At 44.5% G+C, this 70,920-nt stretch overlaps 1 protein-coding gene across 4 annotated transcripts; it reads right to left on the reverse strand.

Moving 5' to 3' along the window:
* Nucleotides 1-6,950: 6,950 nt before the first annotated feature.
* MOCOS (molybdenum cofactor sulfurase) lies at nucleotides 6,951-58,870 on the reverse strand. 4 transcript variants are annotated; one of them, XM_014829344.3, is made up of 15 exons: nucleotides 58,587-58,870; nucleotides 52,419-52,508; nucleotides 49,553-49,619; nucleotides 48,032-48,673; nucleotides 44,988-45,064; nucleotides 42,832-43,031; nucleotides 37,528-37,644; nucleotides 35,700-36,161; nucleotides 28,773-28,935; nucleotides 24,877-24,955; nucleotides 22,213-22,337; nucleotides 16,472-16,577; nucleotides 13,839-13,977; nucleotides 8,884-8,988; nucleotides 6,951-7,215 (listed from the first exon to the last, which is right to left on the reverse strand). In XM_014829344.3, the coding sequence occupies exons 1-15, from the start codon at nucleotides 58,726-58,728 to the stop codon at nucleotides 7,063-7,065; spliced, it is 2,667 nt and encodes an 888-aa protein (XP_014684830.2). In that variant the 5' UTR covers nucleotides 58,729-58,870; the 3' UTR covers nucleotides 6,951-7,062. The 4 variants fall into 4 exon arrangements, with proteins under 4 accessions (XP_014684830.2, XP_044630520.1, XP_070369279.1 ...); XM_044774585.2 differs by having other exon boundaries at nucleotides 6,990-7,215; nucleotides 49,564-49,619; nucleotides 57,942-58,760; XM_070513178.1 differs by having other exon boundaries at nucleotides 6,993-7,215; nucleotides 57,942-58,764.
* Nucleotides 58,871-70,920: the final 12,050 nt, after the last annotated feature.

Genomic DNA, 70,920 nt, shown 5'->3' on the forward strand with positions numbered 1-70,920 from the left:
TGGCAACTTCAGCTGGCACAGCTTTCTGTCACTGCTCTGACCATCTTTATAGGGCTTTCCCTGCCTCCGCACTAGGCAGACCTCCTCACTAGATGTGCCCCTCCTCCTGGACCTCATCATCTGGTGATTGTCTGAAACGAACCCAGTTCACTGAATGCAGGAACCGTGGCTTTTCCTTTTTTCATGATCACTATCTGGTGCAAAGGGAGGCACACAGTAGCCACCACAGATCATGAATGATGCTTATTTTTTTTTAAATTTTACTCATATCAAAAGCAAAGCAACTTGTTTAATAAACAATATGATTTTCCTAGCTGTACACCTCAAGGAACTAGAAAAAGAAGAATAAACTAAGCTCAAAGTTAGCAGAAAGGAAGGAAATAACAGATTAGAGCAGAAATAAGTGAAATAGAAAGTAGAAAAACAGAAGAAATCAATGAAACTAAGTGTTGGGTTTCTGTGAAAGGATAAACAAAATTGACAAACCCTTAGCTAGACTAACTAAGACAAAAGAGAGAACTCATAAATAAAATTAGAAATGAAAGAAGAGACATTACAACTGACAGAACAGAGATGAAAAGGATCGTAAGAGACTACTATGAACAACTATACTCCAACACTGGATAACCTAGAAGAAACAGATAAATTCCTACAAACATGCAAACTACCAAGACTAAATCATGAAGAAATAGTCTGAAAAGACCTATAACAAGGATGGAAATTAAATCAGTAATCAAAAAAACCTCCCACCAGAGGAAAGCCCAGGACCAGATGGCTTCACTGGTGAATTTCAAAAAACATTTAAAGAATTAAAGCCAATCCTTCTCAAACTGTTCCCCAAAAATGAAGAACAGGAAACACTTCCAAACTCGTTTTATGATGCCAGCATTACTCTTAGCCAAGCTAGACAAAGACACTGCAAGAAAAGAAAACTACAGGCCAATATCCCTAATGAATATAGATGCAGAACCCTCAACAAAATACTAGCAAAATTGATCCAACAGCACATTAAAAGGATCACACACATGACCAAGTGGGATTTATCCCAAAGATGGTTCAACATACAGAAATCAATTAACATAATACATTAACAGAATAAAGGATAAAAATCACATGATCATTTAAACAGATGCAGAAAAAAGCATTTGACAAAATTCAACACACTTTCATGATAAAAACTCTCCACAGCGGCTGGCCCAGTGGCGCAGCAGTTAAAGAGCACGCTCTGCTTTGGCAGCCTGGAGTTCACTGGTTCGGATCCCAGCATGGGCCTACGCACCACTGCTCAAGCCATGCTGTGGCAGGCAGCCCACATATAAAGTAGAGGAAGATGGGCACAGATGTTAGCTCAGGGCTAATCTTCCTCAAAAAAAAAAAAAACTCTCCACAAACTAGGACTAGAAGTACCTCAACATAATAAAGGCCATATATGAAAAGCCCACAGCTAAAATCATGCTCCATGGTGAAAAACTAAAGCTTTTCCTCTAAGTTCAGGAGCAAGGCTAGGATGCCCACTCTTGCCACTTCTATTCAGCATAGTACTGGGAGTCTTAGCTAGAACAATTAGGCAAGAAAAAAATATAGAAGGCATCCAAATCAAAAAGGATGGTGTAAAATCACCCGTTTGCAGATGAAATGATCTTATATATAGAAAACCTTAAAAATTCCATTAAAAGTCTGTTAGAACTAATAGACAAATTTAGTAAAGTTGCATGATACAAAGTCAACAAACAAAAATTAGTTGTGTTTCTATACACAAAAAATGAACTATCTGAAAAGGAAATTAGGAAAACAATTCCATTCACAATAGCCGCAAAAAAGAATAAAATACTTAGGAATAATCTTAACTAATGAGGTGAAAGACTTGTAAACTGAAAACTACAAAACAGTGATGAAAGAAATTAAAGAAAACACAAACAAATGGAAAGACATCCCATGTTCATGGATTGAAATTAATATTGTTAAGATATCCAACTACTCAAAGAGATCTACAGATTCAAAGCAATCCCTATCACATCCCAATGGCATTTTTTACAGAAATAGAAAAAACAGTTCTACAATTCACATGGAACCATAGAAGACCACAAATAGACTTATCAATTCTGAGAAAGAAGAACAAATCTGGAGGCATCACATTTTCTGATTTCAAAATATATTCCAAAGCTACAGTAATCAAAACAGTATGGTACTGGCATAAAGACAGACATATGGGCCAATGCAACAGAATAGAGAGCACAGAATGTACAGTTAACTGATCTTCAGTAAGGGTGCCAAGAATACACAATAGGGAAAGGATAGTCTCTTCAACAAGTGATGCTGGGAAAATTGGATACCCAAATGTGAAAGAATAATATTGGACCCTGATCTTGCACCATACAAAAAATCAACTCAAAATTTATTAAAGATTTAAACATAAGACCTGAAACTGCAAGACTTCTAGCATGAACCATAAGGGGAAAGATTCATGAATTGCTCTTAGCAACGATTTCATGGATATGACATCAAAAGCACAGGCAACAGAAACAAAAATAAACTTGTGAGACAACATCAAAATACAAAGCTTCTGCACAGCAAAGGGAACAATCAAAAGAGTGAAAAAACAATCTACAGAATGGGGGAAAATATGTGCAAACCGTATATTTGATAATGGGTTAATCTCCAAAATATATAAGGAACTCATAGGACCCAATAGCAAAGGAAAATAAATTAATAAAGCAATTAAAAAAGGAGATAAGTACTTGAATAGGCATTTCTCCAAATAAGACATACAAATGGCCAACAAGTATATGAAAAAATGCTCATTGTCACTAATCATCAGGGAAATGCAAATCAAAACCACAATGAGACATCATCTCAAACTGCTATCATAAAAAAAAACAATAGACAAGTGCACATTCCTGGTAGGAATGTAAAATGATGGAGCAGCTATGGAAAACAGGATGGAGGCTCCTTTAAAAATTAAAAATAGAACCACCATATGATCCAGCAATCCCACTTCTGGGTACTTATCCAAAAGAATTGAAATCAGGATCTCAAAGAGATATTAGCACTCTCATGTTCATTGCAGCATTATGCAAAATAGACAAAATGTGGAAACAACCTAAATGTTCATTGACAGATGAATGGATAAAGAAAATGTGGTATATACATACAATAGAATACTATTCAACCTTAAAAAAAGAAGGAAATTCTGCAACCTGTGACAGCATGGAGGAACCTTGAGGTCATTTATGTTAAGTGAAATAAGCCAATCACAGAAAGGCAAACACTATATGATTCCACTTATATGAGGTTTCTAAAATAGTCAAATCCATAGACTCAAAGAGTAGAATGGTGGTTGCCAGGAGCTGGGGGAAGGGGGAAATGAGAAGTTACTAATCAAAGGGCATAAAGTTTCAATGGAGCAAGATGAATAAGCTCTAGAGATCTGCTGTACAACATTGCACCTGCAGGCAACAATAATGTTCACTTACTTTGTTAAGAGGGTAGATATCATGTTAACTGTTCTTACTACAATAAAATAAAATCTTTTTTAAAAATTCTATTCGTAAGTTCCAGACAACTGCTACCAACATAGCAGATCTATTAGCCTAAGTGCAGGTTCCTGCTCTCATCAGCCTGCCTTTGGCTTTGTTGCAGGGGCAGGGGTGGCACCTCAGGCCATCTGGGGCTGGGCACTTTCTCTTGTTCAACGTCATGCTCCTTGAGCAAGGAAAAGTTATCAAGAGGAATTTTCCCAGAAACTTTAAAAAAAAACTATCATTAAGTATTTATTTGAAAAGATATAAATAATAATACAACGAACACGGCGTACCTACTATCCTATAGTTTAAGGCATAAAACATTCCCAATAGAGCCAAATCCCCTGTCTACCCATTATTTCTAGTTCCTCACCCCTAAAATGTGTAATTTATCATTCCACCCATTTCTTTATACTTTTACTACATTTGTATGCATCCCTAAAGCAATGTATAGTAGTGTTTAGCTTGATTTTTTTCATCTTTTAGTCTGCAATCTTACAGCCCATATTCTGAAAGTTGCTTCATTCTCTCAACACTGTGTTCTAATCCCTTCATTTTCACCACCACCTTTTATCCATTCACCTGTTAATGGACATTAAGGTCCTTTCCAACTTTGGCTATTAAAAATATTGTTATAAACACTCTATTCTATTTTTGCATAGGTAAGACCAAATATGGAATGTGTATGGAGGACCAGGTTCTAAATGAGTTTGAGCTGGCGTGACCTGGAATGCAGGTCATCTATCTCGGCCTAGAATTCTAACTATCATATCAGGGACTAATATCCAGGAATATCTGAGTGTACTTTTGACTGCTCTAGAATCTTCTCACCAAAGGACATCTCCTGGACACTTTAAGTAAACCCCAAACAAGAAATGCATGCCTCAGAGTGTAGCATATTTTTGAAACATTCCATATCACATCTGACTATTTACTGGTCTGTCTTTCCCCTCTTGGTGTTGTCTCTACGGTGAGATTCTTGAATGTGCTGTTTGTTTCTTTCATTTCTGTAGCCCTGGAACCTGTTGGGGACAAATTAAATGAAAAGCAAATTAATGGACCCCTTTCAATAGGAGGAAAGAATCACTGCCTGACCTTCCCCACCCCACAAGGCTGACAGGGGGGATGAGGTTGAGGCTCGATGGGAAGATGTCAGCACCACCACGTTCCTCAAAGGAGTCACTCCAAAGCACATGGAAGAGAACGTCTCCCCCAGCTACAAGGACCATGAAGGGAACACCCAGAAAGACATGTTGATGTTGCCTATACTCAGGACAAGTAAAAAAACCCACAATTTGACTTTCTGAGATTTGGTGTTAGAATTAAATTGAAGGGACATGACATTGCCCTTGATTGTCATATTCTGTTAAAAGCACAGAAGGATGAACTTGAGGAGGTGGGAACCAAGGAAGGGACACAGGATCATAAGTGCCCAAGAAGTCCGAGTATGAAACTCCACAGAATATACAAAATAACATTTTCGGGTAAAACCTCATATAGGAAATATTGAAATTAGACCCTACAGACATTTACACTTAAAATCAATCAATTAATTGATTATAGAAACAGGGCCAGATTAAATAAAGTCAGTCAATGAACCTCTTATCCGCCAACCCCAGTGATACACAGGTGTGCCAAACAGGCACAGCCCCTATTCTCGTGGAGCTTATAGTCTGGTGGAGACAAATAGATGTTAAATCAATAATGATAATTAATTAATTAATTGTGCCATAAGGGAGAGGATTTGCATTAAAATGTCTGAAATCAGTCCCAAAATTATCAACTCCAAAAAGTGACATGGCTGTGGACAAGAACAAAATGAGTTGTCCTTTGTACTGGAAAATATGTTGATGACAGAGGTGATCAAATGTTTGTAGAACATGTTTTCTTACTTGGCTCCCATCATATTTGATGGGATGCAAGTTCTTGGAAAATGCTGCAGCGTGCCCTCTGGGAACGGTTTCCTCCTGTATGAAACTGGCCTGAACAAGGGCCATATACACGATATGGCAGTGCTGGGTCCTGGAAGAGGCTGAATTTTTACTAAACAGTTGGAAATAATAAACTGCCCCACCTAAACTTGTTTGCCCCCTCTTTCACTGACCTCAGGAACCACTGAGTCAGGGGCCACTTCTTATGCTTAATTCTGCATACCAAATGAGAGTGCAAGCACAAGGTTCCATCTCAACAACCCTTGAGAACGGAGGCAGCCCTCAGCTTTCAGATCCCACATAGTGCTGGGACCAACACAAAGTCCCACAAATAAGATACTGAAACAAATCAGCTCCTAATCCCAAAGGCTCTGAATAGATCAGGCAGAGAAGCCCGAACCTGATGCGCTAAACAACTGAGCAGCGGAGAGAAGCGGTGACACTGGCTTCAGGAAGATGCTGTGGGCAGTGGTGGGCAGGGGTTTGGGGAAGAGAAGTGATTGGATAAATGAACAACGCAGGTGGAAGGTGCGGAAGGCCTGGCCAAGGACCTGGGTTTCACACGTGGACTCCATGCTTCAGAAGGACTCAGGCAGAATAGATGCGGGAGGGTAGGTGCCCGCTCTGCATCACTCCAGATAACAAGGCAAGACCCATGGCTGGAAGTCATGGGGGTGGACACAAGCTCAGTAGAGAGAGGAACTTTTAAGTAACTCAATGGGACGGGTAACTTCATTAGAGAGTGAGCTTTCCATCACTGGACATTTTCAGCTGGAGGCTGTAGGAGCACTGGTCAGGGGTAGTACAGATGGGATCTCTACACCTCCCTAGTTCCTCATTTGACTGGGATTTGGAGGCTCTTGGGTGGATGAGCCAACATTGTCCAATGGGCTTGTGGAGGGGAGCACAACTGCTCACATAACACCACCATCCCTGAGTGTAACTTCAGGCTCACAAGCAATCCTCAGTGGTCAACTCAAAGGGGGAGAGGAATGGTGGGCAGGGATAGGAAGTAAGAGGAAGGGGGTTGCTGGCCCATGCCTTAGCTCAACATGTAAATATCCTGCTTGAACCTCTGCCAAGGAACATGGCCAAAAGTCACACTATGGGTCCCTGAGCATAAACCCACCTCCTCCATGTACATGAGGGGTAAGGGGCACATTCTCATTCCCTCATGATCACTGGGCACAGGTGACCTTCCTTGGTACAAAGGGGTTGAAGAAAGCCTAAAGATTCTTTCTAAAATAACATCGTGGGAAAATGGAAAAATAGAGAAGATTCAATATTCTCAGTGAGCTCCATTAAAAATCTCCTCTAATTAAAACTATCCTACTTCAAACATATGGGAGCCTTGCTAGGCATGGGGAGAGACTCGTGCTGAATTTGCCTCCTGGAAAGAACAGAGGCCGTGGAACTGCTCTCCTGAGCGGGGCTAGTGCAAATGTGGACAGTGAGGAGGTGACAGCAGAAGGAAGTGGACAAAAGCACCCTCTACCTCCAAGAGGAAAAAAAACTCTTCTTGTTCAAAAGACCGAGTTCTACTGAACCACACACATGCCAACCTTAATAAGTAGTTTAAAAGAGAAATTTTAATTATGCTTAAAAAAAATTTAGGAGATAACATCCTGATGTTCCTCGGAAGAAGGTAAATGGTGGCATTCTGCATTTTCTTTCAACACAGGGAGCACCTGAGATCCTACAGACAGGAAATGTGGAGAAGATAAATCCAAAGATGTGTGCATCAGGTACACCCCAAAGTTCACCTGTGAACAAACAGCAACAACAACAAGCTAGATTACTTTAGCAGTTAAAATAGTTCTGTAAATAATAAAGTTCAACTAAAATAAGTCATATCTTTAAAGACATGTACTGGGACTTGATAAGTCCCATGTATCACTTAGTAGAATGTAGTGGGAAACAAGGAGAATCCCAACTTCAGACACCAAAGATTCTCATTCTAAGCTGTCCTTTCCCAACAGTCAACCCACCCTCTTTATCGCTGGACCCATCCTTTTTTCTCCTTCCTGTATACCCTGAGCTTCCCGCAGGAGGGCTTTCTTCCTGCTCTCGGCCTCCACCCACTGCCAGGCTGATTTCTGCTCTGTTCCCTGACGTAAAAGCCATTTTGTGAAAATAACAGCAAAATCCTGCATTTTCTTGAGAAGGTGTGAGACAGGTTAAGTGCTCCAAATTCTCCAGAATAAAGATGGAAGGTCCAAAATGAAGAGTTGCATAAGTCTACCAAGTTTGCCATCAATGCAAGTGAGCCATTAAGAACCCTTTGGAGTATGTGACGTGCTTCCAGATCTGTTCATTCCCGTGATAACATCAGTTGGACACCCCCTATGTTCCAGGCCCCAGGCTAGGGGCTGAAGCCAAATTTATTCCTTAAGATTTGTAGACAGGTGAGTGAAGAGTAGAAAAGAACTCCTTGTACTATCTTTGCAATTTATTTGTAAATCTAAAATTATTCCAAAATTTTAAAAAGGATTTGTACACTCGAGATTTATAGTGATGCTGAGAAATACTACTTCCGCACACCATACTATTTGTGCCCACCCATCCCCTCTCCTGGCAACCTGCATGGGGCTGCTTCAAGGTCCCCACACCCCAGTTGGCACGCCTGCCTCAGCTGAGCAGACAGACACTTTGGTGAAACACTTAAGTGTAACACCTCTGGAGACCCTGTCTATCCCGGATCTGTAGGAAGACTGTGTCAACCAAATACTGTGAAACAAAACACTGATTTTGGAGAAACGCAGGAAATAGTGAAGACCATTTTACCATAAGTTAACCTGCCAGTTTATTATTGGGATGAGATTACTTATTTGCATTATTTCGTTATTATTTTGTTAATTTTCAAGAATCGCTCCATGCATCCTGACTGCTTACTTGGCTTCCGAGAATTCTCTGCAAACAAAAAGCCCTAACAGAAAATGTGAGACCGGAAATAAATCTTCCTGAAGAATCAATCTGTTAGAAGTTTAGCTTTTATAATCTGGAATCCACAACAACAACATTTAGTCATTTTACCCCTCCAGATGATCAATAGGCTCAGTATAGTGAAATTTACAGACTCTTTCTATGCAGCTACTCTGTTCACCATGAGGCGTTTTACAATTCATGAGATCTCTGTGCCAAAGAAAATAACGAGTGAGACAGAATTACTTTACTTATTTCTTAATTACACTTCATATCTCTTTATCAAGACTTGAGAGCAAAAAGACATGTTAAAAAAAAGAATGAGGAAATGGATGGAAAGGAAAAGTAAGATGGTGCTCAAGACAAGGTAGGAACCTTAATGGTAGCCCATCAGCCTTAGAATATCCCCCACTTCTAAAAATTACGCAGCACTATTAGGGATATAGTTCTGGGGTAGATAATGCACCAGGATCTTAAAACTGTGTGTTGTATTTTGCAATCATGCTTACCTTTCTCTCTCGAGTCTCAGAAAGCTTTTGGAAAACATCTTGGTTTCGTTGCCCAGTGTGCTGGTCAATGCAGATCATCTGGCATCTGTGACAAGGCCCCGAAACCTTGGAAGAGAGAAGAGAAAAGATAGCACTGCCATGAAAGTGACTAGACTCTCCCACTCTGCAGGGGAGAATCTGGATCCAGGAGGATTGGCTGTAAACGGCTGTCCCCCAGCCAGTTTCAGACTTACACAGACATGCTCCATGTTCTAATGACCACAAGGAGCCAGAAAGTGGCACTTCATGATGCTGGGGAATCATCCATATTTGTTTATCAGCTGAAAGGCTACTGCTTGCGGGCTTTGTAGAGAAAGAAAAGAGTAGTTGTGAACCTCAGATGGTTAGCAGGGAATGCTGGGGATCCTTCCAGGAAAAAAAGGACTCTTTGGAGGACAGAGTGGGAGAAGGTAAAAAGCCACTGACCCAGTGCTGAGCCACTGTTAGAAAGTCATCAGAAAGAACTTTAGTGTGAGCATGTCCTTTGACCCAAGAATTTCACTGCTAGGAACTTAACGCAAGAAAAGAATCAGAAGTACAAACACAGATTTATGTACAAGGATACTGCTCACATTCTTTACAATGGGGAAAATCTGGTAGCATCTTAAACATCAAATAGTAGAGAAGAATGGTTAAGCAAACTATGCTACAGCTATGTGGTATATAATGTACGGATATTAAAATTAATCTATTAGGGGCTTTAAATAAAATGGGAAATATTTATTTTTATAATTTAAATAAGGAGGAAAAGGAAAAAAGTTATATATGTATTCTTATATATGCGTATGTGTGCAGGTGTATACACACACACACACTACATAAAAACGCAGTTGACACCTTCTCAAAAGGGGTCATAATGTACGGCAGAACTTCTATTCTGGATGGTCTGCCATGAGCATGAATTGCTTTTATAATGATAAAATCCCCCATAAATGTTACCATAGAAAATGCAAGTGTGTAGCTCAGCAGGGACGAGATGCTTTTATTGCACACATAAAAGGCGCAAAGGTACTTGATTTTCTCATAACCATTGTCTCCTCTGCTCATTCATGGGCAAATACAAGGTATGCACTGAAATTAGGAACACTCAGCAAAATCTAGGTATGTCTCGGCCTGTTCCTATCTCTCACATTCTGGCTGGTGGGCATTGAACCAGTGGAAATATCACCTCACTGTGGTACCAAAGTCAGCTCCTAGGCCTCATAAGCAGCTGGAGTCCAGTACTCGCCTGGTGATGCTCGGCAGACCAGTGACCTCTCCAGGCCTCATCTCCTCATCCAGCTCCTTAGCTGGATTTGATGAGGATTCCAGATACTATTTCTGGGATGCCAAACCCAGACCTGGCACTCCATCAGACCCCAAAGTGGAAACTATCATTATTATATACAAGGATCCCTAAGATGGAACCAGGCTTCCTCAAGACCAGAATGCTGTGCCCTCAAGGAGCCAGTGTGGCTCTCAGTGTATGGCACCCTCTACCTTCTCTGCCTAGAACATTGTGATTCCTGGGCTGGGCTCCCTCAGATGCCACAGAGCTAGGTCCTGCAGAAGGGATGCACCAAGCACAGCAGCACCCACCAGCCCCAGACCCAGGCCCTAGCTGCCACCTGACAGACAACCCCTTAAGTAAAAATCCTGTCACTTTGGTGAAAAGCCTCTCTCAAAACAGTTTCCCAAGCTGGTAGAAGGGAGGACAGTTTTCAGACACTCTTCAAAGACCAATACAAAGAAAACAATTTTCTTCAAACATTGTGATTTCTAAGCTTTTTTTATGGTTCTCTTTTCAACTGTTATTTTAAAAACTTGTTTACTAGATACTTGTTCATTGAAAAATAACTCAAACGATACAGGAGCTTTAAGAATTAAGAGAAACCACTCGGTAATAGTTGCCCTCTCCATCCTCGGAGGCAAGTGCTGCTAATGTGGCTACAGACCATTCTAGACTCTGGCACGTAGCTGCACACACCTGCATGTGCACCTGTGAAACACACTCGCTGAGATCAGAGAGGCTACTGGGTTTCTGTCTTGATTTAATTACTCCACAATACATGTTGGACATCTCCCCAGTCTGTACACAGAGACTACCTCATCCTCAGGTTCTGCAACTTCCACGATGGCCTTGCATCCCTGTGGGTTGTTGCATTTAGTTGTTCTCCTTGAAAGCTATATAAGTACTTACTAATTCTTTAGAAACTATTATATCGATAATTTATATCATTTATAATTTATTTTACTTTATATCAGCAATTTTGCAATAAAGGTCTTAATTCACATAACCCTCTTTCCTGTTTGAAATTTTTTTTTATTTTAGGATCAACCTTCCAAATTGAGATTATAAAGCCAAGAGGAATTAAAGTTTTTATGACTTGATGATACACAATGAAAAATTCCTTTCCAAAACAGATGTGCTAAATCTTTTTTCTTTTTCTTCTTCTTCTTCTTCTCCCCAAAGCCCCCCAGTACATAGTTGGATATTCTAGTTGTGGGTCCTTCTAGTTGAGCTATGTGGGACGCCACCTCAGCATGTCTTGATGACGGGTGCTAGGTCCGCACCCAGCATCTGAACTGGCGAAACTCTGGGCCGCCAAAGCAAAATGTGCGAACTGAACCACTCAGCCACGGGGCCAGCCCCAAATCTTTTTTTCATTGCAACAGCTTCAGCACTGAGTATTATCATCAACAAACATCTTTTAAGCATTTACTTTTTGAAAGGCACAGAATCAACTAATTAACTATAGCTTATACTTTTTATATGCCTGCACAGGACTACATTGTATGGATATAGCATAATTTATTTAACCAACCTCCCTTTTATGGATATTTAGGATGTTTTCCAATTTTTTCATATTTATAAAAGTATTGCAATAAGCAATTTATCCTTGCATATTTGTATGACTTTTTTTTTTTTTTTTGAGGAAGATCAGCCCTGAGCTAACATCTGTACCCATCTTCCTCTACTTTATATGTGGGATGCCTGCTACAGCATGGCTTGATGAGCAGTGCCATGTCCGCACCTGGGATCCGAACTGGCGAACCCCGGGCCGCTGAAGGGGAAGGTGCGAACTTAACCGCTGCGCCACCAGGCCAGCCCCCTGTACAACTATTTTTTATGGGACAGATTTCTATATGTGAAATTATTGGTTCAAAGGGTATATATATTTTAACTTTTATCAATTGCTATTTATTAAGAACCATGACCTAACAGAAGCAAACCATCTCAGAAAGGTTCCTTAAAGAGTCTTCCTCATATTTGCATGCTCAGGTTCCTGGAGAGGGACAGTGCTACTGTCGCCAGGTAAGTTTCTGGCAGTGACGCTAGTCTTGTACTAGTTCTATTTTCTCTTCCTTCTTTTCATCCTTTATTTCTCCCTCACTCTCTCCATCTATCAAAAAACATATATTTAGTGCCTATTCCATATCAGGCAGGATGCGTAAGAGCAGGTGTTTGTAAGACTCAGCAGAGACACGCTGATAGAAAATGGGGAAGAGTAAATCTGGATGGAGGGATGAGGGGCAACACCAGCAAGGCTGGTGCCAGAAAGAGGCCTGTGGGAGAGAATGTCAGAGAGAGAAGAGAGTGTTTTTTCAAGAGGGAGTAGCTGCCAGGATAAGAGGAAGTTTGGGAGTTAAATGGATAAAAAGATCTTTGGGACATTTTTTGTGCCACGCAATTTATCTCCCCTCCCAACCCCAGACCTCTGAAATTCCTCAGTAAAGATTTAAATTATTGTTGACTGCTTTTCTGGATGTTAGAGAGGTATTGCTTTTGAGTGCATGGACATGAGGTAGCCCTACTACAGTCCATTTATACACCTAGCTGATGAAACTACTATTATTAAAGTAGTTTCATTCACCCCTGAAGAATTGCGCCCCTTCTGTGCAGATGACCAATCCTTCTGTCTCTAGCTATTCCTTATCTTTCCTGTCCACTTATTCCATCAACAAATATTGAGCACTGACTCTGGGCCGGGACTGTGCTAGGCCCCAGAGGTACAGCAGGGAACAAAACAGACTTGGTCCCCCCCCCTTTATATGTACTGAAGGAATAAGTCATGCTGTGCGGAGCATGACTGTATGGTGGGTCAGGACATCCTTCCCAAGGATGTGACATCTGAGCTGAGACCCTAGAGTAGCTGCAGGGAGAACGAGCCAGGCAGAAGTGACAGCAAGAGCAAAGGCGCTGAGGAAGGAAGCTTGGCTTGTTTAGGGAATGGACAGAAGGTCTGTATGACAGGCAGAGGGGGAGGAGTGATGAGCTCGGAGAGATTGGAGAGGTTGGAGAAGCCAGCAGAGTCAGGTCTCAGGGGGCCTTATCTGCCCTAATGATTTTAACTTAAAACTTTCTAACATGTTTGAAGTCCACAGCACAAGTTTAGAGACCCAAAGCTTGGTGAGAGAGGGCATCCCCATGGCTTTGCCCCTGACTGCAAGCTCCTCCCCAACTGCTAGTGAGGCCAGAAGCCAGAGCATGGGAGGAAGTGGAGCAGCCAGGGACACTGAGGGACCGGTGGGCATCTGGGTCCTCCTCCATGAGCTCCAGACAGCAGAAAAGTCCAACAAGTTTCAGGAGGATGAAGTTCTCATAGACACAAGCATTCCAAGAAAACAGAGTTTAAACTTAGACAAGTTTAACTAGTGACAAGGTGGAGGCAGCGCTGAACCCTCGATCACTTGTACAGGGTACATTCTTCCTTCCTCACATGAAAATGACTGCTGCCACCCTCGTGGGGAATAAGGGATGGATCATTCCAAGGGGCATCCCAGAATGCAGATGTCACACACCCTCCTGCTGAGGTTTTGTGGGTAAGAGTCAAAGACAGGGAGGGATTCCCACCTGCCACCATCCTGGCCTAGGATGGAGGTCAGTCGCCATTGGCAACCGTTGAGGAAGGATAACAGAACTTCCCAGAACTCACCTGGAAATGCAAGGCACCAATTGAAATCTCATCCCATTTCTCTTCTTCAAAAGCCCTTGTTCCATTGGTAATAATATTGGCACGGAAACGTGAGATGAGGTCTTTCATTGGGAATAATTCCACCTTTCTGTTCTCATCACTGTTTAAGACATACCAAAAAAGGGGAAAGTGGGGGAGGGGTGGATACTTGCATTATTATAATAATTCAACATCTCTATCACTCTTGCCTGACTTCATCAACTGTACTCTGGCCTTGGACCTGGATGATCAGAATAATCTTTTCCTATGAGTGAAAGGCCAAGAGACACCCATCTGTTAGATAGACCTCAATGGTCTCTCCTGGGATACAGGCCCATGTCCACAGAGAGTCCACAAGAGGGAATGCAAAGGGTGAGCAGATCTTCGCTGAAGAGATGAAGGACTTCAGAAACCAAGTGAACGGGGTCAGGTGCATGAATTTCTGAGAAAATACCAATTCTACAAGGTGAGTCAGGACAAGGCATTTAAAGAGTGTCAACAAGCTTAATTACCAAGGACCTAAAAAGCACCAAGAGCTCACACTCATTTTGGATTTTAGAATATGATAAAGCAACACAGAGTATATATGGGAGGTTTTCATATTTATTTCCTAACTTCCATCCTGTTTGCAGTTTTAACCAGCATATGCTATTTTTGTAATTCTTGTTTAGAATTTTTGTTTATACCATGAAGTCCTGTAAAATGGTTCTCTGCACCTCCATGCACCCCCAGAGGAAGTGCACTGAAAAAGCATCTGAAAACTTCTCCAAGGAAAGAGCACACCATATGGTCCCATTAGATTGAATTCAAGAACAGGTGAGAGTGTCTATAGTGAAAGAAGTCAGAACAGTGGTGACCTTCAGTGGGGCTGATGAAGAGGGAATACAAGGAAGGTTTCTGGGGTCCTGGAGATGCTTTCTACTTGATCTGGATGGTGGTTAGATGGGTATATTTATCTGTAAAACCTCATTGAGCTATGTACTTCCAATTTTTGTACTTTGTTGTATTTCAAAAAAAATTTTTTTAAGTTTGGATGGAAATCCTTGAGCATGACTGGAATTTGCCCTGCAGACAGAACTGAAGGCTCTCGGGGAGGATGAGGGGTCCCACAGCTGTGTCCCAATCCCCTTCCAAACAGTGAATGGTATGTGAAAAGCCAGGACCAGGACAACTAAGTCTAGCTTTGCCACTATGAGCAACTCCCATGACCTCTGAGGACGCAGTTTCTCATCTGCAATGACAGGGTTAGCATTTTCCAGCCCTAAAATCCTTCAATTCTGGATTTACCCTCCAGGTTAGAAACCCTCCCTTTGTGCTTTGTAAAAGAGAACATTTCACGTCCAGAAGCTATTGTGGTCAGCATGTGCATGATAGCATCCATCAAATTAGCATCCATCGAAAATAGAACACAGAGAGGCACCAACCAGGGCCCCCAGGGACCCTTGCCCTGTACTAGCCACAAGCTTTTCCTCTTACCTTTGACCACCTGCGCCACCTACCCGCTGCTTGTCAGCCCTGCCCTAAACCAGCTGGTGGGAAATGTGCTCCCCTCCTGGTAGGAAGCAGGGTTGCAGCAAGCCTGTTTCTACCTCCTATCCTTTCACACCAAGAATCCCAGAAACCCACAGACTTGCTCTCTCCAGGGCTCTGGATACCTGAGGGGGAGGGCCACTCAGTGCAGGGAAAACTCAGTGAACACTCAAGGACCATGCAGCTGTGTCACATTTCTGTTCCCAAGGAGGGCAGGCTGGGTCATGGCCAGAGAACGCCATTGTGTTTTTGCCAATGACTATAAACAGGAATTACTACCAATGGTCTGTCTTTGTCGTTTTTATTAAGCTCTATTTGTATGTGTTTGTGGGCATGTACATGTGTGCACATGACCATGTGGCACAGGACAGTCACAGGATCCCTGGCTCACAGTGCTGACAGGCATGTGACACCCCTCCCTGGCCTGTGGACTAGGAATGAACAGCTGGTCATGGCTCTCAGATGACAGCTCGGTGATTTTATTTCTTTTGGCCTTAATTGTTTGATTACCTAGGGACTTCAATTTCCTCTAAAGAATAACGAGGGGAGTTGAACCAACCAAGATGCTTTCTGGAGCTGACCTTCTAACACTGTCAGTGCTGTTGGGAAAGCATTAGGAGGGAGGGAGCAGGCAGGGTGCTGGTTCTGCCTGACAAAATGAACAAATCATATCTACAATGACAACTTAAAAAGCTTTCATAACCACTCTTATTTTCACTCAAAATGAGTGTGGAAGTAGGGCAAGGCTCCTAGTGGACAGTGGGAGGGTGGGCAATGAAACTGGTGGCAATTCAGTTAAAGCAAATGTTAAGAAAAGGATTAATAAAAAATGATAGTTGAGGCTCTCCACTAAGCATCTTGACCACATCAAGAAGGATCATTGGAAGATAAGAGAACCCTCAAAATTACTAATGAGAACTGGCCTAAAGGACTTTGACTTCTCTGGGCCTCAGTCTCAATAAGGGGTCTGACTCCATGACCTGGGATCTTTTCTCCCCAAGTAGGTACCAGGCTCACTCCCAGGGGCAAGTGGTTACTCTGTCTGCTATTCCCAAGGTAAACAGCAAATAGTAAAGGGATCTTACCTGGTGTTTAATCGCTGGTGAAGTTCTAAAACACTGGATCTGTTTATCAGCAAATACTGGGCCTCATTCACCAGAGAAAGGGCGGCTGTTGTACCAGGAGACTGATCTAAAAATGATGGAGTATTTAAAAGAGGAGTTGTGTCCTTAGAGTGCAAATGAATCGTGCTTCCACTGACCTGCCTTTTTAAAAGGTAGAGACTTTTCTATAAAGGAAAAAAATAGTGCCCTGGGAATAATAAAAATGTTCTAAGCATGGCTTGAACCTCTCAAAAACAAAGAAAATGAGCTCCTAGAATACTCTGTTAATAATCTGAAAAATAAATAACATAAAATGTTGAAGTGAAATTGTTCCAGCAAAGAAGACCTGGAGGCAACATTTAGAAGCGAAGAGATGGAGTGGCGGGGTGGAGTCAGGCAGTCCTTTTCCAAGGTGGCGGGGAGAAGGGGCCTTGATGAGGGGCACAGCCCCCGGAAGACCTTCTAAACCTAGTCAGGGAAAAGCTCTTTCTTTCCCCGTGGTCAAGAGTGAGACACGGACTTTTGAAATAAATAATACAAGTTTTAAAACTACTGAAAGGAAAAAACAAAAAGTGGAAGAAAATATCAGGTGCTTCCAGAACTGCTAACAGCCTGTTGCTCAGCTTCCCATCTGTTTGTTGGGCAGGCCATCACTACCTTTATTCAAGAAGTTGATTAAAAGTGTTGTCTGGGCCAAAGTCTAGTGAGCTGTCTGTGGACCCTGGAGCACATGAAGAATGGATACTTTTAAGTGAATCACTTCCCAAATCCTCTACTTCTTCTTTGCTAAAATGGCTCTGTCTGAGAAGGGAGGTGCAAGCCCAGCCCACTCCACAAAAGACCCCTCTCCCACTTCACAGGGGAAAGGCCACACCTCTCCAAGGGCACATTGCCCCTGGGGGCTAAAAATCTCCAGGGTGGAAAACAAAAGCCCCATTCAAAACCTTGGAGTCTGTGCTGAGAAAATAAAAGTCTCTAAAGCTTGGGTGAATGATCCTCCTGTAGGTCAGACGGGGTTCCAACTCTTAACCATCTACACAACTGCTGAATCTAATTACATTGTCAAGTGAAGATGATTAAAGTCATCTTAATGTTAGATCCCTGTGCCTCAGAAGAAAGGTTTGAGTGACAGCTGGTTAACCAGACTCCTTCATCCTCAGCTCTTTATCGACTTAAATAAAGTTTTTCAGAAGAGAAGCAATGCTGAGCACCAGCTACTCTGATCTTAGGTGACATCCTTCATGGATATGGGTATGAATGGAGAGAACTTAGCCATCTCACTAAGAGATTCATTTTCAACATTTTTTTCTCTTTATGTTTAATAACTATTTTTCAAAATTTATAGTATACTTCTGTTCCTTTGGTCAGCTGTATACTATTAAAAATTATGATAAGAACTCAACCTACAAGAAATTTCCCAACACTTAGCCTCTATGATCACAGTAAACTTTAAAATTTTTTGTACATTTCAATTTATATACAATTTCAGTTTTAGATAAATATGATAGGGTGATCAAGGAAAGATTTTCAAGCATAAAATATATAACACTAACAAAATTTCTTCAAGGAAGTGGAACAGAAATACAAGTTGAAGAAGGAAAAGGAAAGAAATAAAATTTCTAACTATTAAAAGATAGTTTGTTCATATATTTATATGTTTTTAATGAATATTCACAGAATCAAATCACTATGATATTGAGATTCCACTGGCTAGGAATTAAGACGGCAATGTACGAGTTTTAATTTTAAACGACTATATTTACAATATGCTGGAAATCACATCCTTTGCAACTATTTAAACTATCTTTTAAAATTTAGATGACAATGTAAAAATGTACAAGGAGGTAGTGTAACTTTAAAAAAAGTCCTCTAAAGATGTGGTTGTTGTTATGTGCCTTGGAACCAAGTCGGTTCCAACGCTTGGCAACACTTTGAAGGACTAATATCCAAAATGTCCTGTCTTCAGCAGCCTTACTCAGCTTCTGTAGACTCATGTCTATGGCTTCCTTTCATGGAGTCAATCCACCTCATATTTGGTCTTCCTCTTTTTCTGCAACCTTCTACATTTCCCAGCATTCCTGTCTTTTCCGGTGAATCCTGCCTTCTCATGACATGCTGAAGCAGGACAGCCTCAGTTGTATCATTTTGGCCTCCAGTGATAGCTTGGGCTTAATTTGCTCTAGAACCCACTTGTTCATCTTTCAGCCAGTCCAGGCATCCATAGAGCTCTCCTCCAACACCGTATTTCACATGAACCAGTTTTTTTCCTGTCAGCCTTCTTTTTGTCCAGCTTTCCCACCTGTACATAGTAATGGGGAATACGAGGGTGTAGATAATCTTGGTCTCTTACGACACTTCTGTACACTTGATGCTCTTTCCTAATTCTTTCATTGCTGCCCTTCCAAGTCTCAGTCCTCTCTTGATTTCTTGGCTGCAGTCTCTATTTAAGTTGATGAGTGAACCAAGTACACAAAACAAAATCGTTAAAGTGTTTAACAATTTCAATGTCTTCATGGTCTACATTAAAGTTGTGTAGTTCTTCTGTAGTCATGATTTTTGTCTTCTTGATGTTCAAAGGCAGTCCCGCTTGGGCACTTTCTTGTTTCATTTTCATCAGAGGTTGTTTCAAGTCATTGCTGGTCTCTGCCAGTAAGTTGGTGTGATCTGCATATCTCAGTTTGTTAATATTTCTTCCACCAGTTTTCACTCCTCCTTCATCTGAGTCTAGCCCAGCTTTTTGTATAATATGTTCTTTGTACAAATTAAACAGATAGAAGGATAAAATGCACCCTTGTCTGACAACTTTGCCTGTAGGAAACCATTCTTTCCCTCCATATTCTGTACCGACAGTGGCTTCTTGTCCACAAGACAGGTTATGCATCAGGACAATCAAGTGCTGAGGAGTGCCCATTTCTTTCAGAGCAGCCCAGAGCTTTTCATGATCCACAAAGGCAAAGACTTTACTGTCATCTATACAGCACAAACTAGCCTTCTTCTAAAATTCTTTGGAGTACTCCTGTAGCCAACGAGTAATCGCAATTTGATCTCACGTGCCTCTCCCTTTTCAAAATCCAGCTTAGACATCAGACATTTCTTGCTCCATATAAAGTAAAAGCCTTTGTTGCAGCACTTTGAGTATCACTTTACTTGCATGGGAAATTAGAGCAATGGTCCTATAGTCACTGCCCTCCTTGGCATCTCCTTCCTTGGGGATTGGGATATATATTGAGTGTTTCCCATTTGTAGACCATTGTTTTGTTTTCATATTTGCTGGCATATTCTTGTTAGGATTTTGACAGATTCAATCTCTGTGGCTTGAAATAATTCTGTCAATACCCTATCTGCCCCTGGTGACTTATCTCTTCCCAGCACTTTCAGGGCAGCTTTCACTTCACTTTCTAGAATTACAGGTTCTTCCTCATAGAAACCTTCTCCAAAGGAATCTGTCATCCTTTTATCTCTTCTGTATAGACCTTCAGTATACTGTTTCCACCTTCCCTTTATTTTCTCCTGATCAGATATGGTGCTTCCCTGTTGGTTGTTCAGCATTCCTAACCTAGGTTTAAATTTCCCTTTGATTTCTTGAATCTTATGGAAGAGACCTCTTGTTCTTCTTTCTAAAGGTGTACCAATACAAAAATGTTCGAAGACCAGTAGCCTAGACCGTCAGACACCTCTCCACCATAAACTGCATCCTTAAAGGAAAAATATTCACCAGCTGACACTCCCTGATCCTGTATCACGCAGGTGACAGAGTCTATCTGCTCCTATTTTTGCCTCACTCAGGTCCCCATCTCTCACTAGGACAGTCATTGCCACCTCCTGCCTGGCCACTTTGCTTCTCTCCTCTCCCTTTCTGATGCAGCCCCCACACCACACCAGGAGCATCTTTCTAACACAAGTGACATCATGAAACTCCTCAGCTTAGAATTCTTCAATGAGTCCCCCATAACCACAAGCTAGTACTCACTGACTCCTCAGTGGCACATTCATCCCTTCTCCCCAGCTCCATCCCATCACTCCCCTACCCACATCTGACCCTCCTAAACCCTTCTCTGAAATGCCAAGCCCTGCCACGCTGCTCCCAAGTCAACTTCCTGCCTCTCTCTGCCTGGAAAATTCCTACTCTTCTGTTGAGATGCAGCTCCAAACTCACCTCTTCCCTGAAGCCCTCTATGACTCACTCTAGGTATAGAGGATGCTTTCCCCACACCCATGCCCTTTGTACAGACCTTTATTACATCCCTTCTGTTGTAGTGTTGTTGCCTGCTGGTGAGTTTTTGCCTCTAAACTGAGATGCCAAAGGACTACAACCATTGCTTAATGATCTCAGCCAGCCTCCTGAAGATCCAGCCAAGTCCCAGGTAGACAGGAGGCACTACGAATGATTGGAAGTTATTCAATCAGATCATTTATAATGATAAATGACTCATCACCGGTCATCACGGGTCCTGATGAATCCCCCTCCTTACATGTCTCTACTCATGGAAAGGCCCATTTCTCTCTCCCCTTTAATCATGTCTCTGAGCTTACCCAAACACTACCAGCTCACCCCCTCAACAAAATGAGCTTAGGTTTATTCCCCATCTCTATCACAGAGCGACTCAAACTCTTTAACAGCTTAACACATGAAAAATTGTCAAAACTTGTCAAAGTCTAAGCAGATTACATCCTTTGACTCCTCTCTCTAACATACATTTTCAGGGACTCATGGGTTAACCTATGCAGGTCCCTAGACCTGTTTACTGGTCCCTAGATGGTCAAAATGCTATTCGGACTTAGAAGCCGGTTTCTCTGGGAGCTAATCATTAGGCCATCCTTGCACAAACCGGTCATGTAGCAATGACCCTTTCATTCATTCATTCATCTAGTATTTACTGAGCAGCTGCTATGTGCCAGGTACTGTTCAAAGCACTGTGGCAGCAGCACTGAACAAAGCAGACAGAAATCCCTGCCCTGACAGAGCTGACGATCCAGTAGAGGGAAGGCAGAACAGAAGCAGAATAAGCAAGTAAAATGCATGGCTTGTATGATATGAAAAGTGCCACAGAGAAAAATAAAACAGAGAAGGGAGCTGGGCAGGTTCGGTAGGTGCTCTGGTTCTAAGGAGAGCAGTCAGGCGAGGCCTCCCTGAGAAGGCGGCATGTGAGCAGACACCTGAAAACAACCTCTTCGTCTCATATGGTACCGTTACCTTTCAAAGTGCTTTCTTCTCTGCTGTCTCACTTCATCCTACCAACAGCCTATGGCAGGAAAAATTGTCAAAACTTTTAAAAGTCTGAGTAGCCGAGGTCTACAGAAGTTGAGGGACCATGAGGTTCAAGGATTTGCCAAGCTCTGACAACCATTTGGTGATGGACCTAAGACTAGAAATCCATGTTTTCTTGTTCCCAAATCCAATCTGAGGACATAACAAGCTACCAGTATTTTTATTTAACAAAGTGAAACTGTGCTTCTAAACATGCAGAGCTGAGGCGGAGCGCTTGAGCAGAGGTGAAGCAGCTGGCTGGAAGCCCGCCTCGGCCTCCTCAGGGTTATCCTGGAGACCACACATGTGTCCTGCTGACCTGGGGGGCACTGTGGCAACTGTCTGCCAAAGGCTGACCACCCACTCTCTGGACATGAGCAAGTCGCCCTGTTAATCCATTTCATGGGCTGATTTTGATGTACGCAAGGGTAATCCCGACTTCCTGTCCCCTGAGAACCAATCCAAAATGTGGTACCTTTGCCGTGTTTCTTCCTTGCATTTCTCTGAAAGTTTGAACTTTGTTTGATCAAATGACACGGACGACCAAAAAACTTTGACAACCAGCTTGAAATTTTTTCTCCACAATCATAAGTATTTACCCTGATAAAAAAAAAAAAAAGGGATGGATGGTGAATATTATATGGTATTCCTTTAAATAATCTAAACTGTAAAAAGTTAGATAATATAATATAATATAATATAATATACATCGATCTTCCAGCAAGGTGGAAGCCTAAAGTGACAGGTGTGTTCAGGAAGCTGCAGGGAAGAGACATTTCCCAGGCAGGGGAAGAAGACCTGAGATCTGGGGCTTGTGCAAAGCTTTCAGAGCAGATTAAAAGCTTTAGAAGTTCCTTCTGAAAGAACTTGTTTATATTAACTATAGCCTCTGAGAACCACAAAGCTCGGAATTTGAGAGATTCCAGAGCATTACATTGCTTTAAGAAGCTGGTGAATCCAGATACATGTCCTGATTTTTTACCATGGGGGCCTGACTGTAACATTTTCTTTCATGGCCAGGCTGCATAGACTGATGTGTGTTTGGTTTGTGAAAAGAACACTATCCCTATAAATTACCAATATGAGCACATTTATTGATTCGGTTTTCAAAAGATTCTTCAAACTTACAGAATTTTTTATAGAATTTAAAATTTAAACAAAATTTAAATCTATACATCACCAGAATTTATAATGCAAAATTGCTAATATCTTCCATTGGGATTACAAGATGGATATTACTGAAAACGTCTCTTATCCTCAATTTTTACCAGGAAAAATAGCCGCCTTTGTGTCCTAGAAAGGGAAGGGAAGAATGAAACCTTGATTTGTAGCTCATTGCCTCTGGTGCTTTGAGAGATTGCATCAAAGTCCATTTTCATTATGTTGAGTACTCATGGTTCCCAGCCTAAGGAGCCTACCCTCCAGCTATCTGAAAAGCTTTATTAACCAGAAAACGGCTTTCCTCTCAGATGCAGCTAAATGAGATGTACAACCAGGGATGAGCCTGATAAATAATCACAGGTATCCCTAAATGGCTGCATTTCTATGAAATGATCTGCTATAGTGACATGCAAAAATGTTTACCCAAAATTAATTGCCCTAAATTAAAAGCGTCCTATAATGAATGTTTATTGGCACAGGTACTGCCAAAAGGATGCACAGTGTGCTCAATGCTTGGGCCTTGGGTGGCCCAGTGCCCATGATGCTCAATTATGCCAAGTATGATCCTCACACTATCACACCTTTCCATCACCCAGGGCGACCCAGAGGCACTAACAACTTAAGCTCAGTTTAGCTGTAGCTTCAGTATGTAACATATCATTTCATGACTTACACGATAGTATATGTTTGCAGGGCAGAAGAAAACTGATTAAGAAGTCATCTGATTCCCTGCTATCTAGTATCATTGTCTACTGAGCACAAACACACCCACTTATGAGTTTATTGTATTAACTACTAGGCAATTAGCATTTGAAAAGCCTTCTATCACAGTGAACTGTCACAGTTAACTGTCAGCATTTGGGGGGTAAATTGGTTGGGGTATTAGATGGGCTGGGAACCCATTGAATTGGTTCCCACAACCAGAAAATTTCCTATTCCACGGGTTTTGGGGTCCAGATTAGATTTAGATAAAAAGGGACACAGGCATTTGATGTGTTCCATAAATAGATTTCTAAACATTTACAGTCAAGAAATAAGTAGAAATGCCATTACATTCAACCTCACTTTCTACATTTCCTAGAATTTAACAGATAATTTATCATCAATAACTCAGATTAGATAATAATTCACAACTATACGGAATATAATTTATGAGTTATTACCTGAAAGTGATGCAACCTGAGGGACGTCTTAACACTCCCTCACCTGCAGCTTCCACATCCATCAGCTAGTTCAGGTGATGGTACCTCCAGAATACAATCTGACATCTACCTGATTTTCTCCCTGACCCTGGCCCAAGCCTCCCTCTTGTCTCGCCTGTGTTACTCACAGGTGCTCAGCTAGCCTTCCCACTTGCCCCTTCCAGCTACTCTACACCCACCAGCCACTCTTTTCAAAATATGAATCAGGCCTCCCCATCACTCCACTGCAGCCACCCCACCCAAGCTCCACATGCCTCCTCTGAACGGTTCCCTGCTTCATCTCACCCTCCCACACCATACTCTGCTCCAGGCTCTGCAGGGAGCAACAGAGACAGTCCTACCTTCTTGGAGAGGCATTCTAGTGGGAGGGACTGAAGATAAACGCTGGGGAAACAGTAAATGTGAAGGAGAATAGAGCAAGGCAAGCTGAGAGGGAGGGGTTGGTTTCTGTGGGAGGTCAGGGGGTCCCTCTGAGAAGGGGGCTGTTCAGCAGAGACCTGATGGAAGTGAGGGAGGAGCCCTTTGCGGGTATAAATGGGGGAAGAGCATTCCAGGCAGAGGAAACAGTGAGTGCAAAGTCCTGACGAGGGAGCATGCTTGGTAGGTTTGAAGAAGAGCAAGGAGCCACTGTGGTTAGAGCAGACCGTGCAAGTGGAAAGAGGCAGCAGACTGGGCAGAGGGTGCAGCAGAGGGCCAATGTCCAGAGCGTTACTTTCTTCTCCCTCGGTGTCACCCTGCAGATGGACCGGAGAGTTACACCTGCTGCAGAGTCTCACCTGTCCGCACAGACCTTGCTTTGGCAAATCTGAGCCCGTTCACTGTTTTCGTCAAGAGGCACCTCTATAGGCTCCATCCCTAATGAACAAAGGTTAGAGACAAATTTATCATCGTGCAAAAAGAACAACTATGTAAGTAAAAGTCCATTATCGTGAAATACACAAGAATTTTAATGACCCTGGAAATTGGTTGAATCCAATAAGTGGCTGGGTCTTGGAAATCTTTTCATAACATGGAGATTCTCTTCAGCATTATCAGTACCACCAACAGCATGTTCATTGAGCAGCTTTCTCGTGGAAGACCCTGCACTGGGACAGTCGTATCCATAGATCCTGGAACACTGTAAATTCCTTTGAAAGATTTCTCTACCTCTGGATGACTCCACAACCCAAGGTCATCGTTCTCTAAGCTACCAAAAATCTTTTAGAAATAGGCAGGCACGAATGCTCAGTCTGTAAAGATATCAGCATAGACTGTCAATTCACGTAGCCCCTAGGAGTCAGCATCAAATTGGATTCCTGCATCAATCATCATTATTGCTAAAAAACAGTTACTATGTCAGTGGGATGGGGAAGTTATTCTTTTTTTTTAGTTGTTATACATATAAAGGAGTATATAACATATGTATGTAACAGTTTAAAGAATAATAATAAACAATCATGTACCCAGTACCAAGCTAAAGTGGTATTCATTCTTTAAACAAAATTACAATTAAATATGTTGATGAAACTAAAGGAAACTGATCCAATGCCTTTAAGGAAAGACCTTTGATAAAGGCTGGAACTGCTGACACCCTCTGCCACTCTGCACTCCTTCGAGTCCTCTATGAGTTATTAAAACTACAGCGAAAAGCATGAAGTCAAGACTTCTGGGTAGAATTTGTGGAGGCCCCTACTCTGTGGACACCAGAAGCAAGACCTCATCCTGTATAACCCACCTGAGCCCTCCAGCCCTCTCAGAAGTGCTGCCAGTCACACTGCCTGCCAGTATGACCCAACCTGTCCCTCAGGCAAGTACACATTATGTGCACTTGCATCCCTGTCATCTTGGTCCTGCTTCATCACACACACGGCACAGCACAGCACAGCAAACTGGGACACACATTCCCATTCAACGAGCTTCAGATCACACCTCCTCCCCAGGCCTGTGCCCATCACAATAGGCTTTTCACCACAACAAAGACAGAGACGCAACAATTTGTGTAACAGGATTTCCATGAACTATGTCCCTGCTTGTCTGCATCTTATGCATGCACAGCTAGTTCCACACTCCTGTCCCTGTATGGGGAAGGCCAGAAGAGGAACTAATCCAGAACGTTCCAGAAGTTTGGAGAAGGAATGATTATAGATGCTGCCTTGTCAAAGGGTGTGTATGGAAGAATGATACAGTGCCAGGTACGTACCCACAGTGGAGAGCAGTCAAGTGAGCTTTGAACATTGGTTATGAGGAAGTGACCACAGCAGAGAGGACAGCATGGGAACAAAGGCCGTGGAGCAAGTGCACCCCTGGGCAGCCAGCAGGAGGTCTGTGCTCAGAACTCTTTTAACCCTTAGCCAAGATTCTGGATAAATCACTTAGGGTCTTCGCCCTCAGTTGCTTTATAAGGATCATTCCAGGCCTCTTGTTAAGGCAACAAAATCTGGGGTCTTCAATCCCTACACGGATTGAACTCAAGGGCCCCCAGTGAAGTTCGTGGGGACTGAGTTCATTCCATATGTACTAAACCCTGTGCTCCATTCAGAGATACAGAGAAATAAAAGAGCCCAACCTCTGGGCTCAGATGCTTAAAATCTTTGGAAGCGACAAGTCACACACATGAAACCATCATAATGCCTTGTTTTATTGATTCCTATTTAGTTCATCCTGTCATACATCACCAAAGGATGCCCTTAGTCCACCCACAATGCTGGAAGCCCCTACAAGTGAGCAGAATATCTGATACATGTGGGGGGACTGAGCACCACCTCACAAAGTGCTGCTAATTTGGAGTGGAAGACATCCAGATATTCGTTTTCAGTCTCTCTTCCATTCCTTCCATTCTGGGATAAACTCTATTTAGTCATGATATACATTTTTATGCTTCAGAGAATAGAAAGAGGAGTAATCCACTCAATTTCATATAAAAAGAGCAAGTAAGGACATGAAAAGGTACCTAACATCATTAGCCATTAGGGAAATACACATTACAACTATGATGAGATGCCACTACGCATCTATTAAAACAAATAAAATAAAAAACACTGACAATACCAAAGTCTGACAGGATGGGAAGCAACAGGAATTCTCATGCGTTGCTGGTGGGAGGCAAAATGGTACAGCCACGCCAGAAAATGGTTTGGCAGCTTCTTTTAAAGGTGAGCACACTTACCATATGACCCAGTAATCTACTCCTAGGTATTTATTCCAGAGAAATGAAAACTTGTGGTCACCCAAAAACCTGCACACGAATGTTCACAGCAGCTCTATTTACAACTGCTCAAAACTGGAAATAACCCAAATGTCCTTCAACAGATGAATGGATAAACATACTCTAGTACATCCACACAGTGGAATACTACTCAGCAAGAAAAAGGAATAAACTATTGACACATGTGACAATTTGGATGGATCTCAAAGGCATCGTGCTGAGTGAAAGAAGTTAATGTCAAAAGGTCACATACTGTATTTATATTTATATAACATTCTTAAGAAAATATAACTGTAGCGATAGTGAACAGACCTCTCATTGCTAGATGTTAAGCGCGGGAGGAAGAGACTACAAAGGCATAGCATGAGGGAATTTTCTGGGGTGATGGAACTGTTTTGTGCCTTGATTGTGGGAGGGGCTACACAAATCTGTACATGTATTTAAATTCATACAGAGAACAAAAGGCCAAGAATAGCCAAGACAATTGGGAAGAATGAGGTGGAAGGACGTGCCCTACCAGATACTGAACACTTATTCAACAGCCCTAGTAACAACACTGGCCTATTGGTTCAAGGGAAAAATAAACCCTGGAACAGAACAGAACACCTACAACCAAGAAACACAGTCATGAATATATAGAAATGTAATGTATCACAAAAGCACAGCTACAAGTTAGGAGGGAAACTGGAATATTCTATTAAGGGTAGACAGAGTGGGGAAGGAAGGAGGAGTGAGACCCGGGAGGAGTACACAGGGAATTTCAGCTACATCTGTGATGGTTGTTTCTAAAAGGAGGGTGGGAGGAGGAGAAGTAGGAGGAAGAAGAGAGAGAGGTGAAGGAGAAATAGGAGGAATCTGGAGCAAATGAGGTCAAAGGTTAAAGTTTGTCAAAACTGAATATAATTATGTACGATATTATTCTCTATACCTGTGCTGTCCAACACTGTAGCCACTAGCCACATGTAGTAATCTAAGTTAATTAAAATTAGGTAATTTTAAATTCAGTTCCAGAGTCCCACTTCACATTTCAAGTGCTCAACAGACACATGTGACGAGTGGCTACCAAGTTGGGCAACGTAGATATTGAACATTTTGATCATTACATAAAGTTCCATTGGACAGAGCTGGTCTATACTTTTATATATGTTAGTTTATAATAAAAGTCAGCAAGGAAGAATTAAAGTACATAATATATACTACATTTTACGGTGAGCGAAGGAAATAAAAGGAATATAAGTGAAAAGGATATTATATAATTTCAAAATTTATACCTCTTTACTTTCTGATTGGACTATCAGATCTTTACCTCTTCCTAGAAATTTCCCAAACAACACAAGAGCAACGAATTTCTTCTTGTCTCTCGTAGGCATCAATTCACTCAATTTAGGATAATTTAATATTTGGCAGAGGAAAAGCCATTTTTTCACTTTCATATGAGTATAAAAGCTCTTGACAGCAGCTCTGTGAAAATGAACCCAGAGTTCACACCTTTGGCTTTGATGACCATGATCCTTTGCTGCAGGTCAATGAAGGGCTGGATCAGGCAGAGCCGGGGCTCCTGCTTCTGACTCAGGCAAATGCCGTTGTGATTCACAACCATCCAGCTCCGGTCGTACAGCAGCCCTTGCTTTCCTAGTGGCCACTTGGTCACCTAAACAAAAAGGCAAGTGTATTTTAGGCCAGGGCCCCTCAAAATTGATCTTCACATTATTACACAGTGGCTGTAGAAATATAGATGGACGTCAGGAACTCAGCACATACTCTTGAAGGAAGAAATGGAGGAAGAGAAGAAGGTTAAGCAAAGAGGACAATGCAAAGGAGATGATGTGGGAGCCAGATACCTTCCATTCACTCTCCAGATTCACTTCCCACCCTTTCCCACTTCAGCCTGTCTTTTAAATGGGTAATGCATGTGCATGGTACAACATCCAGAGAGAACAAGTGTGTACATGGAAAGTAAGTCTCCACCTCACCCCATCTCCAGCTCCCCTCCACATAGGTCTCCATTGCTCCTGCTTTCTGTATGTCCTTCCACAGTGGTGGATGCCTGAACAGGCATATCTTGATACTACAGTAGATATATTTCTTGTACAAATTGTGGCTAAACTGGAATGGTCACTGAGTTGATCCACTTTAAGTATGTAAGTTTTCCTGAATTCTTCATATTTCTACAAAATTAAAATACAAATTATGCCCAGTCCCCAGATCTTGCTTTCTAATACCATTCTCCAATAAAAAGAACCCAGACTCCATGGAGAAATGGTTGATTCTAGGGCTGGATCAGGGAATAGACAGACTAAGCTAGAAGTACCTTGTTGTGCTAGAAAAGTAAGGAAGTGCTCAAAAAACAAAATGATGGGGGTTTGTAAAAACGATGCAGGAGCCAACTGAAAGCGTGTCCAATGGCCAAAACTGGAACAATTTGGGCAACAATAATAATATATAGAATTGGATTATCACTCAAAGTATAAAATAAATATCCATGAGTCCATACTGATATAAATAAATGATTGAATAAATAAATAAGGGAGAAAAGCCAAATCTCTCAAATGGAAGAATCCCAAATAATTGATGTAGATGCTCCCCCCTCAAGAAGGTGGACCATAACTCCCAACCCCTTAAATGTGGGCTACACTTGGTGACTTGCTTGCAAAGAGCACAGTACGGAAAGGGAGTCGGGGAGAAACTTGACAGCAGAGAAACCTGGCCAACACAGTCTCAACCAAATGACCCAGGTTAACATCAACAGTGATAAGTCATGTTGATAGCATGCACCCTGACATGATATGATGAGAATGGCACTTTACCCCTGCGGTCCTTCTTCCCAGTCTAATCCTGAGAAAAACATCAGACAAATCTAAACTGAGGGACATTCTAAAAAGTACCTGCGGGTACTCCTCAAAACTGTCAAGGTTATCAAAAACAAGGAAAGGCTGAGAAACTGGTACAGCTCAGAGGAGCCTACGGAGACATGAGAGTTAAATGTAATACGACATCCTGGATGGGATCCCAGAATAGAAAAAGAACATTAGGGGGAAACTAATGAAATTTGAATAATAAAGTGCGACCAGGTGTTTGCAGGAGTTTTGTCCACAGGTTAGTTGCTAACAGCGATGCATGTGACAGCGCATGTGGAGTAGTCCCACCAGCAAGGGCTCTCCTGGAGCCAGCTGTCCGTTGAAGGGTGTAGGCAAAGGCTAAAAACTGCTCTTGAAATGGGTAAGAGACCATCATTCTCGAACTAATTGTGAATCAGTTTGATCCAATCTGATCGTCTGAGTGCTCAATTCAGCTACCCAAAGGAATCTGAAAACTCCAATGAACAAGTGAAGGAAGGGAAGCGATTTTTAACCAAGGGGCCCTTTGGGGTGGGTCAGGGAAGACCGAGGCAGCAGGGAAAGTGAAGGAGGGGAACTGCAGGGCACGGGGGGCAGGGCGCAGAACTCAAGGGGGAAGAACGTCAAAGTGAACTTCACCTCAAGCAGGGTGAAGTGGAAATGTGGTGTCGTCGGGGGAGGGGGTATTTTGGAGATTGACCAACCTGGGTTGAAATCCCACTTTAGCCAGTTATTAGCTTTGGACAACTTATTAATCTTCCTGAGTCTTGGCTTTGTCATATGTAAATTGAACATTATCATTTCTTACAGAATTGGCTAAAAACTGAAATGAAATAGAAAATGTACAGCGACTAAACATATCAGATGATCCACAGATGTTAATCCCTTTACCTCCTCTCTTCATCTTTCTTATGTATCAAATAACCTCTCCCTGTAGGCTATGGCTGCTTCTGCTAGTACAGCACTTGAACTCAGCAATATTATGGTCTATATAAGCCTTTATGGGTAAGCCCAGAAACCACCATTAAATCATTATTTCTACAGAAAAACATGTTTTGAATTATAAATAACTTTTTAGGAGACAATCTATTATTGGGAGGCAATTCTCCACGGATCTCTCTAGGTTCTATATGTCTGTTATTCCAAACTACCTTCCTGAGGATATTTGTATGGTGATCAGCTATACAGCCCTTTGGAGTGGAGGGCAGGCTTACTTATAGTCCAGTAGTATATAGACAATTTCTTCCTCCTGATCAATGGCTAGGGAAGTTTGCTTGCATCCCATTATAAAAGAGTCAGGTTCCCTGAGTTAGGGGTTCCTCAGCTGTGTCCCATCTACTTGGACCCCTTTGTACCTACTCTTGGGACTTGGGAGGCAAAGGGAACCAACACAAACAGGAAGCTCATGCTGCCTGCTATGCTGTGAGTAATAAAGTCCTTTATCTCTGACCCAAAAGTCTCATGTCCTTCGCCAGCATCCATGAAACTGTGGCAAGCTAGCTTGTCACTTACAAGTTGGGCAAAATCTCAGCACCTTCACAGTTCTTGAGAGCTATTTGTTGGAACATGTCCATGTTTTTCTATCCTGATTTGTCACCTAAAAATTTAATTTACTAGCTTCCTGCTTTCTCCTTCCTCTTCAACTAGGCCCAGATTTCTGGCAGTGTGTGTGTGTTCAGGGAGGGGGAAACTGGCATGTGTGGGCTGAACTTTCAGCTGGTGCAGCTAGGATTTCAGTTACACAAGGAGGAGTTGAGCAAATAAGTACTCATGGAGGATAATGGGAGCCTGATTCTCACAGGAGTTACAAGTATGGAAAGAAGGATAGCTACAATAAACCCTGTGATGTTGGATTGGAACTGGAGGCATTAGCGTGAAATTATGGCTATGGCTAGATGAGAGAAAGAGAAAGAAATACAGAAATATGTGTGTGTGTGTGTCTAGGGTGTCCCAAAAGTCTTAATACATGCATATATGTGGTAGGCAGAATAATGGTCCCCACCAAAGATATCCATGTCCTAATCCCCAGAATTAAGCAAAAGGGACTGGTAGATAAGATTAAAGTTGAGGACTCTGAGATGGGGAGATGTTCCTGGATTATCCTGGTGGGCCCAATCTAATCAGATGAATCCTGTTAAAAGTTTATGATAATTTGTTATGGCAGCCATAGAAAACTAATATATTTCTAAGCGCTGTACAACAAGAGAGCACAGATGCAGTAACGTCCCAGAAGTAACAACCAGATCTAGCAACCAGATATTAGTTAAATATCATTCTTCAATAAAAGAAGTGAGGTTCCTTGATGAAATGGACAATCCCTTTTCCCAGGCAGGGGAAATATAGAATAAGTCTAGGGGTCTGGCCTGGTGGCATAGTGAAGTCTGCACACTCCACTTTGGTGGCCCAGGGGTCCGCCAGTTTGGATCCTGGGCATGGACCTACACACTGCTCATCAAGCCATGGTGTGGCAGCATCCTACATAGAAGAACTAGAAGGATATACAACTATGAACTGGGGCTTTGGGGAGTAAAAAAAAGATGAAAACAAAGAATAAGTCTAGGATATCTTACTGCACTGGAAAGTAAGAAAGTACACAAAAAATGTTGATGATATATCAAAAGGACATGGGAGGTGGTTTGAAGGAACTCCTAGTGCCCAAGTAGCAATTTGAGCATCAAAATGAATATTGACAGGGGCCGGCCCAGTGGCACAGCAGTTAAATTCGCACATTCCACTTCTCGGTGGCCCAGGGTTCGCCAGTTCAGATCCTGGGTGCAGACATGACACCACTTGGCATGCCATGCTGTGGTAGGTGTCCCACATATAAAAAAAAGTAGAGGAAGACGCGCACGGATGTTAGCTCAGGGCCAGTCTTCCTCAGCAAAGAGAGGAGAACTGGCAGTAGTTAGCTTAGGGCTAATCTTCCTCAAAAAAAAAATAAATAAAAATAAATACTGATAGCGATGGGGTGCAACCTTTTGAGCAAAATGGGAATCCATGAGTCCATATAGATTTTTAAAAAAGAATTAATGACTACATAAACATTGCATAAGGAAACTCTACCCTACAACAGAATACCAACTAATAAATCTAGAAGGAATGATCTAATTTAAAAAACTACCATTTTGCAACCATCATACCAATAATTGATTTAGGCAGAAGTCATCAATAGATGCTACATCTAATGAATGAACATTTGATAAGGAATAGGATATTTAACATATTCTCAAAGTACCTCTCCACAAAATACTTATTAATTAGTAAGAACAACATATTTGTTAATGAATTTTACAGTGGAGAAACCTGGCAGACCCCATCTTAACCACCTGATAAAAGTTAACATCGCCAGCACTGGGACAAACTAACAGGGTGTGTCTCCTTCAGGGATGTACCGACAAAGTACAGCATCACTCTTGAGGTATTCCTGCCATAAATACAGGAATCGTAAGGAAGCCTCAGATAATCCCAAATTAAGGGACACAGAGTAACTGGACTGTACTCCATAAAAATACCAAGGTCCTCAAAGACAAGGAAAGACTGAGGAACTGTTCCAGGTTGAAGGAGACCACAGAGACATGACAACTGTATGCAACACGTGATTCTGGACTGCATCCTAGACCCACAGCGGACAGCATGGGGACAACAGATGACATCTGAATGGGGTCTGTGGGTAGATGTATAGTGAGTCAATGTTAATTCCTAATCTTGATGGTTGTCCTGGGGTTATGTCAGAGAGTGTCCTTGAACTTGACATATATACACTAGAGTATTAACGAGTCATGAGGCATCATTTTGCAACTCATTCTCAAATGATTCAGAAAAGCCAACAACCTGAATGAAAGGTATATGGGAGCTCTGTGTATTGCATCTACAATTTTTACTTAAAATTATTTCAAAATAAAGTTAAATTTTCATTTTTCTAAATTGTGGCTTGTGTGAGGACACAGTGAGAAGAAATCAACTATGAACAAGGAAATGCACGCTTACCAGACACTGAATATGCCAGTGCCTTGATCTTGGCCTTCCAGCCTCCAGAACTGTGAGAAATAAATTTCTGTTGTTTAAAAGCCACCCAATTGATGGTACTTTGCTCTAGCAGCCCGAACAGACTAAGACCCCATCCACCAGAATTCTATCTGGCACACCCCAGCATTCGCCCTCTTGGCCCTTAGCACCAGGGTGTTGCTGTTCACTGGGGTGGTGTCTGATCTTGTGTGTGTTTTCCTTCTGAGGCATTGCACTCCCCAAGGGAAAGAACCATTTTCATTTTGCTCATCCCTGTACACCAGGTGCTGGCCCAGGGCCTGACAGGTAGTGGGTGCTCAGTATGTAGTTTGAACAGATGGATGGAAGACCTTTAGCAAAATATGACACCTGACTGAGTCTCACTGTCCTCATCTGTAAAATAGGACACTAACTCCTGCCCGTGTTATCTGTGCAATGTGGCTATCCTGTGGAACATGACCCATCTGTGAAAACAGAGTCCTGATACACAAGGGAAACATGGACTCCTCACCTGCCTCCATTCAGGAGTCGGGGTGAACTTGCTTGTTTATGGCCTCAGACTGGAGGACAGGCTCCTGTGGGACCACCCTGAAATGCAGGCGACAAATAGCCCTGATGGTGGTATGTCTGACCAGGAGCCAGAGAACCTGTCATCTCAGAGGCTCAGGAGTCTGGGACCTTTGCCTGGGACTTGGGACACACACAAATTATAGAAAGAAAGCCTCAGTTTGGCCACAGAAGGAGGGTCAGGGCTGCCCAGACGAGGCAGGTCCTCCAGTCCCTCAGCTTGGCTGACCACCAAGCCAGCATGTTTCCAGACATAACGTACTTCGCTTCCACAGGGAGGGCTGAGCGGAACAAGTTGCATGAGAGGATGGACCCAAGGACTCAGCAGACCCGGGTTCAAATCCTTGCTCTAGCATTTATTTGTGGGTGACATGGGAAAAGTGTTTAGCCTCCATAACCCTCAGGCTCCATGTCTATACAATAGGGGTGATATTACCCTGTATCTCACATTATTGTTTTAAAGATCGAATGAAGGAAAACATGTAAAATGCTTCAGCAGGGAGCCAGCGCACGCATTCAATGAAAGTTACACCCATAATTATTAACAGTAACTAGGTATTCACCACTCTGAAACAGGGTCTGCTCAGGCATCCCCGTTAAGCAGAGACATGTTCAAAAGTCACTCCAAACTGGGGAGGCCCAGTGGCATAGCGGTTAAGATCACACACTCCACTTGGGCAGCCCGGGGTTGCTGGTTTGGATCCTAGGAGCTGACCTATGCACCGCTTATCAAGCCATGCTGTGGCAGGTGTCCCACATATAAAATAGAGGAAAGTGGGCATGGATGTTAGCTCAGGGCCAATCTTCCTAAAAAAAAAAAAAACAAAGTCACCCTAAACCAAGGAAAGCAGAATGAGAATGGTTCTTCATACGTCACAATACTCTGAATATGATTTTGATTTTCTGCATGCTTTTCTTCACTTTCTATATTTTTTTCACTTTATCAAAAAACATTATAAAGCAAACAAAAAAGAAGCAGTCTCTGTGCTGCCACTACAACCCTCACCTCAAATGCAGCACAGGACTTGATGGGATAGAGGTAAAGGTTGGTGACGACATGTGGCCCAAGGCCCCCCTCTGGGACTCCTGCAGCTTGCTCTGAAGGGGTCTGCTGGGTTCTGGTGGCCTCCGGCAGAGGTGGGTGTAAAGCCACAGCATCCACAGCAGTGGGCAAGTCGTTCCAAACCTGGGAGCCTGTGGGAGCATCTTCCTGAGGTGAGGGACTACATCTGTCCATGGTGGCAGGCACAGCGCTCTGAACCTCGCTCTCTGCTCGCGGGACTGCAGTCTCCCCAGGAGTGGCCTGAAGGAGATGCTGGCCATCAGAGGGGCGCAGTCGGGTTGCTATGATGAACCTGAGAAAGGCCTGGGCATCCTCCAGTGTGGACATGTATCCAAACGAAATCCTCACAGATCCTGTCGGCTGCCCATCTACGAGGTCCACATTGTCTCCACAGATGTGACCAGCCTAGAAGAAAAGGAAATAAGTCAGCCAGAGTGACTCATTCCTCACAGAGAAACTGGAAGCGGCTTTGTAAAACAAATTCTGTTAATTTTGTCAAACAAAATTATGTAATGTAAAACAAATTGTTTGTTTGGTTTTTTAAAGAGACCCACAGCTCTAACGTGAGCAGTGTCCCTGAGGTGTAGCTCCACAAGAGCAGGAACTCAATTTCTGGACCTCACTTTGCTTAATTGTAAATTGGGGTCAGTACCAATCTCAAAGGGTCATCAAAAGGTTTAAGAGAAATACTTCATGAAAGCATTTACCCAGAGCTTGCTCACAGTGCCAACCCTCGGAGGCGTCAAAAGACAGACCAGAGTTTCAGAAGCACAGACGGGTCAGCTTCTTGGTCCGCCCAGGGCTGAGGCCCGAGAAACGCCACTGGCCGCTCCCTTCAGCCTCTCTCAGAACCAAAGAGAGGCCTACATCCCTGACAGCTGCCCCTGACAGGAGGCAAGTCAGAGATGCTGCCCCATGAATGACCAGCCTGAGGCCACTATGAAAGCCAAAGGTGGCAGGAGTGCCCCCCAGGAGGTGGGTAAAGAAAGCAAGAGGTCCCCAAGTCTCTCCCAGCCCGGCTGCCCGGTGTTGGTTGCTGCTCCGGCCACCTACCTCCCCCAGTGCTGAACCCAAGTTAGCCACCCAAAGAGATGAGCCTTGGCATTCCACAGGATCAAATATTATTTCTGGAACTGCCTTTGTTTGTGTTCTGAGCCTCTCTCTCTCTTTTTATTAAAAAACTCAGTTCATGGTTGGTTGAGATCTAGTATATAAAATATTTAGTGGCAACCAAAATAAACTCAAGTTAGAAACTATTCTGAAATAAATCAGGGCTCTTTGCCACTCAAACTATTCTTATGAAATGGTTCAAAACAGGCTGTACCCTGAAGTGAAACCCCTCAGCCCAGGGGAGAGGCGGGGAGGGAGGGGATCCTGAGAGACGCAGAACGCCCCCCCGAAGAGCTCCTCTCCTCAGCCAGCCCAGAGATGCGCCAACTGTCGCCTGGAGATTTTACTGTGGTAGAACTCAACTAGTTAAGGGTCCTCTGCATGTACGAGCACATTACCACGTACGCCTCCTCCCTGTTCAACCCCTCTTCTGCCTTTAAATTTTTGCCCTCTAAGTAAAAACTGACTGCCATAGAGATATTTGAAGCATTTTCTATTTTTGTTGACCCCTTTTCCTTTGCACATCCATAGGGCGGGCTCAGAAAAATGAACCCACAAAACCAGCTCCGACCCCAGACACACAACCAGCCTCCAGTGTAGCTGGAGGTGCCGCCATTGGGTCTTGCTGACCAGCGTTTGGACCACAGGGTCCAGTACCAACCTGATGATGCTTCTTGACCATCTCGTTGCTTATCCCCAGGTGCCTCTGACAAGCCCCAGTGTTGCAGAAGCAGCCAGTCCGCAAGTGGATGTTGTAAAGACTGGCCATTTTATCTACCTGCGGATTTAATATGACACAGAACCAACATTAGGAAAGTCGAGTTTTACTCTGATTGCCTGGGAGAGAGTTTCAGACCAATATTTGGACCTCTCTTTCTTAACACTAAAATGAAAATGTCAGCATGGGATTTTGCCCTAAAGAGATCTATCATGGGTTTACTAAACACATCTTATAAAATGTTACTGATAATTAAAGTTTATCCAGCTGGGTTATGGGTGTATGCCTGAGAAAAGCAAAAATATCAAATTCAGGCCAAATTCCAAGTTAAGAGCTCACATGTAAAACAAACAATTCAATTAAAAAAATGGGCAGAAGATCTGAACAGACATTTTTCCAAAGAAGACACACAAGATGGCCAACAGGTACATGAAAAAGGTGCTCAATATCAGTAATCATCAGGGAAATGCAAATCAAAACCACAATGAGATGTCCCCTCACACCTGTTGGAATGGCTATTATAAAAAAGACAACAAATAACAAGTATTGGCGAGGATGTAGAGAAAAGGGAACACTTGTGCACTGTTGGTAGGGATGTAAATTGATGCAGCCACTATAGAAAACTATAGCATGGAGATTTCTCAAAAAGTTAAAAATAGAGGGGCCAGCCTGGTGACATAGCAGTTAAGTTCGCACATTCTGCTTCGGCGGCCCAGGGTTTGCCAGTTAGGATCCCAGGTGTGGACCTACACATGGCTTCTCAAGCCATGCTGTGGTAGGAGTCCCAAATATGAAGTAGAAGAAGATGGGCACGGATGTTAGCTCAGGGCCAGTCTTCCTCAGCAAAAAGAAGAGGATTGGTGGCAGATGTTAGCTCAGGGCTAATCTTCCTCAAAAAAAAAAAAATTAGAAATACCATATGATCCAGCTATCCTACTACTGGGCATTTATCTGAAGGAAATGAAATCACTGTCTTGAAAAGATATCTGCACTCCTATATCCATTGCAGCATATTTACAGTAGCCAAGACTTGGAAACAATGTAAGTATCCATTGAAGGATGAATGGATAAAGAAAATATGGTACATACATACAATGAAATATTATTCAGCCATAACAATGAAGGAAATCTTGCCATTTATAACAACATGGATGGGCCTTAGGGGCATTGTGCTAAGTGAAATAAGTCAGACAGAGAAAGACAAATACTGTATGATATCACTTATATGTGGAATCTAAAAAAAAAATATCAAACTCCTAGACACAGAGAACAGATCAGTGGGTGCCAGAGGTAGGGGTGGGCAAAATGGGTGAAGGTAGTCAAAAGATACAAAGTTCTAGTTAGAAGGTAAGTCAGTCCTGGAGACTTAACCTATAACATAGTGACTACAGTTAACAATACTGTGTTGTATATTAGAAAATTGCTAAGAGAGTAAATCTTAAAAGTTATCACAAGAAAAAAACTTGTAACTGTGTGGTGATGGATGGTAACTAAACTTATTATAGTACTAATTTCGCAATATATACGTATATCAAATCATTGTTATACACCTAAAAGTATACAAGGTTATATGTCAATTATATCTCAATTTTTTTAAAATTTAATAAATTAATTTTTTTAAAAAAAGAGCCCACATGTTTCAAGTGAGATTGACAAGAATAAAATCTGAGTGAGGCTGGGATGCGGGGCAGCTCCTTGGCATCCTCTGCCACAGGGTTGATCACGGAGCAGGCCCCAGCTGAGCTACCACTCAGAGCAGCCCCACTGCGGCTCACAGCCTGGACCACAAACATTACCGTGTTGATTCTGTGTGCTATAGACTGCTTTTCATAATGCCCTCAACTTTGGGTTGAATCCCGGAATTGCTGTTCAACCCAGAAGTTCCAAGGCTCTCTCCTGTCCCCAGGAGGCTGGACAGGTGATTGGCATTCACTCAAGGCTCAAAGGCAGGGCTAGCAGGGAGATATTTGTCCTAGCTCCTCTGGTTGTGGGTCAAGGGCTCCATTCCCTCAATGGCTCAGGCGCCCAGTGAAGGTCCTCAGCCCAGATGGCTCAGGCTAAACTCAGGGGAGTCACTGAACTGAATTCAAGAAAACAAACACATCTTGCACAGCTGGGTAAGCCTTTGAAACTTTTCTCCCTGGGAAGTCACACGGAGGAGGGCCAGATGCAGCCACGAGGAGTACAGCGCCCTCTGCAGACCACAGGTCAGCCTGGTCACTCTGGGCTTCCCGCTGGCCAGTGCAGCAACGGTGCCTCCCACACACCCTTGTCAAGGCCATGGCTATCTTCACTTTAGCCATCTCCCCTGGACTGTCAGAGTGAGAAGAAGCCATTCACTGGGTTGAGCCACTGGGGGCCTCAGGAAAACAACTCTGCCCCTTTACCCTTGGCGAGTAGCTCAGTGACATGGAAGCCTGCTAATGAAGTTCAGAGGTTCCCTGGTTCTCTGCGGTGAGACCCGGCAGCACCACTGGGTCCGGCCAACTCCACCTCCAGAGTCAGTTGGTCTCCATTCAAGGGGCAGCTCCTAGGGAAGCCCCCTCACTCCCTCACCCCAATTGCTGCCAAGCTGAATTAGAAGTCTCCATGCCCACCCTTCTCCCGGATCCACCAGTATGCACTGTTCCAGTGACCACTGCTGCAAAACAAGCTGCCCAAACTTGGTGGAATAAAACAATAACTATTCTGTTGTGCTCACGGCTACAGGAGGTTAGGAATTCAGAAAGGGCATGGGGGAAAGGGCTTGACTCTCTTCCATGATCTCTGAAGTCTCAGCTGGGAAGACTCCAAGGCTGGGAGTGACTGGCGTCTAGGAGTTGGAGTCATCTGGAGACACACTTACTCCTGTGTGTGTCTGGCCCCCAGCAGGGAGGGCTCAAAACAGGACTGCTACCACAGTGCCAGCGCTTGGCTTCCTCACAGTATGGCAGCCTCAGGGTAGAACTTCTTTTTTTTTTTTTTAAAGATTTTATCTTTTTCCTTATTCTCCCCAAAGCCCCGCCGTACATAGTTGTATGTTCTTTGTTGTGGGTCCGTCTAGTTGTGGCATGGGGGATGCTGACTCAGTGTGGTTTGATGAGCAGTGCCATGTCCATGCCCAGGATTCGAACCAACGAAACACTGGGCCGCCTGCAGTGGAGCACGCGAACTTAACCACTCGGCCACGGGGCCAGCCCCTCAGGATAGAACTTCTTACGTAGAACTTGGGGCTCCAAAAGCAAGTGTCCCAGGGAACAATGCTGCCTCGCCTTTTCTGACTTAGTCTAAAAAGCCATGCGTTGTCACCATCTGTGGCATTCTACTGATTATGAGGGAGTCACAAACCCACCAAGATTCAATGGGAAGAAACAGGGACCACACACCTAGAAGAGGATGTGGGTGGAAGAGGCTGTTTTGGCCACACTTACCTTTCATCCTAATTTCCCATCATGACTCAATGTCCCCTCATCCTGAACCCTACAGAATCCCAAAGAGGTCCCCCCTGTGCCCATCCAGGTGAAGGAGGTAGTTGTTGTGGCAGGAAGAGCACTGCATCCAGAGAGGGCAGAAACCAGCTGACCAGAGTACAGCACCAGAACCTTCCTGCCCAGGAGCCTTTGTGCTCAATGTTTATTGAGCACTTGCTTCATACCAGGCCCCATGCCAAGGGATTATATATTACATCTCCTTTAATGCTCTTAACAACACTATCAGCAAGGTAGTTGTTACCCTCCTTTCATAGACTTGGAGAGCATACATTAACTTGCCCAAGCTCACAGAGCCAGCAAGAGACAGTCAGAATCTGAACCCAAACTCTTAACCACTATGCAGAGTGACTTCCAGCAGAGGGGAGAATGAAATTAGGAGGCCTGGATATCAAAAACAAGAACCCAAGGGCTTCTCCTAAGAAGGCTAAATTCTTTTACACATCCCCTGAAAAAGAGACAGCCAAACCCAGCCATGACGCTATCTGATGTTTCCCAAGGCCAGCAACACCCCCAGGGAATTCTCATACCACGAAGTAGCCCGGGAAAACGGGAAAACGAAAGCTGGACTTTCCGGAACCGGCACAGCTGGCCAAGCCTCAGCTACGGACTCCACCCATGCAATGAACTTCCTCTACAAACGCCCAGAGGGAGAAACTCATCCTGTGTCCGGCCTCGGGGAAGGAGAGTGCTGGCGAAGTCAGCAAGGCACCTAGATAGGCAGCTCTCTCTCCCTGGGTGGTTCCTCCCTTTGGAGGCTTCTCTAGGCAAATGAGGAATTCTCTCCCTGCTCTGCCTGCCGCAGCATACTTCCTGGTCACCTGTCTGCCCTCTTCCACACCCTTCAGGAAATACAAACTTATTTTGGGTTCAAGAATGAAACATTTTACCAATTGCCTAGAATAACATATTTAAGAAGGCAAACATTTTACCCCCAATGCACTGTCCATCCTCCCTCCAAAAACAACATTTAAAATCACATGCTTCTAGGTGGTGTCGGGGCTATTTCTGCTGGTGTATAATTGAGGGGCAGTGGGGGCTCTGCACAGTCAACCCACCCAGAGATAACCTGTGATTGTAGAGCATCTATCCCTAAATGCCAGTGAGAATGGACATTTCCCCCAGAAGAATATTTTCAAGTTTGTTCCCCAGAAAGGTTATGGCTGTTCAGAAGGGGGCGGAGGGAGACATGATTCCTTGAGAAATGGATTTTGCTTGAGAAATTCTGGGTTTAACAAAAATGAATAGCGATGGTGGTTTTCAAAGGAAGATGAGCACCATTTTCCAAACTTATGTGATGGTCCAATCTGTTCCTCACAGAGCAGCTCTAGGAATCTGTGCTCTGGGAAGAGCCTTGGGTCCCCATGCCTAGTCTGTGACACCTGTCTGGTGACCACCTACTGCTATGTCTGAGTACTCAGTGTGACTCTGGACTTTTTAATGGACTGGGCAGTGACCAGCTTCCTCAACTGTGGCAAGAAACCAAGTAGTTCTCAACCTGCAAACCACTATTTGCTCTCTTCCCACTTGAAATTGACCATTTCTGGCTGAATAAAGAGGGCTGGAAAACTAAATAGCCATGCTTGTTAGATCTGGGCGTAAATGAGAGCAAAGAGCCTCTAAAGAAGGGCCAGTGGTCTCTCCAATATGCAGGGGCTTCGTCACAGCCACTGCAAGAGCCCAGAAGCCTTGACTGCAAATTTCAGGGCTCTGAAAGGCTGTAGAGCTCCAGAGGAGAGCAATTCTGTCATGAGGTCAGCAAGATGACAAGAAAACTCACCTCGGAGTAACCAATGATATTCCCATTGTCGTCGAGCACATTAAAATTGATGATTGGACCCTGAACCTCCGGGCTGCTGAATTCAGAGTCGCTGTAAATCTGCACCACGGGGGCTCCATTGGGGTACCGGAGGGCGGCCAGGGCGGTGTAGGTGTACTGGGTCAAGGTAAAGGTGTGCTGCTTGATATTCTCCATCCCACCTCAAAAACAACGACGAAAGGTCAAGGAGAGTCATAAACTTTACAAAAAATTCTCTCATTCATTTTTAAGAAAATGAGATCTTTATAACTGGCCAGTTTGGACCTCATATTAATGATTTTAAGTACTTGTAAATATTGCTTGGTATACCCCTACAATACACATTTTGTCTTTGGCGCTGAACCACAGTTTGCCATTGCTGTTTCTGTGGAATTTTTTCATAGGAGTTCTTGTCATCCTCTTTTTTTTTTTTAAATAATGCTACTTAAGCATTCAGATAATTTAGATGTTTGATAAAAGATTGCAAAAAATGCACAATCTTTTCTTTAAATGCATCATTTTTTTGCTGTTTTTGTTAGTGTTTAAATCATTTTAATATTCTACAAAGTAATTAAGGATACATGCTACAACATGGATGAACTTTGAAAAAATTATGCTAAGTGAAATAAGCCAGACACAAAAGGACAAATATTGTATTATTCCTCATATATAAGGTGCCTAGAACAGCCAAATTCATAGAGACGGAAAGGAGAACAGAGGTCACTAGGGGCTGGGGGAGGGGAATAGGGAGTTAGCATTTAATGGGTAGCATTTCAATCTCGGGTGAGGACAAAGTGGAGATGGATAGAGGTGACGGTTGCACAACGATGTAAATGCACTTAATGCCACTGAATTGTACACCTAAAAATGGCTAAACTGGTCCATTTTATATTATATAAAATATAATATTTATATTATACATATATAATATAATATATAATATATATAATATATAAGATTTATATTAAAATATACATTTTAAACACAATTTTTTTAAAAAAGAGGAATTAAGTAGGAAAAATCAGGGTTTGCTTTACTGTGGAACTGATATTGTCAATCTGCTTTCAGGGGCATCCCTGGCCCCGTCAGACCCTGTCACTTGTGGTTTGGATACCTTGTTAATACCTTTCCTTGGAAAAGTGCTCATTTCTCAACATCCATCTTGATTATCTCCTCACTGTCCTGGATGATGCCCAGTCACCTCCCTGCATTACTATCAACCCTCCCTTCCCATGAATCAAGTCTGCCCCAGTGTTGGGCTAAGGCTGAGGACCTAAGGATCTCATTACTGTGACGAGATAGAGAGAGAAAGGACTGACTAACCACTAAGCCATGTGCCCGGTTGACCACAACCCCGTCTCCATAAGGACAGTACAAGCAGTGCCACCCAGTTCTAGAAGCTCAGCCTCTGGAAGGAGTGCCCAGGAGCACAGCAGAATGGTGGATGCCTGGCTCACCAGACAGAGCTTCTCCCAGCCATGTACCTTTGTGTCAAGCCCAATAAGATGGGAAGTGACATCTTGTGTGTCACCTTATGGCGAGAACCCCCAACCTGCTCACACTCCCCAAGCATTTGTCAAGGAAGGAAAATGTGCATCATTGCAAAAGCCAGCAGCAGAGACGGTAGCTGGGGCTCAGGGTTAGGCATTACTATCACCTAGGTTTAAATCTTAGCCCTCCCAGGTACCAGACCCCTGGCCCTGGGGAAGGCATTTAACCTTTCTGAGTATAAGCCCCTTTATGGGCAAAGTGGACTCGTCACAGAGCTTCCCTGTGGGAGGACCCAGCAAGGTAAGAGCTAAATAAGGTCTCAGTATCTGTAACCATTCCTAATGGAGAGACCGAGGACGGCTCCTCTGTTTCTGTGAAGTTATTAACCTCCTGATTTGGAATATCTCTTACTTGTTAAAATATTCTTTTAACTGACAAAAAAAAAAAATCTCAGTCTCTTACTCTTGCCTCAGCAGTCATTTTGAAGTTCTTTACAATCAGCTTCAACTGCATTCAGCGTATAGCTGCCCTGTGCCAGTCACTTGCACAGACTCTGGCTCCTTTATCTGAATTGCACCTGTGCCAGGGCTCCCTCAAGGACACAGGCGACAGGAGCAAATTCCACAAGGTTAAAAATGTCCACTAACCTGTGAGGCGCTCTAGAGCATCAAATCCATGTTTCAGTGCTATTACGTCAAGGAATGAAATGGTGCCGTCTTCAAACCTGTAACCATGGTGAGGGGAACAAGGTCAAGCCGTGACCAGCATCTCCATGTGCATTTTACAGTATATAGCAAGGTTTAGATTCTAGTCTCAGGGATAATTTATGAACACCTTCCATCTGCTGCCTTATAAAACAGTGCTCTCTCCCTCAGGACAGAGGGCTTTGCACATCAAGATACGTCAGCCTGCCTCTGGCCCCGATCCGCTCCGCAGCTTTCTCAGGATGGGATGGTAGTGGTGACAAAGGGCCCTAAAAGACAGCCATCACCCTGAGAAATGCTACACTGCCCCCAGGAAGACTTTGGACTTGACAAAACTTCAAGTGCTATGGGCCCTTGAAACGCTGCCCGTGACCCCAAGACAGTCCCATTGACAGGGCATCAATTCACTGTGATCAATTGTGCAACTATGAGGTTCTTAACAAGAGTTTGTGATTCCAAAGTCTACAGAACCACAGGCTTTGGTAAGAATGACGAGGCTCTAACATAGCAGAGGTGCACTTTCCTGATTAACAAGCTGTTCATTATGTTTGCATTTTATAATTATACACATAGTCAAAATACTCATCAAATCTTTATTGTCCGTGTACTGCATGCCAGACAGTGTTCTAGGTGCTAAGAACCCAGCAGTGAATGTGACAGGTAAATCCGTGCCCTCACAGTGCTTTCATTCTCCTGAGGACACAGAAGCAAGGAAGAAACATACAGAGAAACCAGATAAGAAACATGCCAGGTGGTGACAAGTGCAATGAAGATGCATACACAGGAGAGCCGGCAGCTGCTTTAGACGAGATGGTCAGGTGGGGGTCCTCTCCGAGGGAGATCATTTGAGCAGAGACAAGTGGAAGTAAGGAAGCGAGGGAAACTACTCATTTGGAAACAGCTGAGTTCACAGCTTCAGAGGGAAACAGGGTTCCAGGGAGAGGGTGCGGCAAATGCCTTGAGCAGGAGGAACCTGGCACACCGCAGAACAGCGAGGAGGTCAGTGGGGCTGAGAGCCGGTGAGCGAACAAGGCAGCGAGTGGTGGGAGATAGGGAACTCCTACCCTGGGTGAGATAACAGGGGGCTCAAGGGCTCTGAGCAGAAAGCAGTGACAGGATGGGACCCAGGCTTTGACAAGACACCTCTGGCTGCTGCAGGAGTGGAAGGAAGCTGGGCGACGGTGAGGAGGCTTCAGCAAGCATCGGGATGAAGGATGGTCACAAACAGCAGACTTGTGCAAGTTGATGCTTTCAATGGAAATACTGAGTTCTGTATTTTAATATTCTAGGGATAAGATTTGCTCAAAATATTGTTACTGCAGTGTTAATTTCCTTAAAAAAAACTAATGGTAATTAATAGACATACAGAATTTTAATAAAGAATCAATGAATCAGTTACTAATTGATTATGCACTAATGAATTAGTAAATAATTAATCTTTAATAAATTAAACATTATTAGCCAATAATGACTTAATTTATTAATTATTCAATAATAAAAAATTCTTATTATTATTATTATAAGGGTAAATAATACATTCAGCTTTCTGGGAATCTTGGTGTTGCACCTGCTATGAAGCAACCCACCAAAATGGAGGGAAAGAGGTCTGGTCCAGCCCAACCCAACCACGCCCGGCCCGTAATGAGCGGCCCCACTTCTCTTAGCCATCAGGTGTCCCTATTGGCTCAATAAAGTTTGGGTTGTCATTTTGTTCTGCCTTTAATTTATATGATGTTGTGCCTGTCATTCTGTTCTTACTTGGTTATACTACATGCTATATTATCACACTTGGATTCAAAAGGTTTACATTAGCCTTCCTGTTTTAGAATCCCCCAACCACGGAGAAGTCTCAAATAAAGGAGACATCACATAGCCTCATAACAATTCGATGCCAACTGCATCTTGGCGCTTCATCTACATCAGCTCTAAAGAATCGTTTCCTTTTAGACACCTACTTTATAGGAAAAACATGAGGTGCAGCGAGATCGAGTCATGTGCCCCTGCTCCCACAGCTGGTGTGCATGGAGCCACGATTCACTCCCCAGTGATCCAGCTGTGGGGCCTACACGTTTGACCAATGACTCTACTGCCAAGGCCACGCTCCTATCTTCAGGAACCTCTTGGCACCTGGGTCTGTCGGGGATATGACCCACCTTCCCATCCAGGGCCTGGGCCTTCTCAGGCACGAGCAGGAAAACTAGCTCCCTGCCTCAACCCCATGGTATCTCCTGCTGTTGGACCCATCAGAACCCTGGGTCACCTGCCATTTTCACCCTCTCATGCATTCAACCATACGGGTCCCAGCCATTGCCATCTGGGAGATTCCTGGGCATGACCCGCATCACCTGCCTCTGCACCCTGAGGAGGACACATAGACCAACAAACCCAGGCAGAGGCCTACACCATTTGAGGGCAAGTAGTTGCCTGCCCTCGAACTTCCTTTGTAACTCACAGTGGGGCTCGCAGAGGCTGCTGTTAAGGGTGCCCGGCAAGTCTGGTGGCCTCTGGTTTAATTGACTCCTCTTGTTAACTGGGTGCCAAGCTGAGCTGATTCTAGCTGCTGAAGAACTACCTGTGCTGTCAACACGTATGCACAGTTGTTCAAACGGAGCCATCTTTTTAAGTCCCTGCTTTAATTGCTGCCGCCTTTGTCAGTGCTCTGGGCCAAGGCCTGGTGGCCCTCCCTCTAGACCCCCTTGAGAGCCTGTCACCCCTTCTGCTTGCAGCCCTTATCTGCAGGCCTTTGTCCTCCCACACTGTGGAGAAGCCCACAAATGGGGGCAGAGTCCCCTGAGCCACCCGTGGCACATGCCAGCTGACCTCTGCCTCCCAGATCTGAGCCGTGCCACCAGCCTCCATCCCTGCCAGCAACAGCCAACTCCCCTGATCCCAGTGGGCCAGCCTGATCCCTTGCACAATCCTACAGGTGACACATGCCAGACCCAGCCTTGCTGAACTCCAGCCAGCCACTCTCTTGGCGAGGTTACCTTTCAACGACCGACTGTCTCGGGACATAGAAGTCTTCTCCTGCAAGGTAGGCAGCCGCCGTGCCTCCTCCAAAATAGGTTTTCCTCAGCAGAGGAGCCGTACGATTATTCACCAGCAGAGCACCCAGGCCGGTGGGGAATCCAAAGATCTTATAGAAGGAGAGGGGGACAAAGTCGGCCTGGTGAATAGACAGGTCCAAAGGCGAGGTGCTCACGTGGGAGGCTGCATCGAGCAGCACGAACCACTTCCCAGGCACGCTCACAGGGCACATCCGCCCGGACTTGACCTCTCCTATCCAAGAGAGGGGGTATCGGGTTCCGGAAAAGTTACTCTGAGCTGGGTAACAGAAGAGATGCGGAAGCAGGCAGTTGGGGTCGCTGGTGGCAGTCGCCAGTTTCTCCGCTGACCACAAGTCCTCTGGCCTGACCGGGATGGAAGTGACGTTCATGGCCATGGTGACCTTCCTCATGCCCACCACAGAGGTATGGCTGTCGGTGAGGTAACAGAACCGACTCCCGCTGCTCTCCGGGCCCGGGGACACCCACGGGAAGGCCTCTGCCACCAGTTTAAGAGCAGCTGTGCAGCCGGCTGTGAAAATCACACTGTAGTCGTCTGGGGAGGTGTGGAAGTGCGCCAGGATCCTGGAAGAGGCACAGCATCATGGCAACTCCGTCCAGTGTTAAACATTTGGAGGTAGTGTAGTTCTGCCAAATATGACACCTCTCTACCTTAACAGCTAGGAAAACCCCAGGTAGACTTTGCCACACTTGTGAAGTTAGGGCATGGGCAGAGGAAATTATGGAAAGAGATGACAAACAGGTTCAAACTGGCAAAATCAACTTGCCTCCCAAGTCCCCATCCTACCTGGATAAGACAAAAATCCACACCTACCCTAATCTCAGCTGAAGTCACCCCTCCTTGGTCTACTATCTGGCTTTATCATAACAAGCTTCAAGTCATCAACTTGTTTCACATTGTTTTTAATATTGGCAACCCAGTATCACTTTCGAATTGGAAATAATTAGAAATTGTATCCATTCAAGTAACTACCTGGAAATTACTTACCAAAAACTAATTATTACATGTGGAAAAATATAAAGAACGGCTTAACATGCAAATATCAGTAAAAAGTGGGAAAAAGATGAAGAAAACAAGATGCCTAATGAAACATGAAAAGAAAAACCAAAGGGACTATTTTTCTTCTCTCTGAAAAAAGACTTAGAAAGCTGGGTCACTCTCTGTTACTCTGGCCCCCAGGAATTCTGGCATCTGCTCAGAGCCACACACAACAGCTGTGCACACCTCAGAGCCCCCTACCTATGCTTCTGCCTGGCTCCACACCTCCTCACTCTCACCTTCCCATCCTCTGCCCCCGATGTTTATCATTGTGCATGTGTGGCCATTTAGCTGAGTGTGATCTTCCTAAAAGCAACTCAGAACCTTTGTGGGATGCGGGCAGGTGGTAGGAAGGAAGTCCATCCCCAGCAATGCCCACTCAGCCTGGCGCCTCTGCCGCTCACCTGTAACGCACCTGCTCCACGGTGTCATGGGTGAGCTTGCTGCTGACGTTCTGGCTGTGAGGGTTACCTGGTAGGTTACAGAGACAAAGCCACTGAGTCACTACTTATGGTCTCTCCTTTTGTGTTCTTCCAAAACCTTCTCCCTCAAAAAGTTCAGCATAAAACTACTATATGACCCAGCAATGCCACTCCTGTATACTCAAAAGAAATGAAAACATGGGCATACAAATATTCATGAACATGAATGTTTAGAGCAGCTTTACTCATAAAGCCAAACTCTGGGAACAACATAAATGCCCATGAGCTGGTGAACACATAGACAAAATGTGGTATATCCATACAATGGGAAATTATTCAGCAATAAAAAGGAACAAACTACTGGCTATGTCATGAATGAACCTCAAAAACATGCTAAGTGAAAGACGCCAGACACATGAGGTCACATATCATAAGATTCCATTTACATGAAATGTCCAGCAAAGGCAACTGTACAGAGACACAGAAAGTAGTAGATCAGCGGTTGCCTGGGCTGGGAGGGCAATGGGAATCAACTGTAAATGGGCATCAGAGATCTCAATGGGGGAATGAAAATGTTCCTTCTGACTATGGTGATGGTTGCACCACTCGGCAGTTACTAAAAATCATTGTACTGTACACTTGAAAGAGGTGAATTTTATGATACGTAAAATCTAACGTAATAAAGCTGTTAAAGAAACAAGCCAAAAACCCTCACCTCACTAGTATAACAAGACAGGATCAGGGAAGAGCTGGAAGTCAGCTCAGAGGCAGCCAGCCCAATGCAAGAACCTTTTCTACAAGTTCCCTGACAGATGGTGAGCCCAGCTCTGCTCGTTAACTCCAGGGAACCCTGTACACAATCTCAGGAGGCTGCCCTTTCCCCTAACCCCAAAACAGAGCCATGAATGCCTCTTAATCTAAGGCCCCATCTGTTGCCCTGCATTCACACCCCTGCTCCTGGCACTGTTCCTGCAAAAACACATCTCTCTCCTCTTCCAAATACGTGACAGGAGCTGTGACACCTCCTCTTAGCCACCCATTCTCAACGCTAAAGGCTCTCCTAATTTCACCCTTCCCTTGTCAGTTTCTAGTTTTTCTCCCCTCCTGGTGTCCCTCCCAGTGTGTGCCCCAGAGTATCATTATCTCCCTCAAAACACAGCCCCCAGGCATGAACACAGACCCTTGAAGGGCCTGACCCTCAGGGCTGGGCACCACCACTTCTCAGGAGCAGGACCACATGTGCACGTTACACAGTCTTGGCCTTTTTGGTTTTGGTTTCTTTTTTTCTCAAACCACACTGGAGGGTTATACTGAATGTCTGGCCACTGAAGCTACTAATGTTCCTTTTCCACATCAGCTAGGAACTGTGGGACTTGGTACTTATCCTTGTTGCCCTTCATCACCTTGGTTTTCAGTCCCACATCATTAGGATCACCTGCAGTCCTGATTCTGTCATCTCTCAGGCCAGCACCAGGGTTATGACTCTTGCAAAGGTGAAAGAAGGAGAATTGCAGGTCTCCTTGCAAATCATGGATTAAAATCAAGCTAAAGTCCCTCACTGGCATCCTCCCTGGAGACTGTTCCCCAGATTTAAATATCTGTGGGCTGCCCAGAGCCTGAGTGCGGCATCACAGGACTGTCATGAACCGAGGCAGGCTGGTGGGGGCTGAGGGCTTGTGCTCTGGAGCCAGACCGCCTGGAGACTCAACTCCCCCAGCTCCAGCACCTCCTGACTGCATGGCCTCAGGTTAGTTACCTACCCTCTCTGAGAGGGACCCTGTTTCTTCATCTGTAAAACAGCAGTGATAACAGAACCCGTACCTTAGCTCCTTTGATAACAGAAGCTTGTCATGAGGATGGAGAGAGAATACAGATGAAGTACCTGAATTGTCATGAGTGCTCAGTAAACGTTATCTTTGCTTTGACACCACCACTGCTACAGGCGTTACTGCTGCTATTAGTTCCAACTCCCTTTAAAGTTATCTCCTGATTACCTTGCGCTGCTGATTAATGCCCTCAATGACTGCCCACTGTTTCTAGAGTAAACATCACACTGTATGGAGCACCTACAAGGCATCTTCCCACCTCTCCATTCATACCTCCACCCCTCTCCCCTACTCCCTGTGTTCCTGAGCTGCTTCCTAAAACCACTACAGGGTCTTACCTCATGCTGTTCCCTCTGCCTGGAATACCCTTCTCCTCCTCTTTTCCAGGTGAATTCGTGCTCCTTCTCCAGCATCCACTCCACTCCTAAAGAAGCTTTCCCTGACACTCACACTGCCAGCTCACTGTCATTCTGCAGACATAGACCCCCATGGCACTAGGGCCTTTTGTTCATAGCCCTTCACACGGGTGACAATTTACATTTATTTGGTAATTTACACTTGATTAAGGTCTTGTCTTGACTAGACCATAGTCCACAAAGGCAGGGACTGTGTTTACTTTGTTCTCATTACAGCACCACGCCCAGGACACGAAAGAGGCTTAATAAACATTATGGAGTGAATGAAGGAATAAATGTTCCTCCTGCCGCCCCACCCTCTGCACAGTGCCAGTCCCACAGGGTCATCACACCATCAAAGAGTACCTTCATGCCTTTGTGCATTTCCTGACACTGACCCCTTCTTCTGGAAGTAACTTGTGTGTCCCCGTGCCAGTTCTTCCCATCCCAACAATACATGTATTAGATTGACCCTGGGTGACCCCCTCTCACATGGGGCTTATTCAGCTTTGGGTGCTCACCATGGTCCTAGTCTATTAATCCAACATTTATTAAGTAGAGAAATATCAGCTGAATGTAGCTGGCTAATGTTCAAAGCAAAAGTCAGTGTTGGTGTGTTTTTCTTACCATAAACATTTTCCACGAGATCTTTAGTGAAGCTTGTGAGCTGGCTCTGGGAGAACAATGTGGCTCCCGCATGGTCAAGGTAGACGGTTCCTGAAAGAAAACACAAAATAAACCTGTGGTGTTTTCCATAGGTCTTCCACTTATTTGACCTCAATCTTGTTTGTGTGTGCCTGACCAGTGCCTATTTGATGTATGTAGACATAATATCAGGCCACTGATTTCTCCCAGTCTCTTGATACGTACTTCTTAATCCACTGGCAGGCGTGAGCAATGCAGGAATAGCACTTTCTATATTTAAAGACTTTTCAAGCCCTGAGAGAGCGTTTCTGACTAACCAGCTCTCTGAGGAACCTGGAAGAGCATCTCACGTAGAGGAGGAGCCCAACAGCCGTTGGTGATTAACATAAATCTATTTCACCTTATGACTCACACCCTATTCTGCAAGTTCCGCGCAGTTTCTCTCGTGGGGCGAGCCCTGATTCTGTTTCCCACAGTGAATTCTACAATCCTCAACCCTAGACCAGCTTTGAGAGCTTCAAAGAATACTAGGATGTAAAGGATCTTTCCAGTCTCTCTCAGAAACAGAGAAATGCAAATTTAGATGAAAGTGAGATATTTGAGCCTGACCCATCAGATTGGCCAAGTTCAAAAGGTTGGACAATTCACTGTGTGGGTGAGGATGTAGGGAAACAGGCTGGCTGGTACATGGCTGAGGACGGTAAATGGGTACAACCTCTTCATGGATAGCAATTTGGCGATATCGGTCACACTTTAAAATGCAAACTCTCTTTGACCCAGCAATTCCTCTGTTAGGAATTTATCTTATAAATACCCATGCTTTTGTGAATGGCCTTTCTATGAGGATATTCAGTACAGCACTGTCTGCAGTAGCAAAAGATTGGAAATGACTTAAATGTCCACCAACATGTATTTAAAATAAAGAATTCTTGTACACCTCTCTAGTACTTTATAAGTACTAATATGGAACAAACTCTGAGATACGTTTTCAAGAACATCCAATATGAATAGATTCATCCTTTCTTTCCTTCACTTAAATATTTTTTGTTTGTTTTATAACAGCTTTATTGAGATATAACTCACATACTATAAAGCCTGCCCTTTTAAAATTGTATAATTTAGAGTTTTTAGAATATTCATAAAGTTCTGCAACCATCACCATATCTAATTTTAGAACATTTCATTCATCCCAAAAAGAGACCCCATACCTATTACCAATAACTCCCCAATCCACTCAGCCCCACCCCCTGGCAGCCACTAATCCACTTTCTGTCTCTATAGATTTCCCTGTTCTGGACATTTCATATAAATGGAATCATACAATATGTGGCCTTTTGTGTCTGGCTTCTTTCACTTAGCATAATATCTTCCAGGTGCCTCCATATCGCAGCATGTATCAAAACTTCATTCCTTTTTATAATTGAATAGTATTCTGTGTGGATATACCACCTTTCATTTATCCATTCATCCACTGATGAACATTTACGTTGTTTCCATTATTATAAATAATGCAGCTATGAATATGTGTGTATAAGTTTTTGTGCGGACACATGTTTTCTCTCTTTCGGTGAGTTGTCCTTTCCCTTTTGTTTTTTACTTTCTTGATGGTATCCATTGAAGCATGGAAGTGTTTAATTTTGATGAAATCCAATTTGTCTATTTTTGTTATCACTGCTTTTATTTTTAGTGTCATAAGAAACCATTGCCTAACCCAAGGTTCTGATGATTTTTGCTTAGGCTTTCTTCTAAGAGTTTTATACTTTTAGATTTTATATTTAGGCCTTTGATCCGTTTTCAGTTAATTTTTTAATACAGTGTAAGGTAGGGGTCCAAGTTCATCCTTTTGAATGTGGATATTAAGTTGTCCCAACACCATTTGTTGAAGAGACTACTTTTCCCTCTGTTGAACTGTCTTGGCATTCTGTTGGAAATCAATTAGCCGTAGATATATGGGTTTATTTCTGAACTTACAATTCTGCTCCATTGGTCTATGTGTCTATCCTTATGCAAATAGCACACTGTCTTGATTACTGTAACTTTATATAAATTTTACTTACTTTACTTTTATGGAAAGTGCAAGTCTTTCAACTTTGTTATTTTTCAACATTGCTTTTGCTGTTCTGGGTCACTTGATTTACATATGAATTTTAGGATCAACTTGTCGATTTCCGCAAAAAAAAGTACCTGGGATTTTGATAGGAATTGCATGAAATCTGTAGGTCAATTTGGAGAGTATTGCCATCTTAACAATATTAAGTCTTCAAATCCATGAATACAGGATGTCTTTCCATTATTTAGATCTTCTTTTATTTCTTTCAAGGATGTTTTGTAGTTTTCAGTGTATAATCCTTTGTACTTCTTTGGATACATTTATTCCTATGTATTTTATTTTTTGATGCTTCCCTTTATTTCATTTTCATAGTGTTTACTGCTAGCGTATAGAAATTGAAATGATATTTGTATATTGCTCTTGTATCCCATGACTTTGCTGAATTTTTTAGTTCTAATAGTTCTGTGTGTGGGTTCCTTAGGCTTTTCTATATATAAGATTATGTTATCAGCAAGTAGAGATGTTATACTTCTTCCTTTCCAATCTAGGTGCCTTTTATTTCATTTTCTTGCCAAATTGTCTTAGTTAGAACTTCTAGTGCAATGCTGAACAGAAGTAGCGAGAACAGACATCCTTATCTTATTCCTGATCATGGGGTAAAGCTTTCAGTCTTTCACTATTAGGTATGACGTTAGTTGTGGTTTTCTGTAGATGGTCTTTATCAGGTTGATTAAATTTCCTTTTATTCCTAGCTTACTGAGAGTTTTTACACTCAAGAAATATTTATTGAGCACTCATTATGGCACAAGCACTGTTCTAAGCACTGGGGACACAACAGCAGACAAAATACAAGCTGGTATGATAGTGACAGAGAGAGACTATAAGCAAATAAAGTGACAGAGAAAGACAATAAGCAAATAAATATAAACTATGTCAGAGGATGAGAAATGTTATGGCTCAATTATGTTAAAAAAAAACAACAACCATGTACACACATATAAATATAGACACACAAGATACGGGTGGCAGCAGTTGACACTGGGGTGGCCACAAGGGCTGTGGCTAGAGGAGAGGGGGGCTCCCTGGCCATTCTTCATCCTCCTTTGGCACCTTTTGAATTTGGTACCATGTAAATGTATTACCTAGTCCAAAAAATTAGTTTTAAAATAATGTTCTCTTTTACCGATGATTCAGAAATACAAAGGTACCACACCGAAAGAAAGACTTGCATCTGCCCAACCATCAGGGAGATGATCATGTGAAGCCCCAGTGACGTGTGACACCTGAGGGGCTGCCAAGGGCACCACACGCCTTGCCCACAGTCTTCTGTGGGGCCAGGAAGCCATTTGGGAGAAAGCTGCTTTGGCCTTTGGTCCAGTAATTAATTTTGCAAAACAGGGCAGAGATCTGATCTTAGTAGGACAGCCAGCACAGTAGTTAGTGCAGAATCCAAGTCAACCAACCTAGGCTGAATCCTGCTCCCCACTGTGGATTCCTGTGCCTTCATCTGCAAGTGAGGTATGTGTTAAATGAGTTGGTGTTTGACAGCACCCAGTCCAGTGCCTGGTGCACAGTAAACACTCCACAAGGTTTGGCTGTTATTAGAAGAAGCAGGCAAACAATTCCAAAATCAGTTGGCCTTAGACCTTCAGGAAAGGACATTCCAGGGTCTCTTCTGGCTCATGCACCTTCAGTTCTTGGTTCCACACAGGGTGAATAGCCATCAGTCAGCACCCTGAGGCTTCAAGATCCACTTGAACCACATCTGTGTAATCAATATTCTCCTTTCACCAAAACAAGGAAATTCCCAACCAATTGGTTAGGCAAAATATTTCAGCACTTAAAGATTAAGCATTTAATTATCCAGACGACCACTGAACCAGACAAATTCTCAACCTGCAGAAAATCTATGGCGGGGGGGGGGGGTAAGGGGGAGGAAGGGGAGGCGAAGGTTATGTTATTTTGGTTTGGTTGGTTGTTTTTTTTTTTCCCTGCCCTCTCTCCAGTTCATTTGTTTCTATGTGGAAAAAAGAGGGGATATGTACCAGGACTCCCCGCGGTGGGAGGGTGGAGTTTCATCCACAAAAGTTTACTTGAACCATAATGTAGAGGGAATGGTGGGAACTTGCACTAAATAGACAGATAGATTGAGAGAGAGATAGACAGACAGACAGACAGATGGATGCTACACACAACACAACCACAAACACAGCAGCTGTTAAAGGGGCTCTGAAGGCCAGCCTGGCAGCCTGGCTATCACATCCAAACTTTACCTTTGAGGGAAAAGGTGCTGTTCTCTGAGGGCCAAGAGAGAAACAAAGAGGGGACCAGAAGTGCCTCCACTTTCCCAGGGCAGTGTGGAGGGAAGAGGTGGGCAAATGATGGGAGTTAGGGATCAGAGCTGGAGGCAATTAGGGGATTAAGGAGGTGTGGTGCTGAAATAATTACCTACTGAATGATAACAGCCTCTGGGATTTGTTTCAAAAGAATGGGGAGCGTCTGCACCTGTGGGTTTCCCTCTCTCTATTTCTGTGGGTGGGAATTTCCATAATAAAAAAAAGTTCTGAGAGAGGGAGACAGGGAGAGAGAGAGAAAGAAAGAGAGGGAGAGACTGTGGAAGCAGAGGGAGGGGCGCTGTTTCCAGCAGGTGACTGCCACCGTGGAAAATGGGGAGGGAGTAGAGAGAGGCCAGTAGACAGTCCCCTGTCTCCTTCCTGGGATCCCCTAGCAACGTACAGACGGGGGACACACAAGAAGGAGGCCGCATCCCTTAAAGCCCCCAAAGGGAAAAAGACTCACAATCCGAAACATGAGGAAATGACCTGAAAAGCTGAAATCAGCCACCTGATTAATGAAACCTAAGTCGTGGTTGCTGTTTCACCGCAAGCAGGGGACTGGTCATCAACTGTTCACCACGACAGAATAAAATTATACACCTCAGGGGTCGTCCCTGTGGCCGAGTGGTTGCGTTCGCGCGCTCCGCTTCGGTGGCCCAGGGTTTCGCCGGTTGGAATCCTGGGCGCGGACATGGCACCGCTCCTCGGGCCATGCTGGGGCGGCGTCCCACAGACCACAACTGGAAGGATTCACAACTAAAAATACACAACTATGTACTGGGGAGGTTTGGGGGAGAAAAAGGAAAAACAAACTCTTTTAAAAAAATTATACACCTCAAATCCCGGCGCCCGACGCCAAGACCTGCCCACTTACCCTTCAGCCCCTCCCTGCTCTACCGGCAAGCGGTTCTGAGACTCGAGGAAGCCCTTCACCCAAGGTCCCTGGCAAAAGGGTGAGCCCCCACCCCGTGCGGGCCCCCGACCCGCCCTGCAGCAATGGGCTGGGGACGGCCACAGGGCCCGATCGAGCTTGATTTCGAATTTACCCCGCCTGTTCCGCTTTGCGGAACTCAAAGGCACGATGCGGTCCCGGCTCTCACGTCCAGTTTACAGGCTCACCTTGTACTTAAAATTCACATTCCACGCTTTGCTAATTCAAGTCCCCCAGAGAGCTGGAGTTCGGAGGCATTGTTCTGAGCGCACGAGTGAGAAAACTGAGGTTTCGAAAATAAAAGTTGCTGCGAGTGATCCCACCGCAGTCCGCAGGAGCGCAGCTTCGGAAGGCTCCGCCCGGCGGCCGAAGCCCCTTGGTCCCAACCCGGAGCGCTGGCCGCCCACGCACTGTTCCCGTTCCCGGGGAGCATCCGAACTGTCACGGCCCGGGACTCTCCTGCATTTTGCAACCCCGGCTCCAGCTGGACCTTTTGGAGTTGGGAGTCTCGCGGCAAGCGAAAGCAAAAAGATTCCTAATCCGGGTTCGCGGAGGGCGGAGACAGGTGATAAAGGACTAGGCTGGTCCTCCACCACTGGAAAGTCTAAGGAGCAAGAGTAGCAAGAAGTCTTGGGGCTTGGGACCTCAGGGAGCCGCGTCTACGAAACGGACGCATGGACACATCCCTCAAGGTCTTTCGATTTCAAATGCATCCCAAATGAGGTAACGCCGCTCCCACCTGGAGCAAAAGCTCCTGCTACGTCGGTTCCAGAAACCGCGCCCCCCCCACGGCCACCTGGCCAGCCCCGGGCAGGTGTCCCCGCCGGCCTCACCTGCCAGGCGGCCGAATTCGCGCGCCCGCAGCTCGCGCAGGCTGCGCGCACCGTAGCCATAGGCGAGCCGCTGCGCGCTCGAGTCCCGGAACTGCGCGAAGTCCAGCAGCTCGGCCCCCGGCTGCGCCGCGCCACCGGCCATGACCCAGGCCTGCCTGCCGCGCCGTCCGGGTCGCCCGGGCCGGGCGGGGGAAACGCCGAGGCCGGCCCGCCCGGACTCCGCCTCCGCCACGCCCGGCGCGCCTCCCCGCCCGCCCGTGGCACCGGGTCTGCGGCCGAGGGGCGGTGCCTCTCGGGACCGCCCGGCTTGCCTGGGGCGCGCTGACTCAAGGAGTTTCACTTCTTTCCTGACCTTTGCCCGTCAGGGGCGGGGCGGGGGGAGAGTGCCCGTTTTGGTTGTCTCTTTGAACAGCTTCCCAACGGAGCCCACGGAGGTGCCCCCAGACACTTGGAACACAAGTTCTCATTTATCTGTGGTCCCTCGGAGAGGCTGGTGGAAGAAGCAACGAACTGCGTTTTGCTGCTCGGCATCCTGGAACCTGGCGATGCTCCTCGGGACTCTTCCGGGCCCGAACCGCGCACAGCGCCCGGGACCCCCTCTCTCCGTGGCAGGACCCTCGTGTACCGGGCGGGAGTTTGTAAGGAGACTTCCTGGGGTGCTGCTCCCCAGTAGGGCGTGTGCTCCGCGTATCCGAATGCGGCTGACCATTGGGTGAACGAGAAGAAAGATTGGGGATCCCCGAGGTTGGTTAATAAGGTCTCGGCGGCTGCGCACCGTCGAAACGGGTCGCTTGGGTGCGACCTAGACAGGAGCACCTCCTCCTCTCTGCCCTCGGGCCTGCATCCTGGGTGCCAGAGGCAGAGCGGCGCTGTCCCGAGGCACCACTGCCTCACGAATGGAGGGCAGGCCAAACCCACATGCGGAAAGTGCCGGGCCTGCTTCCGCTGGTGGAGTGAGAGGGGACGAGGTACTGGGATCCCAGGAAAGGTGCTCCGTGTGAAACCAAGTTGGGGGGCCCTAATGCGGAACCTGCTGCGAAGGAGAGCAACGTGCTGGGGCCTCAGGTGAGGGGACCCAAGGTGGGGGCCCAGGAGTGGCCCACTGGCTCTCGATGCATACCGCGGTGGGACGAGGTGGGAAGGGCGCCCATGCCACAAGCTTACTGCCTGCGCTGCGCCAGACCCGCGGTCTCCCAGGGCGTGCGCCGCAGATGCCTTGGGATGCGTGATGATGCGGGCAGCAGAGTCCCCGGCCCACCCTCTGCCTTTATGAAAAGCGCCCCGAGGGTTCTGCCCCTCGGTGGCCCAGCGTGAGAGGCGTGGAAGGCCGCGCACAGCCCTGCCCCTCTTGGCCTAGCCCCCCAACACCAGGGCTGAGAAAGACCCAGGGAGGGGGGTGCTCGTTGCGTCCCTGGCTGGAGGAGGGGGTTCTTGGGCTGCAGCGCTAGAGCCGGTGGCCCGGCAACGCCATGCCTCGGTGCCCTCTGCCCGCAGACCGCCTCAGCTCGTCTCGCACTGCCGATACCCGGGATCTTACTCGCTGAGCCACATACTTGTTCTGGTAGGAATGAATGTAGTGATGAATAAATGCCCGTGTTTTCTCATTAGCATCACTGCCCACCCCACCCCGCTGCGCATACCTTCTGGCCATACTCCACCCGGAATCTTGGGCACTGATGCCATCTTGGACCCTCTCCACTGCACTCCCTCCTGTAAAGATGACTTCCAGCAACAATAACAAGAGCAGGCACTACACTGGACACGTGTACACTCTTACCTGTACTAATTATTCAACAGTTACATAAGCAGATCCATGAGGTGGCTCTTACAGGTGGGGAAGCTAAGGCAGAGAGAGAGAGAAGATAGACAAGCTAGCACCTGGGAAGTCAGTCTCCAGAGCCTACCCAGTCAAGTGTGTTTCGCGACTTTTCTGCTGTAAGCCTCTGTGGTTCTCAGGGCCTCAGTTTCCCCATCTCTAAGTTGGGAGAGTGGTGGGGATTGGTGCTCCCAGCAACAGTACAATGTGTGTGCCCCTCGCCCCTCCTTTCATTGCCCTCCTTCCCAGTGAGGATCTCCTCTAGGCCAGGCTTTTCAGGCATTAACTTGTATGAATCGCCTGGAAGCCAATTAAAATGCAGATTCTGATTCTTTAAGATTGGGGTGGGGCCTGAGGTTCTGTGTTTCTAACTAGCCTGCGTGAGGCTGTCGGGGGTCCATGGACTGCCCTCTGAGGAGTAAGGTCATTTCTCTGGGAATGTAAGGAGTACTTCTCCTCCATGTGTTCCATGGCCAAGTAACCAATCCAAGTCCTCAGGGTGCTACTTCAGGACAAGCTTGCCTAGGGAACAATCTGAATGGGCCAAGTCAGAACTCTTTTCAAAAAATTTTAATTGTGGTAAAATATACATAACATAAAATTTACCATCTTAGCCATTTTTAAGTGCACGTTTCAGTGGTGTTAAGTACATTCACATTGTTGTGCAACCAATCTTGAGAATCTTTTCACCTTGCAAAAGTGAAACTCTGTACCCATTAAATAACAACTCTCCTTTGCCCCCTCCCCTGGCCTCTGTCAACCACCATTCTATGTTCTGCCTCTATGAATTTGGCTACTTTAAGTACCTCATACAGTATTTTTTTTCCTTCTTCTTCCTCTTTTTCCCAAAGCCCCCGAGTACATAGTTGTATATTCTAGTTGTGAGTGCCTCTGGTTGTGCTATGTGGGATGCTGCCTCAGCATGGCCTGATGAGTGGTGCCATGTCCACACGTGGGATCTGAACCAGCGAAACTGTGGGCCTCCGAAGCGGAGCATGAACTTAACCACTTGCCACGGGGCCAGCCTTTCATACAGTATTTGTCTTTTTGTGACTGGCTTATTTCACTTAGCATAATGTTCCTGTTGTAGTGTGTGTTCAAAATTTCCTTCCTTTTTAAGGCTGGACATTTTGTTGATCCATTCAGCTGTCATTGGACACTTGGATTACTTCCACCTCTTGGCTACTGTGAATAATGCTACTATGAACATGGGTACAAATATCTCTTTGACACCCTGCTTTCAATTCTTTTGGATATATAACCAGAAATGGGATTGCTGGATCATGTGGTAATTCTCTTTTTCATTTTTGAGGAACTGCCATACAGTTTTCCATAGCAGCTGCACCATTTTACATTCCCACCAACAGTGCACAAGGGTTCCAATTTCCCCACATTCTCACCAACACTTATTTTCTGTTTTTTTTTTTTAAATAGTAGCCATCCTACTGTGTGTGAGGTGGCATCTCATTGTGGTTTTGATTTGCATTTCCCTAATGATTAGTGATGTCAAGTATCTTTTCATGTGTTTATTGACTATTTGTATGCCTTCTTTGGAGAAATGTCTATTCAAGTCCTTTGAGCATTTTTTTAAATTGGGTTGTTAGTTTTTTTATTGTTGAGTTGTAGCAGTTCTTTATATATTCTGGATATTAACCCCTCATCAAGTATTGATTTGCAGTACTTTCTCCCATTCTGTAGGTTGCCATTTCACTCTGTTGATTGTATCCTTTGATGACTAGTGCAGAACTCTTAAAGGTCATTAAAAATCACTGAACTGCAATTTAGTCAAGAAGCATCTTTAAGCCCCTGGCTCTGAGCACTGCATGCTCAGGAAGATGTGAGGACATTATGCCTACAGCCACGTAGGAAATGACACAAGGCAATGGGGACTGAGTGTCCTATCGCTGGTTCAGGATGCAGGCGTAGAATTACAGGAGAGAGGAGAGAAAGGGGCTACTTCCAACCAGGGCATCCAGGGAGGGCACTCCAAAGGAGGAAGCCTTTGACCTGGGCCATAGCAATGAGCCTGTGAAGAGGGGAGGGAAAATGGTGGGGTGTGGGGGGACACCGGGAGCCTCAGCGTCTAATTGACACTCTGAGGTGCATTTCACCAAGATTCCCCAGGCCTCTCCTGCCAGAAGGAGACTGTCAGAAATCGGATTGCTCATTCTCACCATGCCTGAAGCGGAGCCTCGGACCCCCATCAATGAATGTCTTACATATGTTCGTCGTTCAGTGAGCTCCTGGGTCCTGTGCTATAGGCCTGCCCTGCCTGGTCTCACCTGGTCCAGCTGCTGGCCCTGGGGCCTTGGAGGAGCCTGAGCTGGTCCATGCTGGGGTCCCAGGCAGTCAGCCTCCGCACCCAAAGTTTACAGCTTTGTAGGGAAACAGCTCTTCAGGGCCTCCTTACAGCTCTCTCTCACCGGGAACCATGAAAAATACATACCTAGGGGTCAGATTGGTCAGACAGGAGAGATGGCCCCGATTTTGTACTTAAAGTTCCTCCCCCTTGGTGAGGGTTTGTTCCTGGTCCAGTTCACCTAGCCTGGTTCTCAGGATGATGTGTCCCCTGGCAATCTGCTCCATTCGTGAGAATCTCCACTATACCTAAGGCATTCGCTCACGTATTCTTCATCTGGCTAAGGGACAGAAATTTCATTCTGAAGATTTTTGAGCATGAAGGTGGCACCAAGAGGTGATTTAAGCAGGACTGTCTAATGGCCATGACCAGGATGGATGGGGTGGTGAGAACTGGGGCAGGAAAATCAGCTACAACTTGTAACTGCTTGAATCACTGAAGATGAAAACGGGCTTTGACAGGTGCATTCGTTCAGTGTTCATCGGGCAGCTGCTCCTTGTTAGGAACATGGCAGGTGCTGGGGAGACAGGAGTCAGTAAGGCGGCCCCTGTGCCTGAGAGGCCCCTGGGACAGTGAAGGAGATGGGTCCACGGTCAGATCACCCCTCCACGCTGCAGAGTGCTGGAGAAGGGAGCTTCCTGAAAAAGTGGAGGCTGTGGAGAGAAAGCCTCCCTAACCTGGGACTCCAGAGGGTCCTAGAAGAGAAGGTAGGGGAGGGAGGGCAGCATTCCATGTGCAAAGGCTGGAGGTGCATGTAGGGGAGGAAGACAGTTCCTCTACTCTCTACGTCCTTCTGGCTGGTCTAAGAACTAAATTGACATGAGACAGAATAACAGGAGAAAAATCAAAGTTTAATAACACGTATACACAGGAGAAACCTGGGAAAACTGAGTAACTCGCCAAAATGACCAAAGCTACCACCTTAAATACCATCTTCTGCTAAACACAAAGAAGGATGTTGCGGGTTGTGGTTTGGGACTTCACAGGGGAGGAAGGCAATTCACATGGAGACAGAAGAGCAAATGTTTGACAAACAAGTGTTTCCTGGGCCATCCATAGACAGTGGGACCTGAATGAGATCTTTTGATAAAATGGCCTTTGCTAGATGCCTTCCTGTCTACCACACCTAGAATTATCTATGGTGTTAGCGCCTTCCTGGGACAGGCCTTCTATCTTAAATTCTTTTAGGAAGTTAGGGTTAGGGGGAAGGTCAAAGTTTCCTTCAGAGTTTTTTGTCCTTAAAAATAATCAAGCCAAAGAGACACATTGGGTGGTGGGGGGGGGGGTCAATTTTCATCCCCCACATGCGAAAAGTCTCAGAAAATTCTAGAAGCAGGACCTTCAATAAGGCTGGAGCACAGGATGTGGTTGTACGGGAATGAGGGGTGGGGACAGGAAATGAGAAAAGGAGTGTGTCAGACTCTGCAGTGCAGAGGAGCCTGGCCAGCGTCCAGGAGGGATGGGAAGATGCCAGGGAGTTCCCACAGGAGAGTGGCTGGCTCAGAGGCATGTCTGACACTCCTGGCAGTACTGAGAAGGTGCTTGAGTGTGGGGAGGCTGCAGGCAGTGCTGCCTGTCAGATCCTGGGCAGGAGTACTGGCAAGGAGCGATGAGGGCCTGATCTGAGGCCCACATGGTACAGAAGTGATGGAATTCAGGGACAAATGGGGACTGAGGGAGGCCTAGCTCAGGGTGGCTCTGCACTGTCAGATTGACAGATGGGGTGGGTGCAGGGACAAGGGGACCTAGGCTCAGAGAGACAATGTGGAGCTTGGTTCAGGATATCCAAGTGGAGATTTATGCCCAGGGCTCAGGAAGGACAGTGTCCAGGGTTGGAGACACAGCTCATGGGGGGGTGCCTGTGGAGAGGTCACCTCGAGAGCTCTGGAGTGTTCAGCGAAAGAGGGCAGAGCCCTACGGACAGTGACATTTAAGGAGTGTCTGCCTCCATGCTACTGACAGGCAAGAAAGTACAATCAGAAACATGGGAGGAGAGCCAGAGGAAAGTTCCTGGATGCCATCTAAGGCCGAAAGGCCAGTTAGGACAAGGACTGAACAGATTATTGGACTTGCTGGTTAGATGGTATGTGGTGAGAAGCTGTTATCTCAGTGGGGATACAATGGTCAAGACTTAAATAGTGAGGAAGGGGGGCTGGCCCGGTGGCTTAGTGGTTAAGTTTGCGGGCTCTGCTTTGGGGGTCCAGGGTTCACGGGTTTGGATCCCAGGTGCGGACCTACACACTGCTCATCAAGCCATGATGTGGTGGCATCCCACATACAAAACAGAGGAAGATTGGCACAGATGTTAGCTCAGGGACAATCTTCCTCAAGCAAAAAAGATGAAGATTGGCAATAGATGTTAGCTCAAGGCCAGTCTTCCTCACACACACAAAAATAGTGAGGAAAGGTAGAGGTTTTCCCACTGGCTTAAATTCCCGAGGCCTCTTGATCATAGAGGTATTTGGGAGCTGCAATTATGATGGATCAAATTTCCTGCCAGGTTGTTGGGATGGGGGGTGGGTGTTTCAGAGGAGGCTGAATTTGGTTTCGATAATGAAATTAATTTAGGATTTCCTGCTAGAGTGAAATGCATACCTCCCTAACAGGGAGAACCTGCTGACCTAAATACTCCGGTCCCTGAGAAATGAGAAGAGGGCTTGCACAACAGGAAGTAATAAGAGGGACGGCAATGGAGCAGGTTTCTCTCCAAAGCCTGGCAGAGCAGAAGCTCTGGCAGAAACAACTTGAGAGCACTGGAAAGAAAGATCAGAAACCCCAAGAAGCTCCCTCCCCTAGAGTGACAGGAGACCTTTTTGGTAAATAGAAGCTAAAAGGACCAGAAGTGAGAGCCCAGAAATAAACCTAAGCTTATACAGTCAACCAATATTTGACAAAGGAGTGAAGAATACTCAATGGAGAAAAGATAGTCTCTTTAGTAAATGGTGCTGGATAACTGAATATTCACATGTAAAAGAATGAAACTGGATCCCTATCTCACACCACTTGCAAAGATTAACTCAAAATGAATAAAAGACTTAAATAGGAGACCTGAAACCATGAAACTCCTAGGAGAAAACGTAGGAATAAAGATCCTTGAGATAGGTCTTGGCAATGATTTTTTGGATATGACACCTAAAGCATAAGCAACAAAATTAAAAATAAACAAGTGGGACTACGTCAAACTAAAGAGCTTCTGCACAGGAAAAGAAACCATCAACAGAGTGAAAAGACAACCTACAGAATGAGAAAAATACTTGCCAACCATATATCTGATAAGGTGTTAATATCCAAAATTATAAAGAACTCATACAACTCAATAGAAAAAAAAAATCCTAAGGGCCCGCCCTGTGGCCGAGTGGTTATGTTTGCATTCTCCGCTTTGGCGGTGCAGGGTTTCGCCGGTTTGGATCCTGGGCGTGGACATGGCACTGCTCATGGGGCCATGCTGAGGCGGCATCCCACATGCCACAACTAGAAGGACCCACAACTAAAAATATACAACTATGTACCAGGGGGCTTTGGAGAGAAAAAGGAAAAATAAAAATCTTTAAAAAAAAAAAATTGAAAAATGGGCAAAAGATCTGAATAGATGTTTTTCCAAAGAAGATATATCAAAGGCCCAACAGATACATGAAAAGATGCTCAACATCATTAGTCACTAGGGAAATGCAAATTAAAACCACAATGAGATATCACCTCACATCTGTTAGAATGGCCATCATGAAAAAGACAAGAGATAACAAATGCTGGTGAAGATGTGGAGAAAAGGGAACCCTTGTGTACTGTTGGTGGAATTGTAAATTGTTACAGCCACTATGGAAAAACACTACGGAAGATCCTCAAGAAACTAAAACTAGAACTACCATATGATCCAGCAATTCCATTTCTGGGAATATATCTAAAGGAAATGAAAATAACTCGAAAGATATCTGCACCCCCGTGTTCACAGCGTTATTTACAATAGCCAAGACATGGAAACAATCTAAGTGTCCATCAACAGATGAATGGATATAGAAGTTGTGGTATATATAAACGATGGAATATTATTCAGCCATAAAAAATGAGGAAATCCTATCATTTGCAACTACATGGATAGACCTTGAGGGCATCATACTAAGTGAAATATGTCAGACAGAGAAAGACAAACACTGTATGATCTCACTTATATGTGGAATCTGAAAAAAAAAAAAACACACACACACATGCACCAAACTCCTAGAAAAAGAGATCAGACTTGTGGTTACCAGCAGCAGAAGGTCAGGGTAGGGGAGATTGAAGGAAGGTGTTCAAAAGGTACAAACTTCCAGTTATAATATAAGTACTAGGGATGTAATGCACAACATGATGACTATAGTTAACACTGCTGGATGATATATAGGAAAGGTGTTAAGAGCTCTCATTGCATGGAGAAAATTTTTTTTTCCTTTTCTTCTTTCTTTTCATTTTATTTATTTTTTATTTCTTTTATTTGTTTTTATTTATTTATTTTCATGAGATGATGGATGTTAGCTGAGCCTATCGTGGTAACTGTTTCATAATATATGTAAATCAAGGCATCATGCTGTACACCTTAAACTTATACAGTGATGTATGTTAATTATTTCTCAATAAAACTGGGGGGGAAAAGAAGCTCAAGGGGCAGCTTGGAATCACAATATGGTTGGGAACAATGCTTCCTCTGCCAGCCAGCCGACTGTTTGTCAAACTCACATATCCTTGAATTCAGCAAATATTTGAGAATACATTGTGCTAGATGCTGTGGAGGATAAAAAAACAAACCTGAGGCCCAGATATTTAGGCTTTAGTAGGCTTGTATAGTGGGCTTTCATTGGTTGCCTACCCAGCACTCATTGCCTGTCTGATTTTGCTTTGGAAAACCACCCCACCTAGCACAGCCATGTGGTCCCAATGGGACTGACCCTGCCTCCAGCTCCAAAATAGCTAAACTCATGGCTCTTGCTACATCAGACGGGTAGGCCTAAGCCACTCAATGTGTGGTTTTCCCCTGCCCACTGCGATTAGTTCCAGATGTTTGGGTCAGAGTAAAGCTACGGACTTAATGTTTAAAGGTTTATTCTCTTTGAAATGAGCAAGGAAATCTATAACCTCAAGGGCTCGCTTTCATCTACCTCATAGCCATGAGGGAGGGCAGACTTAGGGGAAAACGGACACATGGAGGGGGCAGAGCTGAGAGAATTAGAGAAAGGGAAACAGTGCCCTGATCAAACCATATCTGAACTGTCTTACCACTGGAGTTTTTTTCAGTTATATGAGCCAGTAATTTCCTGTATCACTTTGAGACAAACCTTCTTACTAGAAAAGCATTTAATCAATACAGCTTAAGACATACATAAATAAAAGATAGGAAGTGACAAATGCCATAAAAGAAAATGAACCTAAAATACCATTCAGAGGAACAATACTTGAAATGAGAGGATTAATAAAGGCTCTATGGAGGTGACATGAGCTGAGCTTTATTTAACTGTAATAGTAACAGATACCAGTTATTGGTGTCTTATATGTAGGCCCTGGGCTAGCATTTTTCATGTCCTGGCTTGTTTAATCCTCAAAACAACCCTACAAGGTGGTTACTTCTTATGAAATGAAACTAACATTTGCTCTTTCTTCCAGAATAAAGCACCCCGATTCTCAGCTGAGCACATGGCCACCTGCAATAAAGATTTCATTTCCTAGCCTCTCCTGAAGTATAGCCACAAGACTAAATTCTGGCCATGGAGATTAAGCAGAACCATGTGGACCTTCAGGACGTTTTCTTCAAGTTAGGGGCAAGCCTTTTCTTATGCCTTCCTACTTTCTGCTGGCTAGAATGCAAAGATCATGGCAGAAGGCGAAGCAACCATTCTAGTGAGGAAGCCACACACTGAGGATGGCAGACAGCAAAGAAAGAGAGCCCGGGTCCCCTGACCATGTTGAGAAATATCCCTGCCTGTCCTGGTCTGTCTACCTTGACTCCTTTTGAGAGAGAAAACCTCTATCTTGCCAGAGGGTACATTTTGCATTTTCTTTCACACACAGTTGAATCAAATACACTATCTCCATCTGCAGAGATGAGGGGGGAAGCTTACCCAAAGTTATAGCCAGTGTGAGCCAGGATTCAAATGCACTTCTGATTCCTCAAGTCCAGGTTCCAACTCTCACCTGGATTGCCTTCAGAAATACATAGGACTTGTACAGAAGTGGGTAGGCCTGGCATTCCTCTTACAGACAACTCAGGATTTGCTAAGGTGGCCAGGATTTCTAATTTAAAAGAATGATTCTGTCCTTGTATTTTATTCCTGAATTTGCTTAGTCCCCCTCCAATTCCCACATTCTCCCTCTGGAATCAATAACCAACTCTGCTTCCCCTGAGGCTATTGAGAAGACAGTGATTTGGCTCTTTGTTGTCTAAGGTGAACTGGAACCACCACCCCATCAGCTCTCCTCCATCTAGGAAAGTTATATAGGTCAGGAGACAGCAACTGCTTAGGCTGGCACTTGGCATCAATCTGAACTTTGATGCTGTGAATCAGGCAAAGAAATGAGATATCAGGGGGAATGGGGAAGGGCAGGTCGGGAATTCTGAAAAACTCCTCACCTCCTCTGGAGCAAAGTTCCAAGAGTGCCTTTTTGCTTTAGATATTATGAATTACTACAATATAGTTCAAAGGGTGCTCCTTTAGAAGACTAAGAGATGCATGTGTAAAGTTACCATGTATATGTACGAATTACAACGCAGACTGCCCAAATGTACAGCCAAGTCCTCTGACCACTTACTGAACTGAATGACACAGGTGATTACTGGGGAATATGCTTCAGGACAATGTGGGAAAACTGTCTATATACAAAGTCAAGGGACAAATTAAAACGATAACTGACCATGAACTCCATCTCTTCAAAGCTAGTCTGCCTGCTTTCAAGGAAACTTAGGTTGAGTGCAGTGCTGAAAAAGGCGCTAAAGGATTAGGTTAGTCTGCTGAATCTGCTCTGGAATCCCATATGCACGGGATCAGAACAAATCCCTGTGTGCCAATGAGAGTAAAAACTCAGATCCTTCAGCTGACAAGAAAGGAAACAGTACTTCAGAGCATCCTGGTCTCTGAGGTTGGAAAGCTCAGATGCTCACTACCTTGAGGCACACATTTGCATGCACGCATGCACACGTGCACACTCTGGGGGGCCTAAGACAAGTTTATACAATCTCAATAGTCTAGAACTGCACGGTCCAAATATGGATGGCCTCTAGCCACATGTGGCTACTGAGCACTTGAATGTGGTCAGTCCAAATGGAGATTGGCTCTAAGTGTAAAATACACTTCGTATTATACAAAGTGTTTATACCAAAAGAAGTGTAAAATATCTCAATCATTTTTTTATATTGATTATATGTTGAAATGGTACTTTTTTGGATATATTGGGTTGAAACAAATGTATCACTAAAATAAATTTCACCTGTTTCTTTTTACTTTTATTATGTGGTGTTTTTTTTTTCAGATTTTATTTTTCCTTTTTCTCCCCAAAGCCCCCAGGTACATAGCTGTGTATTTTTAGTTGTGGATCCTTCCAGCTGTGGCATATGGGACGCCACCCCAGCATGGCCTGACGAGCGGTGCCATGTCCGTGCCCAGGATTCGAACCAGCAAAACGCTGGGCTGCCAAAGCAGAGCGCGCAAACTCAACCACTTGGCCACCGGGCTGGCCCCTATTATGCAGTTTTCTAAAATTTCTTAGAAAATTTTGAATTACATGTGTAGCTCACATAATATTTCTACTGGACTAGAAAAAACGGATAGTGCTGGCCTAGAAACTTCCATTTAGAAAAAATCCCATTTAAATCCTTTGGAAGGAAAATGTTGTGTTAGATAATAGCAAAAACTCCAAGAAAATCCTCTTCTTTCAGCACACTTATGATGTACAGTATTCATTTAATTGCCAATTTGCCAGATGACTCCATGTTCCAACAGGGTCAGGGCAAGCCTCCACTCCCACAGCAGTCTTCATAGTGTCTCTCACACCCTCTCTATAACCTCTCTCCACCCAACTCCCAAGCTTCCAGTCCTCATGGCCTGCCTCCCACACCTCAACTGGCCCACCCAACACTCTGTTTCTAGCACCCTCTTCTTCCCTCTGCTCTCCCTACTCATTCTCCCTGGGGGACATCC

This window comes from Equus asinus, chromosome 7, assembly GCF_041296235.1.
Source record: "Equus asinus isolate D_3611 breed Donkey chromosome 7, EquAss-T2T_v2, whole genome shotgun sequence".
NCBI lineage: Eukaryota > Metazoa > Chordata > Mammalia > Perissodactyla > Equidae > Equus > Equus asinus.

Bases quoted from the DNA above. Each gene is read 5' to 3' on its own strand.
- MOCOS (XM_014829344.3), bottom strand. From the start codon at position 58,728: ATGGCCGGTGGCGCGGCGCAGCCGGGGGCCGAGCTGCTGGACTTCGCG. The intron at 24,956-28,772 runs GTGTGAACTCTG...TTTGTTCATTAG, and splicing joins CATGGTCATCAAAGCCAAAG to GGATGGAGCCTATAGAGGTG. The intron at 22,338-24,876 runs GTGAGACTCTGC...TTTTTTTATCAG, and splicing joins AGCAAGGTCTGTGCGGACAG to GGTAAATACTTATGATTGTG.